A 72,089-nucleotide genomic window follows, 5' to 3' on the forward strand; every position below is an offset into this window, starting at 1 on the left:
TGGTGCTAACAGCCCATACCACCAGCTTACCTGCGATAACAGTTGCAAAAAACATCGTCACAGATGACCCCGGCAACTATCACTAATGAGATGCAGAGTAGGCATTCCCGTGCAAAAAGCCGCACCAACACCACTCCGCAACATTCTCGAGGACCAGCCAGATCAGCGATAAGAACCTAAAAAAGGCAATAAGGCACATTAACAGCAGGAAAGTAACACCTGCTCTGACCTTGTGTAAAGTCGGCCGATGACCTAATGTAAAGTCGGATGACAGACTGCACCAAAAAAGGGAGCCCAGCCCAGAGCCACTGAAGATCAACAGATGCCATAGAGCCACTGATCATGCAGCTCTGAGCCCGAACAGGGCCACACACCCACCACCCCCAGTACCCCCTGCCGGAACCCCACCACCCCCTCCCCGGACCACCACAAAGGCAGCGCAGACAAAGATAGTGACCTTCAGAAAACACACTACCCTGACAGACCCCAACACTAGAGAATGTCATTGCCCACTACAGGCCCAAAAGGACAACCATCCTCCACATCCTGAACATCATGCGCACAGGCTGTTGGGCCCAACACAGCGGACAACCAACATCCCACCTCAGACAAAGCTGCTGGCCATGCTGCACTTGTTGGCCTCTGGTACCTTCCAACCAACAACCGCCAGAGTCGGAGGAGTCTCACAGCCAGCCCAATCCAAGTTCCTCACAACGGGCTTGGATGCCATCATCAGCTTGGTACCCCAGCATCTTCACTTCCCCCACACTGCACAGGAAGGGCTGGAGACCAAGCAAGGCATCTACGCCATAGCTGGCTTCCTGCATGTGTTAGGGGGCAATTGCCTGCAAACATGTCCTACTTGTGCCCCCTGGCAACACTGCAAACAATAAGCGTAACAGAAAGCGCAAGTATCCCACCAATGTGCAGGAACTAGTGGACCACCAGGAAATCTCCACCAACGTCACCGCCAACCACATAGGCAGTGTGCATGATTCATACACCTCCGACAGTCAATCATCAACCTACGTCACCAGGATGGTACCCATGGAAAGGCACTGCTCGGTGGCCAATACCAAATGAACACACCAAAAACCTCAACTCCACAACCATTCAACTCACAACACAGGAAATGCACATGTCACAAGCTCACATACCACATGCACACCCACCAGATGTGACAGCACAACTCACTGTGGCAACATGGCCCTGCCATGTACATTAGCCATCAACAGCATGGCACCTCAGCTACACAATTGCAAAATGTCGGGAGAGCTTAGGGCCAGGCATGTGCGAAGGAGGCAAGTGACCCATGAATGAGAACGTACGCAATGCCAATGGTGGCGTGGATGTGATAACCAGACTGCAGTATGCAGACCACACAAACATATCCATGTCGACACATCGCTGGTGTTAGGAGTGTAGTTGGCAGGGGACGCAACCATGTCACCCCTGCCAGTGGGGAAGAGCACGGAAATTTAGCTTGTTACATACCCACCATAAGCGTGAGTGGAGTGGGATGGCCAGGCCAGCGTAGGGGTTTGAATAAAATGCACGTAACTCTGGGCGTGGCCCTCTTTCAGAATGCCCAATGTCTCTGCCAGGGTGGCGCCTCTCACCCTGCAACGAGGCCGATGCCGTCGCCATGAGCGGGGTTGCCTGCTATCCTGTGCGCCTGCTGCATCCCGGGACGCTGGTCCCCGAACCTGTCTGAGCCGCTCCTGTGCACCCAGGTCTCAATGCCCACCTGCCGACACCGGTGTGTCAAAATGGGCCCACAAGGTGGCCGTGCACACTTCAAGCCCGGTGCCCACGACCCTGGCAACCTGCTATGACCGTCACGGTCTCCACGAGCACCGCGCACAGGACTCCTTTCTGGTTTACTTGCTCTACCGGCTGACACAGCACGCATTTGGAACTGAGTCTTGACTACACTATGGCAGAGGCCGATGTTTCATACTCCCTTCGAAGTGGTGCCACCAGGTCTTAGTCGTACATCAAAACCGCAAGATTCTGTGGGCCCAAGCAGACAACTGCTCTCGGCCTATGCTGTGCTTGAGTAGGTCACAGAATTGGAACTGGACATCAATTATTCAAAGACAGAGCACATCTCATTGCACGCAAGGAGAGGCATAAGAGGAAGATGCATTGCATTTGGGAGGAAAAAAGTATCATCATTACAGAGGTGATCCAACACTAACGACATTGCCCTGGTGTCACTAACTCTGTGCATCGTGTGCCTACGACATGTGGCTGTGGGCCCCTGCTGACCGCTGCCTCCAGCCTTCACAGCGGTCAAGACTGAGTCTTGATTTAGCAATGGCAGAGTATATATCAGTGTACCAGCTTCATTGCAGACTGCATCCCCTCTCATGCCCGGTGGCACTGAGTCTGTTCCCCGACATTCATGGACATTCATGGACACTCTCTGGTCGTACATTGGTGGTGTCTGAGTCTATGGACTAGGGGGTAGTTTTCATCCTCATGTAGCTGATACCGAATTGGTGTTGGCAACGAGGCTGTCGCTTTCCACTCCACCATTTGCTGAATCTGGATAACATCAGACCTTCTGTCCCATGCAACCCTCCACCACATTCACCTTCGGCATCGACGAGGACCCCCTCAGTCTGCGTAGGCCTATCTAAGTGGACAGCAAGTCACCGACCCATGAAGGGGTGCTTGTGCCAGCCGTTGTGCACCCGGGGGCACTAACTCTGTGCAGCTCAATTCAGGGACCCTGTTTGATTCAACATTTGATGGCCTCTGAGACGATGGCCTTGGGGTGGTCAATACCATGAACTGGCCTGACAAAATCATTTAAGTAAATACAGATGTGCATGCATTTGCATGCGTCATAAGAACAAATTGTCACGTGATGCATTTTCTCATTTGTCACTCCTTTTGAGAGTCATCATTTGGAAATGTGAGGCCTTTTGTCTTTCTCTAGTGGTGGTCAGAGAGACTTGACAAACTTCAGTGAAGAATCAGATGGCTGTTTTTCAGAAGTGATTTGAACACGTGTTTATGGAATTAAATGTTCTCCTTTGTGTCTCATCAAATGACCAACTATTCATTCTGTAAAAATCGAATTGAATACACATACAATGTATCCTGTGCTGCCGTATTCATTTAAACCCCAGAAATCGCTTTCTTTCTAAAGTCTTAAGCAAATATGAACATTGTTTACAGGAGAATTTCTATGCGGTTTCCAAATATTAGTAAGGTAACATATACACATTTGGAAAAGGGGATCAAAACATAAAAGAAAACTCACATTTTCAATTCCTAACAACGCTTGTCTGATCACTAGCTCAACTTTCACCTTTATTTCAAATCGTTGCAACTCATTCGGCCTGCTTGTCATCCACCCTGTCTTCTTGGTGTGCAGCAGCATTTTCTACGTTTATAAGGTTTCTGTGGGTGGCAATAAGCGGAGCATGTGACAGAGTGACAGGTACCTCAGCAGTGTTTCAAATTCTTCCTCAGGGTGCCTTCGGTACACTCTGTTCCGTTATTGCCACCTTTGACTCCGTAGTTCTTCTCAAAACAAAACAAGTTAAGTAACTTTTTGCTGTGTGCTGCCAATCTTCGTGTGCTTTGAAGTTGGGAAACTCAGATCCCATGATACCTGCCTGCAGCACCGGCAGCCAGGTCTGGAGCACAGCAGCCTCTCAGAGATTCTCCTGCTGTTCCACATCAATGAATCATTTTTCAGATATGATTTACGTCAGGTATTAGCAACAAAACTCTTCAAGCATCAAACACCGCAAAGTGTTCAATGTACTCCCAGACTCCTGTGCAAGCTTTGAAATAAAGTTTACATTTTTCTTTTTTTTTAACACCAGTAGTAAATTTGTTTTTAAAATATTTTCTGAAGATTAACCAAATTTATAAAGTGATCAAAATGTGTAGTAACTAAAAGTACGTTTCATCATCTAAAAAGAAGTGGAATACACGTTTTTCAAACGATATTCTGAAAAAAGCACTTATATATTTAAAATGTAATGAAATAAATGGTTATCCATAAAAAAAATACACTCTTCAATTTTTTTTTTGCCCATGAAGTTTTTTTTGAGGATATTATTCATTTAGTAAGGCACACACAAAGGTTGCTGGTGAGGCGTTCTTCATTAAAGAGAAAACAGGAATACGGAGCCAACAGCAGTGATATAGCTGAGGATTAAATCAAAAACTGACACAAATCACTTGATAATTGTTGCTTTGATACCATACTTACTTCAACGGATGCCTGTACTAAATTTTTAATTTTTAATAAACATGGCTGAACTTAAAAATGAGTGTAATAACAGGCAGATAGAAGTCTGGAGTAGAACATTTGTAAAATGGATTCACAACAGGCAAAAAACAATAACTTGAAAACATACATAAAACAAGCATTGCAATGCCAATAGGACTGGCTTTACAAGAATGTTATATGGCAATGTAAAGCGGTACAAGTAAAATGCACAGGAAAATAAATAAGTTCTTGTGTGGAAGCAAAAACATGTAAAATAATAATGGTGTAGGTTAAAAGGTCAGGTGACAGCTGCACTGGCAATCAAGCCCTAAATATATAAGTTGGTTAATGCCCTGCTTCCAAATCTGCTCCACCAAGTAAAAAGCAACATAAAAGATCTTGTAATCTAAGACACTTTAAGAGTATTACAATGTCATGTGTGTGCCCCTGAAAGTTCAATCTCATGCTGCTGGATAAATAAACACAATGATCCCAGCTGGGTAAAGGGAACGTATCTTTTTTGGGAAAGAACACAACTTATACCCAATCAAACATGCACTCCTTGCTCACAGCACGTGGATGGAGCCAAAGCCCCACTCTAGTAATGTGCACGTAAATGTCTAGCATCAACTGACCTGTCAAGCCAGACCATGAAAAGTAAAACCCCAAGCCATTGTAAGCATGCAAATGAAGAGCAGAATCTTCAATCATAGCAGGCAAAACGCTATTTAACTAGCATGAATAAATTAGAAGCCAATTTAGAGCTACAGAAGTGAAATGAATGGCACACTACTTGACAAGGCAGAATTTAACCTTCCAAGTACACACTCACGACTGAACAATCAGCCCATTTACTTAAAGTGAAACAAAGCATAGTAGTGCACAAGAAATGGCAGAAATATTCTCCCTGATTACACACAGGTAAGCATGGGCAAATTTTGCGAATCCGCAAATTTGCGGATTTGCAAATTCGCAATCCGCAAAATTCGCCAATTTGCGCGAATTTGCAGATTTTTTATTTTTGCGTTTTTGCGGGTGTTCGCGTTTTTTTTTTGCCAGGTTCATCACTGCCACCATCTCGTTTTTTATGCCCTTCTGCCCTCTGTACCACTTGTTTTTGTGCCTTTCTGCCCTCTGCCCCACTCTTGTTTGTGCCCTTTTGCCCTCTGTCCCACTGGTTTCTGTGCCCTTCTGCCCTCTGCCTAACTCATGTCCTCTGTCCCACTTTGTTCCCTTCTGCCCTCAGCCAAACTTGGGGTGATTAATGATTGTGCAACTGAATTTGAGATTCAACTCTAGCACCTGCTTTACTTTATCTATTAGTGCTTCCTGTTGAAGCTGACTTTTTGTAACTATTTTAGAGGCTCTGGCAGCTTGCCGGTGCCATTCTAAAATAGTTACAAAAAGTCAGCTTGAACTTTTGACCCAATCCATTGCGCTCGCGGATTTTGCAGGAAGTTCACAAATCTCGCGGATTGCGAATTTACCGAAAATCCGCAAAATCCGCAAACAGAACGGATTTTCCGCCCATGCTTACACACATGTAATGTACTAGGCATCACAGAGAAATGAAAAGGAGTTTTAATGAAACAATTCCATCATTAACTGTCAGAAAACCTGCAAAAAGTGTGAGATCACTAAAATAAAAATGTATGAAGCAGAAATCTTAGCAGTCATTCAGGTACACAGTGATTAAACTGTAAAGATGTAGATTTGCAAATATAAACATGCTACTACTAATAAAAGAAGAACTTAATTAACCCAGCAAACCCGTGAATAAAAATGTTCATGAGAATAGCAACTAACAATCGGAAATCCATAACAAAATGAATGGCATATGCAAGTTATGTTTTTCTCATGCTCAACATTGTAAAGATTAAATGCCATCTGATGACATTGCCAATCAAGACATAAACCTGGCATAGAAAGTAACTGTGACTTCACCACTAGCCTTCAGAGATATAATAGAATGGAACAAAGATGTGGCACCATCTCACTAAGCACTGAAACTGTCAGTGATGAAATACATACCCAAGGTATGCACAGGCCTGATTACTGATAATACTTTATTGCAATCTAAGGGTGTTATCTTGCAAGGCACACCTCAGTGGAACTGGAAAGTGGTGACAATTTCAAAAAAAGGGATCTCTCAATACGTCTGCAAAATCTGAATATACACCCTTCCAACGCCATGAATCAACCATTCCCTCTTTCATGTAAACCTAAGAGAACCTGGCCCTCATTCATTACCCAAATACAAACGGACCTAGTGGTCACTGTTCTGAATCTCAATCCCTAATCCTACTTCACTGATACTGTTGGAAATGTGTACCCCCAGACTTTTGCATTGACTGGTTATGCTTGCTGTAGAACTACATGCACTTTACTCCTGCTAACCACAGGTAAACGGTGTGTGATCCCCCTTTCAACATGGTGAATTTAGCATAGCCCTGATTGGCAATGTATAAGTCTCTTATATGTGATGCAAAAGTGTACCCAGGGCATGTAAGTTAAATGCCCAAAGTGGACTGCGCCACACATTGAGTCATCAACTAGCAGTGTAAACATGACTCCGGGCACACCATGTGTATAACTTGTCTGTTAAATATTCAAACTTCAAATTCGACCTGTCGAAATACCTCCTTTTGACAGGCTGAAATCTTGTTTAAATATTAATAAGTCAATGGAGTCAAAGATGATGGCTTGGTCAGTGAGCTCTGTCGGCCTGCTTTTATAATGTTGCTTTCCCTGCCGTCACCTACTGCTTGTGCATGAAATACTGAGTGTGCACACAACTTAACTGGCAAAGGATTAACTCCACTACTCTGTCATCGCATTAAACAGCAAAACTAGAGCGGATTACATGGATGCAACTTGTGGGGCCTATGAGAGGGAAGTCTCTGGTGGTGGCATGGACCTGTGATATATGCTGGATTGCTGGGCTGTTGTAACACGTAGCCTGGCTGGGGTCTGTTGGGACCTGGGGATTGCTATTGGGCGGCAACCTGGGGTTCCTACACAGTGAGGGCTGAGGCATTGGTGGCAGCTCATGGGCCCTTATGCTGGAAAACAGGCTGCACATGCCACAGTGTGGGCATCTAGCCTTGGGTGCCCTTTAAAACGTGTTACATGGAAAGCAGCCTGGGAAACCCCTATGAGTTGTGTGGCTTGAGGGATGCGGTAACTGGACATAATATCGACTACATAATATCGAATGGACAAAATATCGACGGAAAAATATCGACATTAACTAAATATCGACTATAGGAATATCGTTGGACAAAATATCGACTGTAAAAATGACCCAAAAATATCGAATACAAAAATATCGACTCAAAAATATCGACCAGACAAAATATCGAAATATAGTGAAAGTAAAAAATATTGAGAAAATGTTAGAAAATATTGATTTTATAAAATAATATATATATAATATATAAATAAATAGTACTTAATGTTTAGGAGCGGGTTGTGGGTTTATAGGGGAATAGGGTGGGAAGTAATTTAATAATAATTAATTATTTAATATATGTTTGGTAATTGTTTTAATTAGATTTTAATTGGTAATTAATTATTATTAATTAGTTAATTGTTTAATTGATTATTTAGCATATAATTTAATTGATTAATTGATTAATTAATTAATAATAATTATTATTTTTATAAATTGATTTGTATATGATTTTAATTGATACATTGGTTATTAATTATTAATAATTAGTGATTTATTTAATTAAGAATTAGCATATTATTTACATTTATAAATTGCTAACACATTAATTATAATTAGTTAATGATGTAATTAATATATTGCATATCATTTAAAAAAATTAATTGGTAATTAATTTATAATAATGACTTAATTACATTAATTGGATACTTTTAAATGTAATGTGTTAATTTATGTTGATGTTAATTAATTAATTCATTGGAATTAAACAATATTAATTAATCAAAGTTATTATTATAGCTAATGTGATAATATATTTTATTATTGTTTTTGTAAAATATTTTTTTTTATTTTATATATTAATGTTTAATGTTGTGTTTAGTTTTATTTATAGTGTTCTGGCTCAGTTTCATAGTTTTTGTTATAGGTTAATTTTTTAGGGTTCAGGGTCATTTTTCTGTTCGTGAGTAAAGGTGTATTTAGTGGGATTTGGGAAATTTTTACGTTTGTGGGTAAATGGGTTTTTTTGAGGTTCAGGGTCAGTTTTCTGTTCTTGTGTAAAGGGCTATTTGTAGGGTTCAGGGTCAGTTTTCAGTTTGTGGGTAAAGGGGTATTTGTAGGGTTCAGGGTCAGTTTTCAGTTTGTGGGTAAAGGAGTTTTTTTGAGGTTCTGGGTCAGTTTTCAGTTTGTGGGTGAAGGGGTATTTGTAGGGTTCAGGGTCAGTTTTCAGTTTGTGGGTAAAGGGGTATTTGTAGGGTTCTGGGTCAGTTTTCAGTTTGTGGGGAAAGGAGTATTTGTAGGGTTCTGGGTCAGTTTTCAGTTTGTGGGTAAAGGGGTATTTGTAGGGTTCAGGGTCAGTTTTCAGTTTGTGGGGAAAGGAGTATTTGTAGGGTTCAGGGTCAGTTTTCAGTTTGTGGGTGAAGGGGTATTTGTAGGGTTCAGGGTCAGTTTTCAGTTTGTGGGTAAAGGGGTATTTGTAGGGTTCAGGGTCAGTTTTCAGTTTGTGGGGAAAGGAGTATTTGTAGGGTTCAGGGTCAGTTTTCAGTTTGTGGGTGAAGGGGTATTTGTAGGGTTCAGGGTCAGTTTTCAGTTTGTGGGTAAAGGGGTATTTGTAGGGTTCAGGGTCAGTTTTCAGTTTGTGGGTAAAGGGGTATTTGTAGGGTTCAGGGTCAGTTTTCAGTTTGTGGGTAAAGGAGTATTTGTAGGGTTCAGGGTCAGTTTTTAGTTTGTGGGTAAAGGGGTATTTGTAGGGTTCAGGGTTAGTTTTCAGTTTGTGGGTAAAGGGGTATTTGTAGGGTTCAGGGTCAGTTTTCAGTTTGTGGGTAAGGGGTATTTGTAGGTTCTGGGTCAGTTTTCAGTTTGTTGATAAAGGGGTATTTGTAGGGTTCTGGGTCAGTTTTGGCCTTTAGGGTGAAGGGGTCTTTTTAGTGTTTTGGGACAGTTTTGGGTATTTTACAGTGCTGATGTATAGTGTAACTTAACACTGATACATTAAATCTATTACACAAAAATAGCAATTATTATAACTTTACATTAGTACGCTTTATTTTGATCAAAACAATATATGTATTAGCATGTTTCCAGACAGTAGCTAGAGTGGAGTTGGAATTCTAATTATTAATTGGTTGGTGTCCAGCACCATCAGTAATATTACCTACACTGGAGTTGGATTAATAAAAAACATTGGTCAGTCTCCACCACATTTTATGGTATTACCTTGAGTGTAGTAGGAATAGTAAATAATTTTTTGCTACTGTCCTGCAGCTTCTATGATATTAGATTGACTGGAGTAGTAATAATACATATAAAATTGGTCAGTGTGCAGCACATTTGTATACATTTGTTCATTACTGTATTTTAATATTAAAAATTAATGCAACATGGATGTTTTCAAATAACTTTATTAAACATTTTTTTAATTTTTTATTGTGTACTACAATACAATCACAAACAAATATAACACCACATTTTTTTGACTTTTATTATTCACAGAATAACATCTTTACATTTATATACATGTTGTCAATGTAAAAAAAAAATTTGATTACTAGATTCTTTCAGTAAATTTTACATATTCCCATCAGTCACTTACAATTTAAAGTATTTATATAGAAATACATAGAACAATGATTTGTTATACATTTCTTACATTAATATTTAATAATGTTAATATTAAATATTAATATAATAAAATATATATAATACATTTTTCTTTTTAACAAGTAACATGACTATTATTACATTTGTTAGGATACATTGAAATACAAAAAAAAAATTTCTTGGTGTATATTTCACATAATGTTGTTTTTACATAAAACATATAAATCGATTTGGTTGTAAAGTTTATAATTGTATAGGGAAACAATATGTTTAATTATAATATCTGGTATTGACCAAATATTAGTAAAGCAATTATATACTTTTGTTATAGTTAGAAATAATTAAAAAACTTTTTGTAATAATTAATAAAAATAATAATTATTTTATTAATTATTATTATTATTATTAATTAATAAACATAAACATTCATTTATTATTAACAAAAATATATACATTCACAGATAAAATAGATACTTTTTTTCAGGCCATTCTTTATATACTAAATGGTTCTAATTGTTATATTAATAACAATAAATAAGTTATATTATTTATCATTATTAATTATTACCATAAACATTTATAATGTTTTATTAAAATTATACACAAAATTATTCATATAAATATACACAATAACAAAATATTTACATCTTTTATTCAAAGTCTTACATAATGATTTAATATTATTAATATATAATAAATATTATATATTAATTTATATTAAATATATTTATTTTTGTTAATAAAGGAAAATTGTCATGAGTATAGTGTATTAATTTGTTACATTATACATGTGTATGTATTATATATTTTCCATATGACATTGTTTATTCTATTATCCTTTTACACAAATGGGTTAAGGGGACTACTTTTTTACCGCGTAAGGTTATTGCGCTCCATTCAGGACTGGAGAAGCTCGCGGTTGGGAGTTGCTTCACGTGGAGAGAGGTAAGGTTTTTTTTAACTACAAATTATAAGTAAGTGGTCATGTTTGAGGGTATAATCGAACTCTGTAGTGTTTTTTGGTGTATGTATTAATAGTTTAAGTAGCGTTTGGGTGAAAAGTCTCCGTTATAGATGTGTCGTGCTTTTTTTCCTTCAAGTCTAATTTTAAGTGTTCGGAAATGTCTTCTTACATGGTTAATGTTCATTGTTAGTATATTTACAAATGTGAAGGGGGTATTTGTGGGTGGCTTTCGTTATGTATGTTATTTTACAGGTTTCGGTTCCTCGCATGAAAACTACATGGAAGGAAGCGTGTTTTTTAACGGAGAAACAAATGTTTAAGTTATTATGCTTATATTTTGACATTTATCTCCTATTTTTCGTGTTTGCCAGGAGCGGTTTTTACACTTTTTAAACCTTTTTCGGGTTTTTTTGAGGGTTTCGATTCGGATTGATACATTGATATGCGTGACCGTTTTTTTAAAATAGTGTGTATATAACTTTAAATCCTAAAGTGTCCACACTACTGTTTTCGGGATTTCCTGGAGCGTTTTTTTACGTTTTACATCTTATTTTCGGGTTTTTGAGGGTTTCCCATATTGGAATAGTAAGATATTGGATTGGATTGTATGGATTGATTTTTCCTTGATTGCGTCTCTCAAATCCAAAAATTGTAAGTATTTATTGTACAATTTTGATTGGGTGGGAAATGTCGATTTTTAATGTTATGTGCATGTTATAAAAAATTATAAACATTGCATATTTGTTACGAATTTTTTTACATAAATTTAAAAAGTTTGTCAAACAAATATGTTTTATTTATAATTCGTTATATATGTTTATGACATGTAATTTTTATTATTATTGTAAGAAGACATTTGTATATTTACTTTACATTTTTATAGTAGACTTTTAGCTATTATTGCCAGGTATTCTAATCCTCTAGTTGTAGGGTATAATGTGACTTGACTTTGAAGTAGTCGGAACATTTGTTGGGTTTGTTTAGTGAGTTTTGGACCTATTTGTGACACTGATTGTTCCATTCTTAGTTCCTGATAGCTTTGTTCTTTTTTCAAAGCTTCTAGAAGGTTATGGAATGTGGGTTTGCCTCTGTTTGTAGTTGCTTGGAAAGCATTATGCCACCCTTCAACACTGTTGTTGGTTTTAGCCTCTTGGTTTAAAGTACTGAGATAGACATTCCACCAAGGGATTTGGAATTTGGGCTGGCGTCGATGTCCTGATCTGTGCAACCTTCCCACCCAAGTGTCTTCAATATAGTCTAGCAATGGTGTTAGTTTATCCTCATTCCTCTTATAATATGCGCTGTCAATTAATAAATTGTAATGTTCAGCAACATCTGTAACAGGGACGTAGGCCAGGGCTATTAACTTTTTAACTTGATAGGCAAAGGTGCTATCTGTAGAGTATAGTATACTTAAAGTAGATTTTTGGAGATGCCTCCATATACTCTGATTAAAATGATAATAGCAACCCTGGATTGCTGTGTGGGGAAATGTTCTCAAAATGCTATTAATCATAGCTAATTCAAAATCAATAATTATTTTTTCGGGAAAATAATTATTGATTTCCGTTTTGAGAACATTTAAAATTTCGGTGTAAGTTGTTTGCTGTTTGTTGGGTAGCAAACAGTAAATGAAAGGTATGTTAGAATGATGGTATAAACCGTGGATGGAATACAGTTGGTAAAAAGGTTTTGGGCAGGGTTTAAATGTTCCATCCATCATCCATTGGGGACACTGTTGGATTTTTCGTAAATTACTTGCAGTTGCAAACATAATTATTCTGTTTGTACTGCTTTCATTATCAAAAAGAATAAATTTATCTTTATTGTGTGTGATGGCCATTTCGGGTGAAATAATAATTTCCTCAAAACAAGTTGGGTTGGGTTGGGTTGGGTTGTGCTAGTGAGTCGTTTAGTGCGTGCAATTGTGCGTTTCAGGGAGTCAATAGAGGGTAGTTGACCTGAAGCATGGGCTGGGATTTTTACCAGTTCCTCTTTAAGGATTTGTGTGGTGGGTTTGTCACTTTGTGTGCTAGCACTTTTAATACTTTCTAAAGCATCTCTAATTTCAATTTCTGTGACATTTGGGGGATGATTATGTTCTCTAGTAAATAGCACATTACTTTCCTCAGTAGTGGCCCTCCCATAACATTTGTTGGAGTAATATTTGGTACACTTCCAAAATACCTTTCTACCACTTTGTCTCTCCTGATTATACACATAACCCATGTAGCATAATAGTAATTTATTTTTCTGAGACATGACAAATTCTGCACCTTCAGTCATTTTGATTTACTTGTTCTAGGAAAGAGTAGAAAGAAACAAAATCAGAACACATTTTTTTACTTTTGTGGTGCTAACATCATTATTGATGCATTTATACTTACAGTTAATCAAAGTAGTAGTCACAGAAGCAGAAATGTCTTTTCAATGATGTTCTTGTATGTATGTCTTTATTTGCTGTTGGTATGAAAATATAGAAAAGCAACGTTAATGTTTACATATAACAAACGTATTTCCTACTCAAAAGCAGTTGTCATTTTTGCTTACTAGTGCATTTGATGTAAACATTACATATACTTACTTGTTTAAATAGTAGAATAGTAGTAATTGCTGGAGTACATCAATTTAGTATAGGTATGATCTGTAGAGTAGATAGAAGAAATAAAAGCAAAATATTATAATTTTAATACTGGCCCGTTTGGAAATGTAACAGATTTAAACGTATACTAACTTCTAAATATGTCGTTTTCTTTGTTGTAGGTAGAATAGCTGTATGATGTATTCAGAATATCTGTAGAGTAAATATAAAATAGATAACATGTTGTTAAGAACATAGTCTGTGTTTATTTCGGCAGTTTTAGAGAAAAGACAAGTATACTTACATTTTTTACAAGGCTATTCTTGTATATTGGTATATTTTGTGTAGGATGTTTTCATATGATATGTAGAATAGATGTATGATGTTTTCTGAATATCTGTAGAGGCAATACAAAATATATAACATGGTGTTAAGAATATAGTTAGCGTTTTTTGTGACCACTTTTTGGCAAATTACAATTATACTTACATTTTTCAGAAGGGTATTCTTGTGTTTTGGTATAGTTGATGTTGGATCTTTCAAATGATCTATAGGGAAGATGTAAAAAGCAAGATATATTGTTTAAAAATGTGCATTAATGAAATTGGCAGTTTTATAACAGACACATCTATACTAACATGTGTAATTAGTGTAGTTTTATCGTTTTTGCTGTAGAAATAGCACAATTTCAGTATATCTGTAAATATAATGTTTTTAAAAATTAAATACTCTTGTAAATTAGTGTTTAAAAACAGCAGTTGGTGTGTAACAGAGAATTATTATATACTTACTATCTGATTTTGCACTTGAAGAAATATGACCATGTAATAGGAATTGTGTTGGAGTAGTTTCTATCAGAAAAGTAGGAAGAGATGAAAATAAAATAAGTTTAAGACTTAGGAGATGTAAGGAAAATAGTGCACTTCTAATTTAGTTTTCTACAAAAATGCTGTGTTACTTACTTGATTAATTAGCTAGTGAGCTGGATCTTTAAAGATGTTTATTCTGCAACAAAATCTTCAGAGTGTTGGCATCTACTTTCCAGAGAGGTAGCAGCAACAAATGGTAGAATGCATGTATCCCTTTTATAGTATATGTGTTATGTGTGCTTTGATTTGATTGGTTGTAGGATGTAATGAAGCATAGTATAGGCTAGTTTGAATTTTTTTTAGTTAATTGGAGTGTTTGTTGATGTGAGAATGGTGGTATGTGGTTATTCCCGCATTAAAGCAGGTTCGTGTTTAAATGAAATATATTTATATGTGAAAATAAGTAATGAAAATGTTAGTTAAATGCAAAGAATAGTAGAAAATGATAAAATGCATGTAATAGAATGTATAGCAAATGTGGATTAATAGTAATTTTATGTAAGTAACAGGTATTATATGTGAAATGTTTTTTTTAGTGAGAAATGACTTTTATTGATGATAAAGATGGTATTTTAGAAAGAAAAGTGTACAAACATGAACTCGATAATTTTTTTTTGACGATATTTTGGTAGTCTATATTTTTGTAGTCGATATTTTTGTAGTGTTAGGGCTAATTTCATGTCCAACGATATATTTGTAGTCGATATTTATTTAAGCGATATTTATGTATTCGATATAGTTAGTACTCGATATATTTTACTCGATATTTTTGTAGTTTGTGTAATAAGTATAGTAAGTCGATATTTTTGTCGTCGATAATTTGTCAACGATATTTTGGTAAGTCGATAATGTGCCCGTCGATAATATTTCAGTGATCCGAGGGATGCACCTGCTGCCTGGGAACTGAACAGAAACTTGAGCCCTGGCAGGGTTAAGAAAATGTGGCTGGTGTGGTTTGGCAGGTGCACCTAGGGAAGGAAACCTGTAGCACTACGCCCTACCCCTCATTGGAAACCAGGACGGTGACTGCGTGGCTGAGGCCTAGTATGTAGTGCAGGCGAGTGACAGAGCACTTTGGCAAGTGTTTTTGTTCTATTGTTCACCTGGGAGGTCTGGCACTGTAGCTTCTACTGGGCATGGCCTGGGACAACTGTTGGGTGCTTTGTGGTGGCTAATCACACTGGAGACCACTGTAAACATGCAGTGACTGCGCTGGGGCAGGTTGGACCACAACTGGCCCCCTGCCTCGCCTGACCTCGATTGTTATGGGAGGGGGGTGCTCAATAAATTCCTCAGATAGGGGCCCCACCTAGATTTTCAGTGAACTGCCAGTATTGAGTGTGTTGTCAGTTATTCTGACCCAACATAGCCCATTATCGCCAGTGCTTGATGAATCACACATTGCACAGGACTCTGTGTGTGGCCGCAGCACTGGAGCATCATACTTACTGCATTAAAACCTAAGGAGGCAAATAATGTATCCACTCAAAAAACTGCACCAGTGCTGCCCTAATTGACAACTGATATGTTTGAGTGGGCTGCAATATGGGCAAATCAGATGAACAAACAATTTAAATAACAATTTGATTCTAAGCGAGGTGCATCCCAGGTTGAAATGCAGCAAACAACCTCTTTGAAGCTTGCAAATGATGACATAACTGTGCTGCTCTAAGAAATGCAGGAAAGTCTCAACTCCATTGACAATAAAATGGACATTTATGAACAGAATGGACCGATTTCAGGAACGTGTTGATAAGCAGGTCATTAAACCTCTCCAGATTGAACCAAGGGTCTCAGATGTTTATGACTCACAGCAACAATCTGAGAACACACCCTCTTGACTTACATGGGAGCTACAGGCAGTATAGGCCAAGAGCAAAGACCTAGAGGGACGCTACCACAGCAACAATAATCGTAGAAAGGGGTGGCTGAAACTACTAACATCAGTAACATGGAGCTGTTTGTGGAACTTCTGTTAGAATTGTTTGCGATTCCTTTTACTGTGTCTTTATAGTGGAGCGTAGGTGCCGCTCTTTGGACCCCACCCCATGCATGGGGTAGAACCACAGCCACATCATACCAAAGCTCTTAAATTACAGCGATAGATAACAAATCGTGTAACTCAGTATGCCATACCTGACCTTTATTATGCCCGTTCCCTCGTTGCATTCTATCCTGATGTTACCTCTAGGGTGCAAAAAGCCAGAAGATCCTCAATGGAAGTCAAGAAAATCCTGTGGGCCCGGGCTGTCAAGTACTCAATGCTATTCCCAGCTCTTTTGCAAATCAGATTTATAGGTATAAAACACTTCTTAGCCTCTTTGCGCAGCCTAACACCGCATTGAGGTTCATTAATTTACATCTCGGGCACAGTGAGGCACCCAGAGCAGCTGCGAGCTGTCTGACCTCCTCCAAGGAAAGCTGCATCCAAGGAGACTTATTGTCAATAAGCACAAAAAATATAACAGATTTTCAGTGTTTATGTGGTTTTGCTCTCTGTAGCATGCGTTTGACAAATTACGACTTGTACTGACCTACACCCTTCTCTGTTCCAGTTGTTCAAAAATGTAGCATGTACATAGGTTAGCTCTTATGCAGATCAGTGACTGGAACTTCCCAGATGACTATGCGAGCACTGCTATTTGTATGTGTTTTATAAATAGCTATGTTATTATTTCTTACAAATGTTAGTGACCGCCTGATGATCAGGGGCCATATTGCAGATGGTGCCCCGGGTGCCCACAGGCGTATGCGCCCGCTTTACCCGCCCTGGGGCATTTTGGTATTATGGAACTGGAAGCAGACACTTGTGCATCCCCTTTTACAATACTGATAGTGCTAGCGCACTTAAAGCTCCAGCGCTATCAACAGAGGGTGTTCCCTCATTTGCACAGCGGCTCGCCATATAACAGAAGCAGGCGCAGAGTCAAAGAAGCCCTCAGGAGTTTCACTGAAAGTGCACCATTAAAAAGCCCTCTGCAGGGGGTAAAGGGAGTGTAATGGTCCCCCCAGGCATCCCCTTGCAGGTGGGTGCAGTCACTGACTACACCCGCCTACAAGGGGATCTCTAAACCCTTTCGAAAGTGCAGGCAGGTGCCACCTGCGCTGTGAAAACACTGAGCGGCTGCTCCATTTTTCATGTGAGTGCACTGCCCTCAAGGCAGCGCGCGTTCGTGGCTCCCCTAGGGGCAACTCATACACCATAATAGGGCACATTATCACTATTTGTGCCCCGCGCACCTTTGGAAAGGTGCGTCAGGAGCAAACAGTGATAATTTGTCATACGGCTCCAGATTAACTATTCTACATCTATAACTAATATGGGTTTTAACCCAGGGTCGGTGTGAGCTCAATTACACCCTGATGCGTGGATCGCACAGATGGCATTGATTATGGATGCTATAGAGAGCTTGATTTTGTGCTTAGCTTGTTGTGAATGTTATGATGTTTGGGGTTGGCATCGAGTGTTGGTAGGGGTGATAAGGTTTTTGGTAGTTCTGCTTCTTTACACTGCAACTGGATGCCTAAATGTGATACGGTGAGGGTTAGCCGAAATTGCACAAAGGGACAGATTCATTAGACTTAATGATTAGGTGTATTGGTTGTAACATTAGGGTTTTAAACAACCCACGTAAGGCCAGAGAGGTGCATGCACCAAGTTAACATATAGCCCTCATCCAGAAGACACATATATGGCCTTCTAGCACACATATATTCGCATCTGCATGGAGGATATAGTAGTACTTCTCTACCTATTCCCATACAGCAATTATGTTCGCCAGGAATTCTTTGGGGTTTATACTTACTGAACCCAGATCAAATATAGACACTGGCTGGCAAACGTGGCAGGGACACTTAGCACACAACAACCGTTGCTGAAAAACATTTATGGCCACAACGTAGACAACCCTCACTTTCTTTGTAGGTTTTATGCTTAAATGCACTAAATATAAACACTGGGCCATAACATCGGGAGGAGACTTTAATGTGGAAATATACTCACACTTGAACAAAATATCAAATACAATTTGACGAAAATAACTGCAACTTATTATCCCTCTATATAATCTTGTGGACACATGTAGGGCCCTCCACCCGAATGAGTCCGAATACCTGTATCAACTTGGGATTGCTATCCTAGTCCATAATTGCCAAAGTGCACAACATTAGTGTTAAGCCCAGAATGTTATTGGATGCCAGGTGCTACCATCACTCAACCTAAAGGTTCCCAGTGGGCCTAGCTAAAAACGGTAAAAGTCTGACTAAGCCATAACAGGATTCAAACCACTGGACTGCAGATTCCAAAATAGGCCATCCATAGATAGCATTTATGCATTTTTTCCAAGTACAATCTATTTGTTTTATCCAAATCTGACTAAGCTTTTTATGTGACACAATATTTGTTCCAGCAGAATACCCTCTAATCGTAGACTTAGGGTGTTAAGGTCCGACAAACAGGGCCATTATTATGCGCATGTTTTGGAGCAATTGCCCCATGTACATACACAGTGGAATGTTTACAGATTGTTTTATCTGGCTGGAGGAGCTTGAATTCCTGACTTTTTAATATTAACGTAACTAAACAATAACCATGACTCCCAGAGCAGACAGAGTCCAATGCACATTCTGAATCACTGCTAATTGTCTTTAGATTGTAAACTATATATTTTCTAAAGATGATCATCTGCAGGTAAAGGCGTGCAATCAAGAACATTCAGAGAGGAAATTACCCTGCAGCTCACTCTCCCAACGCCAGCTGATTGTAACCAAGAATAAATACATGATTTAACCGAAAAAAGTTACAAACACAATCTGCAAGAATGCTCTGCAACAACGCAGAGTTGTCAGAGAACATTTCATTTTTCCAATAATAAAGACTGAAAGGGAGCACTTAAAAAATATTCTATAGGCTCATTTAGGGGTTTCTGCTGCTGTCTAAAATAGTACACTTCAGAGCTGGCAGACCTTTCAGAGCTTGCAAAGGGCTGCTCAGTCTGAAACGAACAGGTGCAAGCTTCAAAAGACATGTAATGTACAGTAAAGATTGCCTTGAAAGCCTATCCAGAAGGGAGCCTTTGAAGCTCTTAGTTAACCATTCCACAGAGCTTTATACAGGTGTAACTTACTATGCTCTGAATGTTCGCAATGGAGACCTATCATCTGAACGTCTCAAATTTAATGAGAAGATGTAGCGTAATGGCCAATGCTGCTGACTTTGGAACTAGGGAACTTGGGCCCAGATTTACTAAGGACTTGCATTGCTCTTGCATCACGAAAGGTGACGCAAGGGCAGCACAAGCCCTTCAGTAAGATTTACTATGCCCGCAGAGCCACCTTATGTTGCTCTGCATGGCTTAGTAAATCTGTAGTAATGCAAGGCAGAGCAAGTTGATGCCTTGTGTTACTCTGGCCTGGGAAGGTGTTTTATGGCTGGAGCATGGGTTTTCTAAAGCATCCACCCATGGTTTTCTTCACATTCCCAGATTTACTAGCAGTAATACATCTGGGAATACATCAAAATGCTATGTTTATCTTTCCTCGTTTTTCTTCTTCATTCTGCAGCACACATAGAAAGAGGAAAAATCCTCAGAGGATTGTTTTTGTGCGGGGAGGTGTCCCTTCCTGCACAAAAACAATCCTGACTGCTACCCAGTCACCCTTGCACCATGGTGCAAGGGTGCCTTTATTGGCACTTGGCAGCCACTGGTGCGCCAAGGCAGAAGGAGATCAGGAATGTGCCATATCTTAGTAAATATAGCTCATTCCTGCCCTCTCTATATGATGCAGGGCAGCAAGTTGTCTTGCTGCCTTGCACTGTTTCATATGTTTGTTAATCACCCCCCTCCCCCAGGTTGGACTCTTTGCATTGGGACAAGAAGTGATGAGACTTGCACAGCTTTTTGCATTATCTCGATGCTTCACCTCACCACTCCAAGATGGCGACTATCGACATTTGCCATCTTGTAGTCCGTCGTTTATGTTTAGCTATCCCAGCACCAACTAATACACCCGGGTTCGGTCGGGCGCTTCACTATCCTTGAACAATGACCACATCGCCAGGCGAAGACGCGGAATGACTTAAGACCCTGTAAGTACCTCTAATGAGGACCCGTTTACTATTTTAAACCTGTGGTGCACTTAACATCACAGCATAATCACACAGCCTTTCGCCGTTTGTTGCAGGCGAGATTAACTCAGAATGCCCACCGTGAGTACATAAACATCCCGCACCTTGATGCAGTCGCGGTCACGACAATTAGCACAATCCTAGTAGAACCAGGCACTAGACACCCCGCAACCGCATAATAGTCATGACGGTAAACACGCTCTCACCTCATCACCTCAGACCTTGATTTTTCTGCATGATTATAGCAACCCAAACACTGGCATGTTTAGCATGATTGGTAGCACCAGCTTACCTCTTCACCTCGCATTGCGTGCTTACTATCTTTCAGAATACTCACACTGATCGGTATTTACTTTCTTCACTTGTAGAGATACCCCCTGACGAAGGGCTGCCAGCAAAGCCTGAAATGCATTGAGAAATATGATTTATTAACAATATGTGGGCACTATTTACAACCTGCGGTTACAACCATGAAAGAAATGCGTTGAAACATAAGAAACGAAGTAACAAATTGGAATAAAAAGTTGCAAACTTTACACTTGTTGATCAAACTTGATTAAATTGCAATACAAGACTATCAGACTTCTTAGTCCCATAAGCAGTGCACGGAGGAGTCTTCCCCTCTGATAGGTGCAGCTTTGTATTACTCTTTGCATTGGCTCAACATTCTTTCATTCTAGGTAAATCACTTGATCTTCCCATGGACAAAAAAGAAAACAAAAGGAATGTGTCGTTAGCTACTGTAACTGCTGCTCATGTAAAGTGCTCCAGTCCCTTCAAATCGAGTTCACACTATATAAAAAGTCAACCAAAAAATATAAAAACCTTGTGTTATTGGTAACTTCATGGGGTTTGTGCTTGAATTCTAGATAACAAATTCTGCATTGCATGGTAGCACATCTGTCCCGATAGCATATTCATTATGAAATATTTAATTTGTGTTTAATCCACAAGACATTATGATAGAAGGGCCCGGGTTCTCAGTCACTGAGACAACAATGTGGAAAGCATTCACTTCAGTACAATAAATCATATATCAAAAGAAGATTTTAGAGATCGTAGGTTTTTTTATACTAAAGGTTTACCAAGTGTATCAACGCAAAAGCCAAAACACAGTTGACATTTCACATTCATATTTAACTACAGTCCGAAATATGAAGCGATTTGAATATTGGCTTTTCACATCAGAATTATTGTTTTTCAGTGTCGTCGATGCAATTGAAAATAAGATAGACACGTCCTCCAAAGAAAACAAAATCAACTTCTCATGCCTAGCTGAGATGTCCACTCAAATTCTTCATAAAAAAGACAAACAGGTTTCCATAATTTAATGCAAAAGACCGCCATTTTGGAATTTCTGTCCCACACAATGGAATGGTTAGCAATCTGTAAAAAGTCGTTAATCTGAAAGAAAGCAAATGCGCCCCCTGTACAATGACACATAACGTGTCTCTGTATTGCCATCGAAACTGTAGGTTCCTGCTCACAAGGGCACAAACATCGAAAGACTTCTAAATGTGAACGTATTATGAATTAATTGCTCTAATATTTCTTTAGTGTTGATTCAGAGTGAACATCTCTACATGACATTGTCTTAATAACATCAACTTGATTATTAACAAAAGATCTTCACATTGAGTAAACATTGCTAAGATTAATAGAACTTTTCCAGAAAACAAATGAAAGTATTTGAAATATGAAAGTCTTTTTGGGTTGTATAAAAAAGGCACATGAGGTAAGAGAAAATATTTTCAGTATGTGCATATTTTAATAACGTTCCATTTTATGCAGTTGGCGTACCCTTTTTTAGGCACATGATCTTTCTTGTTTGAGTGTTATCAATCCTAGTCCTCCCGTGGTGACTTCTACAATAACTTCTAATTCCTCCCCCTTTTCATTGCTCCTCTTTCTGAATTCTAGTACCACATTTAGTTGGTTATCTAGTACTAGCACTATAAGCAGGATTAGCATCATTACTATTCAAGCTACAATGCTGCTGCTAAATATTATTCTAGGAATAGTACTGGTACTGTCAATACTAATGCTTGAGGTATTGCAACATTTTCAGGCACTAGTATTACTAGATTAGCTAATACAGGTAGTAGAAATGGCAGTCATAGGAAAAGTTTTAGTATTAGAACTAGCCATAGCAGTTGTTGAAGTAGTAGAAGTAGCAGTGGTTAGAGTAGAAGTATCAATGACTTTAGTTCATAGCAGAACTAGTAGTATTACAAATTGTAGTAATGAAGTCGGTATATATAATATTAGTAATCCTAGTAGTACTAATTGCGCAATATGTAGTATTATTAGTAACAATATTACCACTACTAAAGGTACTTTTAGTAGTTCCGTTGTATTAATCGTATTAATATATAACTGACATCAGGAGTCAAAACCAGTATTAATACTACTCGAGGAAGTACAAGTTGTACTATGGCTAATAGCAAATGTAGTACTACCAGGATTGGTAATACTGTACAAATATATAGTATGTAGTGGTTGTAGTGGTTATAGTAATAACATCAATAGTGTATTTAGTGGCATAATCAGGCCTGGCTGGATTTCACGGAGCGATGCAGACTTCAGCAAAGTGCTGAAAAAACTCTGCCACCCTACGAAGAGTTCCATGAGCAGCGGAGTCTGGTATGTCGCACTGCTCATACTGTTTGTTAGTGCCAGGAGTTTCTCCTGCACTGTAAAATCAGCAGAGGGTGCTGCTTCTATCTACCCATAGAGTGGATTTCCATTCGAGCAACCGCTTTCTCAAAGCGAGCGGCAGCTTTCTCAACATGAGTGGCAGTAACCTCCCACAAATGCCCACATTCAGAAATGTCCCGGTGAGTGGTTTATCGTATGATTTCTATCGCTTGCGCTCACCAAATTAATGTTGGTGAGCCACGCAAGAGAAAAAAAACTCTGCCCCGTGTTGCTTCACAGAGTTTTTTGGAACTCTGTGCTCCTTGCAGAGTGGGCAAAACTCTGTGAACTCCACCAGAGGAGCGGAATTCTTTGCCCATTTATTGTCATAATACAATTATAAATACAGGTAATCGAAACAGGAGAGACACCATCACTACAATTAACAACATTACTAGTGTTGTTAGTTGAATTAGTTGTATTTGTTATAGTAGCATTGTAATAACAGGAGTGGTAGTATTAGTAGACTTAGTAACAATAATAACAATAGTTGTAATGTTATGGTCCTTTTTAAAGTGTACTAGCATTAGTTAGAGCTAAACGACCCGCAATATCAGTAGCAATAGTTGTGATTATATTATTAGTTTTATCACTAGTGATCATTTTCTGGGTTTGGCACATAACAGTATTGTTGCGAGTTCTAGGAATATATATAGGAGTACTAGAGTAGTCATGCCAGTTATACCAACAAAAATAATACTGGTCTAGAAGAAACAGTGAAAGAAGTACCACCGTCATTATCTGACATGGAGTACCTACTGTACCTCAGGCCAATAATACATTTTTGCTAAAAATCTGTGATTCTTCTTGAAGTACTTTAATAAAGCTTGCATACATCTTTATAATGGTGCTTTGTGCCAGAGGACATTATTTTCTTTCTATCTCATCATATTTAATAGTCCTAATGCTACTATAAGTACCCACCCAAAATTATGGACACTCCTTGCCCTGTCTCATCCTGTTACTTGTTTTGGGTGTCTAGGTTAAAAAGTATTCTTCAAGTTGAGCCTAATTGTTGGATTGCCATCTGATCCTTGTTCTCCTAAAACTCTCCAACTGGCTTCGGAACCTATTGCTGACTTCTGAAGAATGTGTTTACTCTCACGCTGGAATCAGGAGTTTTTCCAACCCCCTGGAAAAAATTGATTGTCACTCCGCTACTTAAACAACTAAATGCCGACCCTGAGTATCTGAACAATTTCCATCCTATTTCCCTGCTACCAGCACCGACAAACATATTTGAAAGGTTTGTTAACCAGGAACTGGTTACATTTATTGAGGTTCATGATATCCTTGATCCCTCGCACAATGGTTTCAGGAGCGGCCATGGTACAGAAGCTGCTCTTATTGCGGCTGCAGACAGGTTGATTGGAGGGGACTATTCTGGAGATGCTGTATTTGTCTTCAGCCTTCGATACTGTCTTGCCGGTACAAATGATTTAACGTCTGCAGCAAATCAGTGTTGGAAGGGTCTGCCCTTAAGCTTGTCTGCTCTTTCCCTACCAACAGAATACAAACCGTTAGTCACAGGGGTTTCAAGGCAGAAGCTTTTAGTCTTCCATGTGGAGTCCCTCAAGGCTTGTCCTTGAGTCCGACTCTTTTTACCGTGTAAGTTGCTACCGTGGCTGAATTGGTTTCAGGTTCCAGGTACTGTCATACACAGCTGACACCCAGTTTATCATGTCTATTTCCAACAACCTGAGTTCTGTAGCTCAGAGGTTCAATCGTTGAATGTTTAGAAATAGTAGGTGGATTAAAGATCGAGCCCTAAAACTTAATGATGACAAAACAGAGGCATTGATGTTTGGCATTCAGGAGTCTAATTGGTGTAAAATATGGAGGCCAGAGGATTGTGGAGCTCTTTGCACTCTGGTCAAAATAGGAAGAAAAAAACGGACTTTCGTTGGAGCTGGGAGGCCGAATAATTTTTATTGGATTTTACCCTTATTGTCTTACCAACCCCAAGCAACTTGACCAGTATACTATTGTCAATTATTGGAAACGGCCATCCCTGACAAATATAGACAAAGTCACGGTGCACTGGTTATGCCATGTACTGACCAGTTCTTAAGTGGTCCTCATTTTAACACCACTCACGTCATTTTCATCAGTGGCTCTAACAAACGCAAATCTTAAGTATTATTTACCAATACAAAGGACATTCCTTCATTAAACCTTACGGATGAGAGTCTTCCTTCCGCTTCTATCGAGTGACATAAAAGCCTTGTTATATTGATATTTTAATTAGATTGTGTTTAGAAAACTCTGTCCTGAACAAGGTGAAGGAGTTACCTCTCACTGAAATGCCTCGTCAACTGTTTTGTAGTTTTGTTGTGATGTACAAACTACATCCATAAGAACCAACAATATTGTATTTCTTGTTTGAAATGTTTGGTTTTCATGCCTACATGTAATCATACTGTCTCATTTTTAAAAAAATATTTATACAGACACATCATTTTTAATATTGCTTTCATGTACCTTTTGTCTTTAAATCTAATTGATACCCACTGCATACTGAATTTATTGCAACTATATTTGTTTATTGTACTGTATAGCCCTTTTTTCAACACATGATCTATATATTTACTTTTGTATTGATTAGGGGCTTTTTTGTTCTCTCTAGTGCTACCCCGTCCCTTTCCTGAGTATTAGGGTACCTCCCTCTTCTTTCAATTATAAATTTCGATTTTGACATCCTCCTTCTTACTTGGGGACATAATTGCTTATGACTTGTCTAAAAGCAGTATCGCCAAGAATATCAGTAAATATAGTGGAAGCTTCACTCTTTCCTGGATGGTGAAGTAGCTGAAAATGCAACCTTTTTTTGCCCCTGAGGTGTCAATATGTATGTGAAGATGGCACATTCTGTTATCTTTAAACGTAAATTCATGTTTCGGGAATTCAATATAGTTTACAAAATTAAGGGGGGGACAGCAATAGTCTACTGCTTACAAAAGCTACAAATTAGTATTAATTTGTGTGAAAGAATTCAAGATGAATTTAAATGAATTATATAAGAAACAACATATTTTTACCAAAAATGTGTCCCTTCTAAGAAAATATTTTCACCCTAAGATTTGTTTTGTAATGAGTGTAAGGTATGTATTTGATTAAGTGCCATGTCTGCAATGTTTCTAATAACAAAAGCTGTTAGTGACACTTCTGACAGTGGCATAACAGACATTTTAAGCACCACAAATGGTGAAACGTCATTGCCTTCTTTCAGAACCCAGGTACCATTCTGGAGCAGCTTGGCAGTGTGCTAGCATTGTGAAGCTGCAGCTACCCTCAGTGAATGTAAACATGATAGCTATATTTGAATTAATTGATGAGTTATAAACCCAGGTGTATGAAACAAGCAGAAACAAAAAAGGTGGCGATGTGGCACACAGTCAGACGTGAACAGTGATGATTCAGGAAGATATGCATGGAGCAAAACAGCACACATATATTAAGCTCTCATAGCCAATCTATAGATGCAAGAAGATGAACGGAAATGGCTCACTCATAGTCAATGAGAAGGGTCAGGTGGATAATATGCACCATATTAAGGAGTGGTTGCAAATCATGTGTTGGAATGGGTAAATACGATTGTCAATGAATACCATTGTATGTGCAAACCCGACAATGGCAATGCCTATAAATGCAATTTCAAGGTATGCCATAACATGTGCCTATATATTCATGTAAATGCCCATCAATACAATGTCAATGTATGCCATAACCTGTGCCTGCACAGCAGTATCGATACCGGCAGTAATGATGTCAATGCATGCCATAATTCATGCACGAATGAGAATCTGGTTGCGAGTAGAAACAATGTTGATGTACGCTATGACCTAGGCAAGCATAAATGTCAATATCAGTAAAGACAATGTTGATGTACGCTATGACATCTATATGCACAATGATGAGAATGTCGATAAAAATGATACTCGTGACTGTCATATCATTTTCAGGAGTTCCAATGAATGAATGATCATTTCTGTCTGATTCACTCAAGGTGACATCCCTATGAACCCCGAGCCAGAGATACATGGTCAGGTAGATCATGCAATGCACTCCCATGCCTATTAAATGACAGATCACAGATAGGGGTCTCTCTTAAGACAGACAAATGTGCACCCAGGGAAAACCCTGATCGATCCCACAGAGAGATAGTGGCACCACAAACAGATCAGAGGAAATTGTCCTAATAAAACGTTTGGCCAAAGGCTTATTTTGCGAGGCTGACCTAGTATATGATGTCCACTAATTAAAGTGGGCAACTTGCACCAATCCAGGCAACCCTTATTGTGATTTAAGAGGTCTTAGACAACCTAGAAAGCTAATCAAGTGGTAGCTGTGGAGAGCAGCCTTCACGCTTAGTCTTGAAGGAGTGTAAAGCAGCTTGTTTTACCAGAATGCAATCTTATAGTATAGATTAAATTAAAAGAGAACCACACAGTAGGTATAAAAAATATGTATTTATTATATAAAACTGTCTAGTACGTTACAGTATCTCCTACACAGAGATAGACACAAAGCACACAATACTTAGGCAAATAAATGACAGTAAATAGCACTAATACACAGTGAATCCTGGGGGGGGAACCAAACCATATACTAAAAGAGTGGTATAAGATCCACAACTCGAGTCAGGAAAATCTTTAGATGACGTAGAATTGCTGGGACCCCAAGGAACCACTCAAGGTGGGTCGATAGGGACCCCACGGAAAGCTTGTGCAGTGTGCAAACACAACCGCATGCTCTGGACAAGTTTATGTGGAAGTCGCAGTTGGAATTTTTAAGATAAATTACCCTTCCCAGTGGACTTTGAAGAAACCCTGTGGAAGACAGAAGGTTAGAGAGCCACCCCACCCATGGATACTGAAGTACCCAAGTTACCTAACCCAGGGGAGCTGGGTGCATAGGTGTGAAGTGGCTTCAGAAACGGCTGTCGAACCCAATGGAGGACTTCAACGATGAGCCGCTGCTGGAGGGAAGCAAGTGTCCATTGGGATCATATGTGAATTCTTGTTGAAGAGTACCTGAAAGCAGAGGGACAGAGTCTGGGTCACTTGGGAGACGAATGCCCACTGAGGTCTGGTGCTTCAGGATAGTTGACGGTGACCTTGACTCTACAGCTGCAGGGACCTGGTGATGTTGAGGATGACCAGGAGCTGGATGCGATCTGTCCCACAAAGGATGTTGAGTACTGTGGCGTTGGTGTCTCACGGGAGCACCAACAAGCCTTGGAAAAAGCAACCATACAGGAAATCAAGGAAGTGTACAGTTCGGACCAGCAGGGTCCAGGAGACTCACCAAAAGCAGGGGAGTCAAGGCAGGGCCCGAGCAATCAGGGAAACCCAAGGAAATTAAAGATGACCCTCAACTGGACCCACAGGCCGAAGGCACAGGAGTCAAAAGAGGACCTCGGCAGCTTCACACGGCAACATGCCTCGGAGCACACAGTGTGAGGTGGTTGAAGATGTTTGCAGGAAAAGTTGACAATTGCTGGGGCTACTTGGAGCCCAATGCACTGTTGCAGGATTGCCAACAAGCACATGCACTTGCAAAAGTACGCAGTGCACAGGGGTTTGGGTATTGCGCCCCTTCAAGGGATTATGACCCCAAAGTCAATTAGAGGGCAGCTCAGACCTTGAGGGCCATAGAAATCCACCTCCTGTGTTGTTGATCCCTCCGGAGTCCATAGGAGCTTGGGATAAGCAGACAGGTCAGCAGTGTTATGGTGCCTGCAAATGCAGGGGAGTGACTCCTTCCCTCCAAGGGAGATTATCTTCAGGTGTCTCCACAGGCACAGGTGCACAGGTACAGTGCATGGGCACAGAAAAGCAGCAGACTGAGAGGGAGAGGAAGACAGACCCATACAAAGTCCAGCGAAGTCCAGAGTGCCCAGATGGTCGAAGTGCAGTGGTTTCAGTTCTAAATCTTGTCCACAACAAGTCTAAGGTCCCCCAGCCTGGTACGCCCTTAAGTGTCCATGAGACCGGGTTGGAAAGATTCAGGGGACCCACCCAGGAGACGGTCTGGAAAGGGGGGAGGTTGCTCCCACGTCCTTTGCTCAGTTTTGTGCCAGAGCCTGAGACAACGAGTCCCAGGACTGGTTTGAACTGGACTACTTACAGGAACGCCAAATGTGCCCCTCCTGTAGGTTTTCAGGCACTGGCAAGCGCACCAACCCAGTCCTAATACACTAAGTCCGGTCTGGGAGGTGGTCCCACTCCCTGTGGCAGGATGCCTATTGTTGTGCCTTCCCTGATCGAGCTTGGATCAGCAGCTGGAGGGAATGTGTCTCTGGTTGACAGCAACAATTTTGTGCTGTCCGGAGATCAAAGGCCGGTACTGGGAACAGAGAAGGCCCCATGAAGGACCTTCCTGGTGGATAGAATCTTATCTCCCACACGTTACCAGTGTGGGGGTATGATTCCAACGTGTTTGACTCCAAACACGTTAGAGTTGGTTGCAGCTGTTTTTTAGATGGTCATCAAGCGGTCACATAATGCCCCTCTATATATAGTATATGGCTGCTTCACTGACAACCCGGGAGAATGGACTCCATAGCCTCAGGGGTGTCCTGCTTAAGCAGGGGCACCTTCTCACTTAGCATCAAGCACCCTGCCCCTCAGGATTGTAAGGGCCTGCAATAGGGGTGACTTATAGGTTTTATGTGCAGTGACCTTTAGATGTAGTAAACTTATATCTTAAGTCAGTCGTGGAAGCACAGATTTACACAGGGGGCAATGGCCGGCCTGCAGTTCCATTTTGAATTGTCTCTCATGGGTGGCATAATACATGCTACAGCCAATGGGAGACCTCTGGGGTACCTATGCCCTGGGTACATGTGTACTATATACTAGAGACTGACAAGGGTACTCCAGTACCCAATCTGGGATGTACATAAGTACATAGCATAACAGTTTAGTGAGAAAGCAGATAGGCTGGGGTCCTGATTAGCAGGATCCCTGTCATACTTGTCAAAAACAACATTATATCCAACAAAAAGGGGGGTAACAATCAATAAATCAATCAATCAATCAGTAAACTTGTAAAGCGCACTATTTACCCGTGGGGGTCTGAGGGTGCTGAGGGGGGGCTGTTACTCCTCAAAGAGCCAGGTCTTGAGGAGCCTTCTGAAGGTGAGCAGGTCTTGGGTCTGCCGCAGATGGATGAAGAGGGTGTTCCAGGTCTTGGTGGCAAGGAAGGAGAAGGATCTGCTGATGGAGGTTGTTCATTAGATGCGCGGGACGGTGGCGAGAGCGAGGCTGGCGGATGGGGTGTAGAAGTTGAATCTGTTGTTCAGGTAGACTGGTCCAGTGTTGTGGAGTGCTTTGTGCGCATGGGTGAGGAGCTTGAAGGTGATCATCTTGTTGAAGGGGAGCCAGTGCAGGTCTCCTAGGTGGGGGGTGATGTGGCTGTGCCAAGGGATGTTGAGGATCAGGTGGGAGGATGCGTTTTGGATGTGTTGCAGTCGCTGTAGGTGTCTGGTCGGGATTCCTGCGTAGAGTGCATTGCCGTAGTCTAGTCTGCTGCTGACGAGGGCTTGGGTCACCGTTCTTATGGTTTCGGTTGGGATCCACTTGTAGATCCTGCGGAGCATGCGGAGGGTGTTGTAGCAGGAGGAGGAGATGTCATTACCCTGCTTAGACATGGAGAGGGAAGCGTCGAGGATGAATCCTAGATTGCGTGCGTGATCCGTGGGTGTTGGTGCTGTTCCCAGTGTGGTCGGCCACCAGGAGTCGTCCCAGGCAGAGGGGGTGGGGCCAAGGATGAGGACCTCCGTCTTGTCCGAGTTCAGTTTGCGGCGGCTGCTCCTCATTCACTCGGCGACTGCCTTCATGCCTTTGTGGAGATTGGTTTTGGCGGTGTGTGGGTCCTTGGTGAGGGAGAGGATGAGCTGGGTGTCATCGGCGTAGGAGATTATGTTGAGATCGTGCTGGCGGGCCACTTGTGCGAGGGGGGCCATGTAGACGTTGAACAGGGTCGGGCTGATGGATGAGCCCTGGGGACCTACGTAGATGATGTCGGTGGCTTCGGATTGGAAGGGTGGGAGGAGGACTCTCTGGGTCCTGCTGGAGAGGAAGGACGTGGTCCATTCCAGGGCCTTCTCCTGGATTCCGGCTCCTTGGAGGCGTGTCCTTAGTGTTCAGTGGCAGACCGTGTCAAAGGCGGCTGACAGGTCCAGGAGGATGAGGGCTGATGTTTTCCTGTTTTCTAGTTGGCCTCTGATGTCATCTGTGGAGGCGATAAGGGTAGTCTTGGTGCTGTGGTTTCATCTGAATCCGGACTGGGATGGGTCTAGGATGTGGTTGTCTTCGAGGTGGAGGGTCAGCTGCATGTTGGCGATTTTCTCAATGACCTTTGCTGGGAAGGGGATCAGGGAGATGGGCCAGATGTTCCAGAGGTCCTTGGGGTCCGCCTTGGGCTTCTTGAGGAGGGCGTTGATTTTGGCGTGTTTCCAGTTTTCCGGGAATGTTGCTGTGTCGTAGGAGATGTTGATGACCTTCCGTAGTTGGGGTGCGATAGTTGCGTCTGCTTTGTTGAATACGCGGTGTGGGCAAGGGTCTGACGGAGATCCTGAGTGGATGGAGTTCATGATCTTGTGTGTTTCGTCATTGCTGATGTAGGACCCGGAGGTCAGCTGGTTGGTGCAGGTGGCGTTCGGGGTGGGGTCTTCCGTGGTCAGGGTGGTCGATGTATTGAAGCTGTCGTGGATGTCAGTGATCTTGCGATAGAAGAAGGTGGCCAGTGAGTCGCATAGATATTGCGAGGGCAGGATGTCGTTGGTGTTGGTGTTGGAGTTGGGTGTTGGGGTTGGAGAGTTCCTTTACTATGTTGAAAAGCTCTTTGCTGTCGTGCGCGTTGTTGTCCAGGCGGGTTTAGAAGAAACATCTCTTGACTGTTCTGATGAGTTGGTTATGTTGGCGGGTGGCGTCCTTGTGGGTTGCGTGGCTGTCCGGTTTGTGGTCGTGGAGCCGTTTCTTCTCCAGTCTGGAGTTCTTCGGTGAACCAGGCAGCTTTCTTGCTCAGGTCCCCAAAGAGAATATAGTCTGTGGAGGCGAGGGCGTGGATGCTGGTGATATCGGCGAGGGAGCCGCTGAAAAGGGCCCGGGGGGTCTTTAGATGAGTGTTCCTCTGGGGGTGGTGTTGGGGTTGGTGTGGATCCGGAAGTGCAGATGTTCAGCGGAGTTGAGGGAGTCGTCTGCGTGGGTGTAAACCTGGAGGGTGGATTTGTGGACAATGGCTAAGCCTCCTCCCATTCCGTGAAATCCCTGTGGGTAATCTTGTAGCCTTTTGGGATGGCTATGGCGATGTCGGGTGCCGAGGTGTCGTTCCACCCGGTCTTGATGAGGAAGGCAACGTCTGGGGTGGAGTTGTCGAGCAGGTCCCAGAGCTCAACGGCATGTTTGCGTGCGGAGCGGGTGTTGAAGAGAATGAAGCGAAGGTGGTTGGGTAGGGTCCTTGGTGGTTTGGAGGTCCTGTCGCAGGTGAAGTTGCAGGCGTGGCAGGAGAAGGGTCCGTGGGTGCGTTTGGGGCAGCCTGGAAGCAGCGGTAGACTCCGCCGGTGTTGAGAGCATGGAGGGAGTTGGTTTCGTATCGGAGTCTGACGTTGTGGCGTACGTGGGGTTCAGGGGTTCTGGCGTACGGTGCAGGCCAAGAGTGGACGGGCGCAGACAGGATTGGCTTTAGCGCGCCAGTGGCGCATCTGCGCAGCGGCTGCCATTTTACGTCTGGGAGTGAGGGAGGATTAGCTGGGTGGCGGGAACGGGGCGGCGAGGGGGCGTGGCCCCAAGGGCAAAGGCAGGAAAAGCAGGGAGCAGAGCAAGAAGGGGGGAAGAGATGCTAGCAAAAGAGCTTAAGAAAACAGTTCAAAATGGCAAAATACACAGATTTACAAGGCGGAATTACAGACTGAAACAAACCTCAAGACACAGCAGTGATAGCAGGGCAATGGGCACAGCAGGCGCGAACTCGCGCTCAAGGCAGCAGCTGGCGGTGAACAGGTGGAGCTGTTCGGTGGTAGGGGAAGACCTGGCCTGCAAGCAGGGTCAGGGGTCACCATAAGAAGCAGATCCTACTTTCCTACACTTGCCTTCCTCAAAAATACTGCAAAGCTAGATACCAAATGTAGATACAAACACTCAGCCAATCAGGACACGACATGTACACCACATGTAGTGTTCATGTGCTCCTCATGCCGGACATCTGGAAACGTACACACTGGCTAAAACTAGCTCTCCCTGAGATTGAGAGCCATCATTGGCAAGCAAGAAAAAACAATGAGAGGCAATATCCCCATCCTTCCCAATAATTGTAGTGAAGGGTGGGCCTCACCCCAAGACATACACCCAAAACTAAAACAGGTAAAGAGGGTGAAGCCAACAAGTCAGGGACAGAACCCAATAGACCAGCCTAGAATAGGGAGAGACAAAACACATGTGTCGCACAAGGTGAACAACACCAAGCACACACACGGTGAGGCACGAGGCGACTTATACACAAAACAACAAAGACATGAAGCACAGGGCGACTTACACAGAAGAACACGTGAGACACAGGGCCATTTACACATACAACACTAACCAGTGATGCGCAGGGCGACTTACACACAATACAATGAAACGTGAGGAGCAGGGTGACTTACACACAAGACTACAACATGTTAGGTGCAAGGCGACTTAAACACATTAAAAACATGCAGACAAAATGTGCAGCGCAACATGACTTACACACATTAAAAACAACACAAAATGTAAGTAGAGGCAAACCACCACATTGACCCAGAACCACCCTCATGTAAGGGTACAATGTGATTACCACCAACTCTGTTAGAAGTGCCACCCATGTGTAAGAAAGCATTAACTGTGGCATCACAAAACAAGAACAAGTACCATTGGTCATGCAAACTCCATTCCTATAACTGCAGTACAATTATAAACTGCAACACATACCCGTGTGTTACCTCTCACCCGAGTACTATAGGCTGGAAAATCCCTCACATAAGGGAACCTAACCTTTGGGATTACCACTGAGAAGAACTCCTAGAAGCATCCTTGTGACTGGATTAACTAAACACATCTCTTTGAAATATAAATGAATAACACTGAATAAAAAGTTGATAAGCAATTCCTCTTGTGAGCGAAGTCTCACAAATACCCAGCTGTTGTTCGACACTCACACATGTGATATAGCACATAACAAGTTGATTTGACATGTCACAAACCCACTGATCATAGGTGCTAGTGAGCACAGACTAACTAATGACCAAAACACACTGCACATGAAAATGTTCCACGCTTCTTGGCACTGTACTACAATGTCGCCAATGGGTTTGAGGAATGTTGCATATCTTGACTGGAAACAATGTTTAAAAAATGTAGCATGTCAGCGCATCCATTACCATGCGTGAATAAAGCAAAGTTATGTTACCAGATTGAAGAAGATTGGCATCAGTGCCTCCAGTCATAGAGAACCTCAGGAGCGTTGACAAGATGAAAGCCCCTAGATCTGTGGAGTTGAAGGAGAAACAAAAAAACAAAAAGCAGGAATGTTGCACATAAGAAGACATACCGTGACAGAAACTTGAGGGCTCTTGATGCTCGTGACTGGTCAACAATTCTTCCATCACATGCGGTTTGCTGGAAATGATAAGGAACTAGTTGAACTATGCACAGAAGATGTACCAAGCAACCATAAGATGGCGGCACTCAGAACAGATGACTTCCGGGTGGCTCTAGGAGCATACGTGCTCCAAAACGTTGTCACATAGCATGTTGCACGTCACTGTACGTGTGCACATCTTTCCAAGATGAAGATTGCGCATTTGAAAGCAAGCGACGACTCCAGAGAAACTGACATCCTCACGTGGCATGCAGACAGGTAAGATTTGCGCTTCTCAAGCGCTTCTTTGAAGGAGCATTTAAATCTTTTAAAACACCAACCCTCTACTTCCCTAACGATCAACGATATTGCAATGCTCTGACATTGCAGCTGTGAGGGGACTAGAAGAGGTACATTTAAAAGAAAACACAAATAGTCTCACCTAAGATGTCCAGCTCAGGCAGCAGGTACATGGTTTGAATTCTTCACATCAGCAACATGCAAAACAAAGTCCATGTAACTCAAAATGCGGTTAGACTCCACACAAAACACTTTGCACACTTCCAAAGGCTATCATGATGAAAAGTAATGTGCACTTGTGATCCAATACTGTCATGCCACACCAAAAGGCATGAGATGACTCTCAGTAGAGAAGAAAGTAATATCTGTTGTAGAGAACACGCACACCGCCACAAAAGATGTTCTGAGTGCAGCGTTAAAACAGGATATCGAACACTTTAAACTTGAGTCAAACTGTATGCTAGTCCAACAATTATGATGTTGGTGAGCAGAGCACACTTGGGCTGTGGCTGTCCGATGTGAGGAACACTGGTGGGGCTGCGAGGCATGTTGCTCCAGTTTCTCCTATTTCTTGTGGTGCTCCATTTGGTTTGTTTCTTGTGGATCTTTTGCCTTCTGTGTCCGCTCTTCCTCCATTGTCTCTTTTGGACCTTATCCTCCAGGAAATGTACTTGCGCTGTCTGTGTGGTCATTTGTGAACCACAACACATGTTCCAAGTGGTCGCTGCACTTGTAGTTTCTGTAGTTTCCTTCCAACCCGACGATATCCATGGCATGTCATCTTTAACTAACTTGAGACCACTTGTAGAGCGTGAATAAGTCTCCAACTCATCGCCAACATAAGTTGTATCTTAAGACAGGTAGCCAGGAACAGTTTTGTAGTTTCATATATTAGTTCCAAGTTGCAGGTAGTAAATGTATACAACAGTCCTCAAGCAAGATGTATCCATATCGCCAACCCTTACTCCAGCCCCACCAGGAGCAGCCTGTCTGCTGCTCAGCCCATCTCCAAATGTCACCACTCAACCACATAGGCACCCAAGCACTCCATTCATCACAACCTCACAACCACACCAACATTACAATACCATCTCTCACTCTGGCTGAGCAGCTGGGAGACAGCTAGGCTGGGTAGCATACAATATCACAATGAGGATATAACAGAATCTTTTCAATCTGCTGAAGAAAGTGGAACAAAATATGTGAAGACGTGCAGTGCTTGACCAATCTATTTCTACATCAAAACTACATTAAATTGCAATTTTTCTCTCAAAAAACACATGACTTGTGCTCAATATTAGCCCACTGAGAGAATACCTTGACTACGTTCTCAAGCAAGGAAGGGGTAGGCTATAAACAGATGTGAAAGCAATCAAAGTAACAATAAACCACTCCTAAAATTGTCATGTAAAGGACATGAGAAAGGTATTGGCCAACAAATTTCCTTTTTTATATAATTGAATGACACTGAAAATTAACTGGCATGTGGACTTTGCCAAAATAATGAGAGATATACAAACGGAAATGGAGGCCTATGGGACAGCAGCTACTGTGCCTTGATCCAACCTGTGTCCAAGAAGTTTATATATGGGGTTCATGATAATTTTAAGTTCTAAACTTTTCCATTCCATGGAGTTATTTTCATTGGTCTATTTTGTTGTTGAAATTCTCTTTTTCATACATGTGAAAGATTTCTATTTTTAATATTAAAATATATTGCTATTTCACACTTATTTAAGGAGCTTTTACCTGTTTGACTATGAGTAGCATATGTTTTTTACCGTAGCTATGAGTGGCATACATTTTTTATCGTAATTCAACAAAAGTTTTGCTGACTCTCATTTCAAAAAGAATTGTGTGCCCCTCTTTTGTAAGGTGCTATTGCACTTGACATTTACAGAAATAATAATTTCTACACATATTTTTAAATATATAAATTCACATATATAAAAATGTAAATTGAGACCCTAACATAAACAAAATGCGTCAGGCTCACTCCGCACCATCTTGAAGGCAGGGGGCTTTGTTCATTATATCAGAACCTTGTGTGTATGTATAAATGTAAATTATTGTTGGTAAAGCCTCCCGTTTTTCACTTTTGAGCCACTGGTGTTTGGACTTCTGCAGTGAGTAAGTTAGTGAAAACCTCTAAACAAAGGTCACCGGCTGTGTATGGATGGGATAAATGGCTCTCAACAGGTTGTGGTGTACATGTATTTACATGCATGTACCCATATAATAAAGCTGAAATAGGGACTGTGGGGCATGCTTACGAGCCTCTTGCATAGCCGTTACATCACTTTTTGTGATGCAACAGCAGAACAAACCACCAAATCATGTTTATGAGGGCACACAAAGTCACTTTGTGTTGATTTGAATGGCCTCATAGATATGAAGTAAGGCAATGCAGTGCAAATTGCTACATTGTCTCACTCAGTGCTAGGGGGCCATTCCCTGGATGTTGCAGTGGGTGTTTCCATGCAATCACAATATTTTTAAGACCATGTACACCTGGGGACGTGCCAAAACCTTACGCTTTTCCAGGGGAGGTGCAACGATGAAAAAAAACGTTCATTCTAGTTGTTTTTTACTCTATGTATGCTGTGCAGCCCACATTGAAATGCAGCGCACATAGAAAGAGGTAAAAGCCACCCAGGTTTGTTTTTGTACAGGGAAGTGCCCCTTCCTGCACATAAACAATCCTGCTTGCAATGCGGGCACCCTGGTGCAAGGGTGCCTGCGTTGGTGCTATGCTGACTACATGGTGCCAGTGCAGGAGGAAAGGACAGAAATGTGTTGTATCCCATAGATATGACACATTCCTGCCCTTTCACTCTGAAGCAGGACAGCACAGCAAGGTGACATACTCAGCTGCCCTGTGTCATATCCCCATAAATATGAACTGTGTGTTTCACTCAGCTTGGCATCTATGCACAGGTATCACTGTCTCAGAAGGGGCCCAGATTACATTTTTTATTGCGTGCTAAGACCTTATCATTTGATTGGGAATGTCCCTTTGCTGTTGGATGATGTGTAAAATATATAGTGGTTAATTTGTTTTTACAACTTCTGGCTCCTTCAGTGCCTCCACTTGCAATGTAAACTGGTTCTCAGACCAATCACACTTACACCATGTAGCTCCACACAAATATCCACGGATGCATAAAGGCTACTTTCACCCTGTTTTATACACATTCAAACATTTCATAAGAGTGCAGGCACTCATAATGGGAGCATCAGCCACAAAACAATTTGGGGGCCTTGGAATGCAAATGCTTTTGGTACCTTTGTACCTGCTCAATGTTTTCCGTGCTGAGGAGACAATTTTTTATTGGAGACTTTTTTTATAACTACAACAATGGATTGTAAAAACTTTACAGTGTCTCCACAACTTCACACTATCAGCTGAGCTTTAAAGAAAACTTGGATGAGGAAACATATTGGTGCATAACTTGATAATCCCAGAAAGACAGCACTGTGAATGGAGGATGGAGGGGGTTTATTAAAAAGCACTTTCAGCACTGATTGTTACTCAAAGCTGGCTATGTGGTTTGTTCGCCAATTGAAATCATGTTGCAGTGGGTAAGTACAGATGCAAGTGGCTCTTATTAAATGCAACCTCCTTTGTTGATGGGACCTAGATGCATGTGGCAACAAATGTGGCATGGGTCTAATCTCACGTCGTGTCCAGAACAAACACACACCACAGGACACACACTTGACCCTATCTTCACCACAAGAGATACCATCAAATACAACTTCACCACACCAATTACGTGGACTGAGCACTCCATAATCAGTTTCCAAATCAACACACCTCAAGTCAACATCCTACCCAGGCTCAGCACTCCAAGCCACAGCTGGGGAAAAGCCACAGAAGGAGGCTGGTTCGGCATGCTCAGCATGGATAAACGTATTCCTCACAGACAACATCAACAAGGACATCAACAACTTCAAGAACTGTGCAGCCTCCCTCACACTCATAAAACCCAACAAGCATAGTAGATCAAGGAAGCCGGCCAGCTGGTACACAGAAGACCTCTGGGACACCAAACAACTCTGTAAAAAGCTAAAGAGGAAATATAGAGTCAACCACAACACCACAGACAGAACTAACTACCAGGCTGCACTCAGATGCTATCACCAGCAAATAAGAGACAACAAGAACAAAGCTCTAGTGGACCACATCAATGGAAGCTCCAACAGCTGCAAGGAGATTTCTCGATTGTTAAGGATTTCACTTCACCCTTAGCAACTGTGAAAAACATCCCTGTCGCCAAACAAATCTGTGACAACCTAAACAACTTCTTCCACTCCAAAATCGCCAAATTTACAGCACCTTCACACCAACCCAACCCCAGAGAACTCATTGCTAACCTACCCACCACCAACCAAGATGGCCACCTGACCAAATAAACACCCCTCATCAGAAATGACACAGCGGCAAATATGCGGTCGATCCACTCAGGGGCCCCAAGGGACCCATGCCCCCACTGCATCTACAACCTGGGAACATCACCAATCAGAACGACCCTGACCCACATTATCAACATCTCCATCACGTTTGCCACTTTTCTGGATAAATGGAAACTTGCATACATCAATGGCCTCCTCAAAAAGCCCACATCCAACCCAAATCAACTGAGCAATGTCAGACCCATCCCCCTGCTCCCCTATCCAGCCAAAGTGGTTGGGAAGGCCAACAACAAGCAACTCACAACCCACCACAAACTTCAACACCATCTAGAAAACACTCAATCAGGATTCAGAAATAACCACAGCACGGAACCAGCACTCATCGGGACGACTGACAACATTCAAATCGCCCTAGACCAAGGACAAACAGCGGCCATCATCCCGCTTGACCTCTCCTCAGCCTTCAACACTGTCTCCCATAACACCCTCATCAGAAGACTCTGTGAGATTGGCATACAATGATCTGCTCTGAAATGTATCTGTTACTTCCTAGCGGGAGGAACCCAAAGGGTCAGAATGCTATCCTTCACATCAGAGACAAAGAAATTGACATGCAGAGTCCCAAAGGGGTCATCCCTCAGCCCCACCCCTTTCAACAAATACAACACTGCTTGCCAACATCATTCGATCACAAGATATCACTGTCATTTCCTATGCGGATGACACCCAACTCATCCTCTCCATGTAGTACAAAACAAACTAAGACCAGGATTAAATTCACTATTTGTATGACCATAATAGCAGACTGGATCCGAACCAACTGATAGCAGCTCAAATCCGACAAGATGGAAGTACGGGTCTTGGCAACAAGACCTCCCCATGTGGTTCCACGTGGTGGCCATCAGAGCTAGGACCAACACCCAAAGACCATGCAAAAAATATAGGGATCAGCTTAGATAACAAGTGCTACTTGATGGCTGAAGTCAATGCAGTGTTCACCTCCTGCTTTCACATCCTACACATTTTATGAAATATCTTCAAATGGTTGCCTCAGAATACCAGATGGACAGTCATGCAAGCACTCATCACTAGCAGGCTGGACTATGACAACACTCCCTATGCCAAAATCTCCAAACCACGCCTACACAGACTCCAGACCCTCTAGAACACCACTGCAAGACTCACACTTGACCTCCCACACTAAACCCACTTCACACCCCACCACAAGAAGCATCACTGACTCACCATTCACAAGCGCAGCCAATTCAAACTACCATGCATACATACAAAACCCTACACTATACCCGAACAGCCACAAACACTTTCTTCCACCCATTAGACACACTCACTTGCACACATCCCCTGCAGATGCAAAAGCAACACTGGAGGTCGTTCATTCTCCTACATTGCACCCAAAAAATGGAATTACCTCTCTCAACACATCAGAGCCTCCTCATCACAAGAAGCTAAAGATCTGGCTCTTCATATAAACACCTTGGGGACCATAACTACACACTTGCTCAAGAGCCTTGATACCCTCTCGGGTGTTTTCTATGTTGTATAAAGCAATATGAAATAACATGTCATGGAAAACGCTCTGCACTGGTGAATGCAGGGGCAAGAGGAGAGCTGTCAATATGCAGTGTGTGAGGTCAGTGGAAGACTGGAAATGCACGACCCAACCTGGAAGCATCTTTAACCAAGAACTGGATTGCTGCTTCTCTGGCTTCGTCCTTTAACTGCTAGTTCCTGTACCTTCTGTGGACACTGATGATAAACGGGCAGTCTTGCTGTGATTCACATTGCCTGTCAAGCTAAAGGGCATATTATTTAAAATGTTGCACACTGCAGTACAGCAAGCCGCCTTGCTGCGCAGTGCTGTGTGTCAGGGAAAATGCAGGAATATGCTATATTTAACACTATATGATGTATCCCTGTCTATTCCCAGCACTGGTAAACAATATGCTGCCTGGCGCCAACGCAGGTAACTTTGCACCATTGTGCAAGGGTGCGTACATTGTAAACAGGATTATTTATATGCAGGAAAGGACACCTTCCTGCACAAAAACAATCCCCAGAGGCAGTTTTCTCTTTCTGTGTGTGACTGCTGCACACATAGAAAGAGGAAACAAATATGAGAAATAAACATATTTCTCCTCGCTGCACCTCGGGTGGGATTGAGTAGCATTTTCACGCATTCCCAGATCTATCAGTGATGGTAAGTCTGGGATTGCGTTGAAGTCTATGGGTGTCGTGTGGGATCACCCATGCACCACCCATGGAACGCCTGCCTGGGCAGGAGAAATGCAACGCAGTAATTTGGGCTGTGTTGCATTATTCTAGATTTATCAAGCCACTGAGGACCACACAAGGGGGTCTTGCAGAGCTTGATAAGTGTAACTTATGAGTTGTGTCGCTCTTGCTCCCCATTGCATGGCGCTAGGGCAACACAACTAATTGGTAAATATGTCCCTGAATCCCAGGTGTGACTGACAATGCTGGCAAAAGTTAATGGCTGAGAAAGGCTGACCAATTCCACCCCTCTAACTATGCTGTCTTGTGGGCGAAATCTAAGTTTGCATGATACTCCAACAATATTTTGGGGCAGATTTATGAGGCCGTTGCGCCTCTTTGCGCCGCAATTGCGTCACTTTAGTTGACGCAACTGCGGCGCAAACAATGCGACCTATTTACAACGTGAGGCATCTAAGAGATGCGTCACGTTGTAAAGCACTGCTCCATAAGGGGGCGTTCCTGCGCAGGGGGGGCGTTCCTGCGCAGGAACGCCTCGTGAAAGTGGCTGAGTGAAATCTATGAGATTTCACTCAGTCACTTTCAGGGCAATGCTGCGTCAAACCCTGAGCCTGCTTGAAGCAGGCGTAGGTCTTGACGCAGCATTGTGCACATTGTGTACCCCCGAGCCTTGCTGGAGCTGTGTCGCGCTTGTGACGCAACTCCAGCAATGCGCCACATTTCCGGCACAGATGCGTCACGCATCTGTGCCGTTTTTGCACCATGGTGCGCCGCATAATAAATGCGGCGCACCATGGGTGGCGGAGCTGTGGCGCACTGTGGCGCACGTTCACTGGCGCATCCCTGGGGATGCGCCAGTTAACATAAATCTGCCCCTTAGTTTGCAATTTTTAAGTATTTATAATTTTGTTGAATAAATCAGACTGAGAGATTTCGAAAGCTATCTGTGGGAGCACACATAAAAAGTTCTTTTAGGTTTGTTTTTCAAGTCTTTGATATCATAGCAAAAAATACAAGGAATTTCGGGGCATATTACCAAGCAATAGCGATAATTATCGCTATTGCTTGGTTAGAGACAAAAATTTACCGCTGCACTAAAGCGATTTTTACCGCAAATAAAACTTGGCATTACCAAGGTTTATCGCAAATGTGATAAAAATCGCCGCAATGCATGAATATCGCTGAACAGTCAGCGATATTCATGCATTACCGAGCTAATGCTCTTAGCCATGTTATCCACCTCCCATTGGATAACATGGCTAAGAACTGCTCAGGGCAGGTGTTAGCTTTTGGAGATATTCGCGCTTAGCGCGAATATCTCCAAAAGTTGGTAATAGGAGATAGCGATGTTAGTGACTGTTTTCACTCTCTAACATCTTGGCACACCCACTTTGCATGTCATTAGTGATAAATATCACTGACATGCAAAGTGGGGCCCAAGATGGTCGCTATCTCCTACTAGCTGTCGCTAACTGGTGTTAGCGACAGCTAGGTAATAGGGAGATAATTTTATCTCCGCTTTCTTGGCTTTTAAAGCCAAAAAAGAGGAGATAAACCCCCTTGATAATATGCCCCTTCATTCTCTGGTTTCTGCTGCATACACAGCAAACACAGCTATCCATTACATTTTTAACAAGTGTTTAGTTTATCTTCTTTGACCCATCGCGTCCTTTCAGTAAATCTATCACCTGGACTATTTTTAAGATAGAAAATATTTATAATTACCGTAGTTCCATTTAACATGCCATGGGTGAAAATACGCGCACACAACCCGACCCTGCTATTCTCTTTCAAGTTCCTCTAAACGCCAAGACCATGTTTCTGAACAAATCTAAAAACTCCAGTAGCTCCCTGGGCTCAGTTAGAGGCGCTCTTGCAAACGTAATTTATTTGTTTAATTCATTATTCACCAGCATAACTTTTCAGCCCTGCGCGGTTCTCCGAGCTTGATGGCGCACTCAATCTGACTAGGGCTGCCACCGCCTATTACTCCTTCTTTCATTTCTTCCTGCGCATGCGAGCAATCACAGAAGCAGGGTTCATCATGGTGATCCAGATTACCTTCAGAAAATGGCGCTGTATAATTGTACTATATATATTATTCATGAGCCATTTACAATCGGCACAGCACCGCTGGCAGACAGCCTCTCTTTTGTTCATACGACGGCGGGCTTTTATGCGTTTTTTTCTCCATGGGATGATGGTAAGGGATACATGCTGCTTTTTCGAGAAGGGTCAGGGTATTTTCGAATAAGAGGCTGCAGTAGATGATGACAAATATTATTGATGTTGTCACATGTTGATTGCTTCCACAGTCCTCGCCGGCCACAGATGTGAATACAGCTGACAAACTAATACATTATTTGGTGTCTGAATCTCTGTTGTTTGAGTCAAAGCGCGATCGTTTCAAACGGGGAGGCAGCCTCCTGCATGGAGTTCAGATCTCATCACGGAGAGGTTGGAGTCATATCCAAACCAATATTTTCTGGCCGAGCTCTGCTGTGACAGAGAGAGACAATCTATTCCGCACCAAAAGAGCGTTTTGATCATCAAAGTGAGCAAAGTTTTTTCAATCTTTCACATTAATTATTTGACAACATGAGAAAGATTCAACATGACGCCAGCGCTAGAAAGGAGGCATAAACACGAATTCAAGAATCCACAAGAAAGTTTATATTTCAGGGAAAAAAAAAATCGAGAAAAAAAAAAATCTTTCAATGGGAAGCTGCAAACCAAATACTGCTGCATTTTAATACGGAATAAAAAACTGAACCTCCAGGCACAGACAGAGCTAAGTTGCGTGAACCTCCTGTTAGAAAACACATGGATCAATAAATAGGAAAGTGCGGCTAATATAAAAAAAAAGAAGGGGGTTGATACATTAACAACATTTGAATGTAAATGTATGTGTAATTGAATAGCAGAGACATTGGAACTTTCATCAAGGTTAAACTTCCTCCTGGGCATTTCTAGTGGTTGTTTAGTGGTTTCCCAAAGTCCAGAATGCCAAGCACAATTAGACGTATCCCCATCATTCATTCTTTATGTTGCTTCTCACTAACATAAATGTTTAATTATCCTTCCCCATCTTGTTGATGGACAGTTTCGCACAGTGTTGTCCTGGTTGTACCACTTAGCATACTATAATGTGTCCATAGACACAAGAGTATGCCAGTATGGAAGGACAGAGTATAAGGGAAATTATATAGGCACATGGGGTAAATAAAAGCCAACTCATTATCTGCTGATAGAGTTGAGGAGGCGAGGAGGTGAGAATAGGTAGTTGCTAATTTTGAGGTTGGGAGTTGTACTATTTTGGAAAATAAAACAAAATGATTGAGGTGAGAGAAAAATTATTGCCGAGCCTTAAAACACCCCTTTTATTACAAGGCCCTAGGTAGCCCTATGAGTGTTGTGTAAGAAAAAGTTAGGACATGTGCCTTTATTTATGAGAGGTCCTGATAGTAACATATAGCCTATTTTGTTTATCACAGCTTTGAGACCTCCTTCTCTCATAGGCTAGCATGGGGAATTCCCTTATATAGTCTTAGGTGGCAATTCCTGTTCTGAAAGGAGTGGCCTTGCCATGTTTGGTATATTAAAATGGTAGTGATAAATCCTACTTACTCGTGTATTTGGATTTTATTTTACTATTTTAGAAATGGCACTTTCAAGAAAGTTGGCATTTCTCTGTGCTTATGACTTTTTTGATTTGCAGCCTAACTCCAATCCATGCCTAAGGCTAGGTGACAGCTACACTTGGTGCATACTTTTCAGACAGTCACAACACAGAAAGGGCTAGTTGCGACAGGGATTACATCAGCAGTCATCTACATCCTGATGGTCTTCCTGGGCTGGGAGAGGGAGTCCTGCCCTCACACAAAGGGCTGATTTACCCACCACTGGTGTTTGGAGCCAGGGCTGGGCTGAATTGGATTATTGTGCATTTGAAAGGGTTCCTTATGAAGTCACCCCTTGGACAAAGACATGTTTGAACATAAGTACAGGGGCTCTAACCCCATGTTTGTTAAACCGGTGGACTTGTAGCCAGACGCTGCTAGGTCTACATACTGCACGTTACTAGAGGACTGTTGTGCTGCCAGGGGGAGCCTCCATTTGGACTGCCTGCTTTGTTGTGTCGGCCTGCTGACTGCTGGACTGCAGGAGGGACTGTCACTTGGCATCTGTCTTATGTATTGGGCTGCTGCCTTCCCACCTCTTCATGCCCCAGTGCGGTCCCAGAGATTTTGGTTTGTCCTGTGTTCTACAAATCAGCATGTGTGGTGCTTCTCCTGCTTTCCCGAGCAGTGCATGCTGAGCACTTCCACAGGGTCCCAAAATAAGTGGGACAGATCGCTTTTCCCTTTCAAAAAGAAGTTATATTGACCAGTGTGTGTTTAGTGCTCTGCAAGATTCTCAGTGCATGTTCAGTGCCCTGAAATTTCCCCAGCACACGTTAAGCATCAGCTGTGGAGGGGCCCGAACTGCTGAAAGGGAAATCGTTCAGTCAACACGCCTAGCTTGCCTGTGCCAGAAGAGGAGTAATGCAGTTTGAAACAACTCTGGCCCATCATACAACCCAACACCAACCCCTGTTGCTTTTGGTGAGGAAATCCGTTCCAGTGACGGTCACCCTTGTGGTGCCCGTATAGAACCAAAAGGTTCAGTGATTTCGTTGCTGCACGTTTCGCTCCCGGGCTTCTATGCCTGGGCATAGGGAATGAAGGGAACTTAGCAGGGTCTCTTGTCAGTGTCCGAAGCGTATGCCTTCCTCCCTGTTACCCTGTATGGTGCATATTAGGGACTACGCTTCTCTGTGTTAACCGCTGCATGGCAAGATCACAGGGGTGGCTACATTTGACTATTTTGAATGCAGAGGATCCAGGGCTCTCTCCCAGGTGATTCTGCAGTTTGTGTCCTCTCGTTTTCTGGATAAAACCTACCTGGGGCTTTCGTTTTTGTAATTCAACAATAAGGGCAGCCTAACCACCTTGGGAAGATATTGTGTCAGGAAGCCTGTAAAAAACCACATTACACATAGCGTGCGCATGGGGGCTCCTGCGGCATAAGCCTTGAGCATGAGCGCATTCACGCAGTTTGATCATTGGGATGGCCATACCTCTATTAATAGGAGTGTAGGGGTTCCTGAGCCTATGTTTTTTTACTGTTACTGATGTACTTATAATGATCTTTGGAGATTTATGTGACTAGCCTCTAAGCTAACTATTGTATATCATGCATTTGTGACATACATTATTTTGTTTTAATTCTTGCATTGTCAGGAAAACAAGTACGATCTCAGTATTTGCATAGTATGCACAGTATTTATGTTTTATATTGTTTTGGTCTTTTCTTGTGTAATATACTATATATTTTTATAAAATCCAGTGTGGAATCTCTTTTGTGGTATGTTCATTGTGTTTCTGTGTGAGTGTGTTGTGCAAACGATTTACACATTCCCTCTGAAGATAAGCCTGTCTGCTCTGTGCCAAGCAACCAGAAGGTGCGCACAGGTTATCTTTGGTGGGTAACTGACTTGCCCTGACTAGAGTGATAGTTTCTGCCTGGCTTAGGTGCATACCATCACCATCCAGAAACCCTATTTCTAAAATCATTCATAATGGGTGTGAGTCACAGTGGTTGCTTGACTCGTGTTGGGTACTTATGATCCCACAAGGCACTGGTAATCAGAGAGGGAAAGAGGAGTTAAATCCCCCTCCAAAGTTTTACAAAAGAGCTGGTGCATGCCCCCCTGCACAGAAGCTCATTGCTGTTGCTGGATTCACTGGACTCTTGCTTGAAATGTCAACTCCCACAAGGAACTGGGAAGGAAACAGGGGAAAAGGAATTAGGAAACTCTCAGAAGTGTTACAAAGAGCCTGCACTTGCTCACTGCACGAGAACTCAGTGCTGTTGCTGGACTCACTCAGCTGTAGGTGGGGTCTTCATTTCCAACAAAGCAAAGGGAATTACTGAGGGTAGGGTAGGAGGAGGTGTGAAGTGCTACTAGGAGCCTGCAGCTGCCCCACTGCAGTGGAACTCACTGCTGTTACTGGACACACTGTACTCTTGTTGGGGACTTCATCTAGCCCAATGTTCTGGGAAGACAGACAGGAAAGAAATGCTGCAAAGAATCTACACTCACCCCACTACCAGGGATGTTCCCAGGTGACTAGCCAGCCCAAAGACTGGACATGTCTTTGCCCTCGGAGCACAGAAAAGGCTGAGTTGAGCCTCCCTCTAGTCCCTTGGAACAATATGTCTGGGGCACTTTAGCATTGTGTAGCAGTCCTTGACTGACTTTCGAGAGCTAAGGACTCAGCCCCTATGTGAATCTCAATCTTTAGAAATCCCCACCCTTGGTTCATTTCCTCTAGTTCTTTGTATCCAAAGTTTTATTGTGAACCGTGCTTGTTGGGAGTTGGGGTATTAGATGAGGGGGTAAATTCCCAGCTTAAGCAATGATCACAATCCTTGTTTTTGCACAGGAAGTCATCTTTTCCTGCACAAAAACCATCCTGTCCACATCATAGGCACCCTTGTCTGCATTGGCGCCAGGCAGCCATAAGTGTGCCAGCGCAGGGAGAGAGCTGAACAACACCATATTTTTGTAAATATGGTAGGTGTGGGAGGTAAACTCATCTTTGCCAGTGGAATTCGCAGAGTATTGCAAATCTGCGCTCCGCTTGAAGCGCAGAGTTCGGAAAAACTTCCACCACCTGCAGAGGGGCAGAGTTTACCAGCGACCATCTATATTATTTAAAAAAATCATGATCAAGAAGTGCCTGATCTTAAATTGGTCACAGACGAGGCCCTGCCCCTCACAATGGTTGATTTTCACTGATCGGGGTGATCAATGTGGGCCTGCCAAACGTGTCCTTTCTCATTTTCCCATCCTGGTTTTTGCTGCTGTTGGTGGGGATGTGCAGTTGACGATGGCTCTGAAAGTAACAATTGGGTTCCAGGCTCCCCCTGCTTTTTGCCCGTCCGAGTTTGCTTCATATGATATGCACTCAAACAACGGAGAAAGGAGAGGCCCTGGCACAGCAGAATTGCAATAACTAAATGATTGCACCCACCAGTCCTGAGCAGACAGCTAATCTCCTAGGGCCCGATTCACAGAACTAACCTAAGCCAAAATCCTGAACTTACTACCATTTTGGTATTCACAGAAGGCACTTACTCATTTTGGTATTCACAGAAGGCACTTGCTTATTTCGGTATTCACAGAAGTTAGGAGTCCTAACTTTTGGACTCCTAAATGCCTTCTGTGAATACCGAAAGTCTTAAAGTTAGGATTTTTCTCAGTGCAGGAGTAGAAAGGTTAGGACTCTGAAATGCCTTCTGTGAATAATGAAAGTCTTAAAGTTAGGATTTTTCTCAGTGTAGGAGTAGTAAGATTAGGACTCCTAACTTTAGGACTCCGAAATGCCTTCTGTGAATACCGAAAGTCTTAAAGTTAGGATTTTTCTCAGTTTAGGAGTAGTAAAATTATGAGTCCTACCTTTAGGACTCCTAAATGCCATCTGTGAATACCGAAAGTATTAAAGGTAGTGCTTTCTGTGAATACCAAAATGGTAGTAAGTTTTAGGATTTTTTCTTAAGTTAATTCTGTGAATCAGGCCCATAGTCAACACAACAAAAAGCCAGGCATCATCTTTTACGAAGGACACAGAGGAGTTCCCAGGAAGCAAGGACCACTGATACAACAACAGAAGAACAAGCACTCTTTTGTGTAAGTCCAACAGAAAACATATGCATTTCTCTACTAAACTGTGGCTAATGTGGCAGTTGCCCTTGCTTAGGTGCCCATGGCACCCCTTCCACACCACTGTTTGAAGAGGATAATAGTATTCGGTGAGAGAAGGATGAATGAATATTTTAAGATTGGAAAAGAATCAGCTGTTTCACAATGTGTTGACTTTTGGAGTACGATCAAGAAGAACAGACAACACATCTACAGAAGGTTGCTTGTATTTGTGCATTAATTTAGGCGAGTCCATTGAGTGGAGCTGTTGTGGTGAAGGTGGTTTGACTGGACAGAATTGCTGGCACCATGTAAGTTTCCATGCAAGCATTCTTTGGTGAGTTTGGCTTCTCAAACACAAGGCCTTATTATGAATAGGCTGCAAATCACAATTTGATTGGTAACAGCAGGGTTATCAGCTGCATGTCATTACTAAAATCTGCAGTATTGGTAATTAAAGGTATAGGAATACCATATCGGTAAACCAGGGTCACCCATGACGAGGGCTGAAGTGCATCACTGCATGCCCTCGTCATGGGCGACCATGGGTGGTAGAACAGGTAGTGACAGGACCTGCTTAACCTACTGTTGGTACTGTGGCAGCGTCTGTGCATTATCTGACCTTCTGTGACTTTTATTGACTATGGCATTAGGCTCGCAGCCCCTGCATGATTGCGATGTAGGTGCTGGTTTTAAATCATTTGTATCGATCTATGTACTGCACTGAGCTCTTTTAAAAAAAACTTTACTCACACTTAACTTTCTGTGTGTTCTCCCTGCCCTGTTCCACCGTAGCTGTTTGTGCTAGTTGCGTGGAGGGCAGGGCGACATCTTTGGTGTGTCCCGGAGCACGGTAGGACCAAAGTTAGCGGTCCAGCTGGTCGTAGGAGCGCGCCATAAAACGGCTGACTGCTCAGGGTTCGCGGCGGTAGAACAGGTAGTGGCAGGACCTGTTTAACCCACTGTGGGTACTGTGGCAGCATGTGTGCATTATCTGACCTTCTGTGACTTTTATTGACTCTGGCATTAGGCTGGCAGCCCCTGTTTGATTGCGATGTACGTGCTGGCTTTAAATCATTTGTATCGATCTATGTACTGCACTGAGCTCTTTTAAAAAAACTTTACTCACACTTACCTTTCTGTGTGTCCTCCCTGCCCCGTTCCACTGCAGCTGTTTGTGCCAATTGTGTGGAGGGCAGGGCGCCATCTTTGGCGTGTCCCAGAGCACGGTAGGACAGAAGTAAGCCGTCCAGCTGGTCATGGGAGCTCGCCATAAAACGGCTGACTGCTCAGGGCACGCAGCGGTAGAACAGGTATTGGCAGGACCTGTTTAACCCGCTGTGGGTACTGTGGTAGAGTGTGTGCATTATCTGACCTCCTGTGACTTTTATCAACTCTGGCATTTGGCTGGCAGCCCCTGCATGATTGTGATGTAGGTGCTGGTTTTAAATCATTTGTATCAATCTATGTACTGCACTGAGCTATTTAAAAAAAACTTAAGTCACACTTACCTTTCTGTGTGTACTTCCTGCCCTGTTCCACCGTGGCTGTTTGTGTCGATTGTATGGAGGGCAGGGTGACATTTTTGGGTTGTCCCGGAGCACGGTAGGACCGAAGTTAGCGGTCCAGCTGGTCGTGGGAGCGCGCCATAAAATGCAAATGTGTCCCCGAACGCGCAGCAGACGCGTGCAGCGGGCGTGCCACCGGCACGCCAAAGGCAAGCCCCTCTGTGCCCGTCCGTGCCCCGGGAGTGCACAACGCCAGCAATGCTGGCCGATTTTTGGCCGGTGACTGGGCTGGCAGGGGATCTTTTAATCAGGAGGAAATACTGGCTTTAGATACCACAACCTGAAATGAAGGTAACCAATGGGTGGTCCTGCACAGTCTAACCAGGACTTGCCCCTCCTGACATTTCTGCTTTCAAACTAGACAGCCTGATCCATTACTTCATTCTCAACGAGGGACTAAGATTCGGGCAGTTCTCATTAATTCGCGCTCAATGGTTAAACTTGCCCCTGACGTTCATGAGTTGATCCTAGATGAACAACTTGATATTTTATTCATTACAGAGACCTGGCTAAATGAATCCTCTGCGCCGGTGGTGGAATTAGCTATCCCGCTGGGTTTTAAAATTGTCAGAGGTGATCATAAGACTGGGAGAGGGGGAGGCATTGCAGTGGTGTTTAGGGATACATGGTCATTCACCTGTGAGATATCCGAGGAGCTTAGATTTTTCGTTGGTCATGTCCTCCCACTTTTCGCTGGATGGTACTTTGGTCTACCGCCCCTCAGTCCACCTGGAGCTTTTCTTAAATCTCTTGACGACGCTATTGCCTCGCGGGCACTCCACTTCTCCAAGTTTTTGCTGTTAGGAGATTTTAACATCCAACTTGATAGCCCGGAGGCCCATGGGGCCAGGTATCTTTTGGACTCATGTAATCTTGCCCATCTGATCCAGTGGGTCAAGGGAGCCACGCATAAAGGCGGTCATCGGATTGACATAGTTTGCTCCAACTTTAATCTTTCTGATAGGGATTCAACTCCTGTCATGTGGTCAGATCATTTTCTGATTAGGTTTTCATGGGACATTGGAAAGCCACTCGTCATCCCCCCATTGCTAACGAGTCCGCTGACCCAGAAGATTAATATTCCGGCCCTGTCCAAAGCACTGTCATCAGCTACTCCGGGAGCCGCCCCAAATCTGGAAGGGGCGGTGGAGAGTTTCTCCGCCTGGATTAGCAAAGGAGTTAATTCTATCGCTAAACCCTTTTCCAGAAGTCAACCGCACTGTATCCCCTCCAAACAGTGGTTCACGGATTAACTTAAAGAACTCAGCTAGAGTGTAAAAAGTGTGCGCAGCAATGGCAACGTGAGTATTGCCCTTCGGCGAAGGTGGCTCTCCGCGCAGACCTTAGGGACTATTATGCAGTCATTAAGAAAGCTAAAGGTGATTTCTACGCTGAGAGAATTGCCAATGCTAATAACAATAGCAAAGAAATCTTTTCTATTGTTCGTAGCTTTCTGTCCCCAGCGAAAAAAGGATTGGCTGGAGAAAGGATGGTATTCATTTCGAGACAGTCCATGAAGAGTATGGCCAGGTTGGGGGCAAAAACAGCCCCCATAGATGTACCCTTACCTGTAGATAAAATTGATTATCAAATGTAAAAAAATTCCTTGTGGGGCATAACTCCAAAAGTTGGAGAATAAAAACTGTTGGCACAGGGTGAGGGCGGGGTCTCGAGTCAAGTACTTCCTGGATGACAAACATGGCCTCTCTCTGGAGGATATTCGTCTACAACGATTCTACATCCATTGTACAGAGCGAATCGATGTCTTCATTGAATGGGTGGTGCTCAATTAAATTAATCATTGCCATACTATATCTCACAAAGCAGGCAGTGAATGGAACAAATTCTTTAATAAAAAAGTAAACGTACTGGCCTAAGGGCTCTAAGATTGATCCACAGCCTGAGACAATGGGTCTCCCGGGTGGACTAGTCAGATTTTTATGCACTTTTGTTAGCGTATAAATCACTGGTGTCCTTGGTGACTTAACATTAAGGAATAAAAATTCCTTTTTGTTGATAAAGCCTGTTTCTAAAGTCTCAGTAGTGATTTGGGTAATTATCCTCTGTGGCTATGGCTGCCGTGGCTGTACGCGTTTCACCTTATTGGATATAAGCATGTGGCTACACCCTTCAGTTAGACCACACATCTCGCGCAACTGCGGAAGCAGCTCACAGCCACTGTGCAGTCTCGTAAGGTAAGAGGCAATTCCCTCGCCTAGTTCCCTCACTGGATCCATTGTTTTTACCAGGCATTAATGCCTTTTTTAACTCCCACAGGCATTGCCCTCCTAAAGAAGGTTGCTCATCGGATTATCGCTCCAGCAACCACGCTTTTTTGATACTCCCGGTATTGTCTTCCCGCACTCTGGAAGTCTGATCCCGCTTTTAAGGTAACCACCCAGCCACCGTCATGCCTACACTATCTTTTCACAATATCCCCGGGCTGTTTCTATAACCTGTGCTATTCCCCATTAGGTAACGATTGTGTTCTTGCCTAGTTGACCAACAGACGTGCATCGACCACCAAGGTTAGTAGGTATATCTCAGTCCGGTTGCCGGTTCCCTCGCATTGCCTTGTTCTTTTAGTTTACGGAATTGTAGCATCAGCACTGCTGCCCCACATACGTCATCCTCAAATTGTTCAAGATCCATACCACACATGTCTTGGCGGGCCGCACCTTACAGGTTTTCTTCACAATTGCGCCGCAGGCACCATCCACGATTCGATCGGGCACGAGTACCTTTTAAATGTTTTGCCATTCTGACACTTTTTCTGGACCCAAATTATGTTGGTTGTTGTTCTCTTCTCACAACCCTTAGCACTACAGACACTGTTTGCGACCTCACCCGCAATAGGGCCAAGTGTACTAGTTATTCTATCGTTAATTTCGACCTCACTTTGACACAGCCTTGCATTTTCTCTGGTCACAAACTATGTGCTTCAATGGAGTTAATTCTTACCAGGAACACTGAGGCCTTCAGTGACACTCATAGAATATCATCGTAAAACTGTATTTCTGACTCGCTCCTTCTCACAAACCCATGTTCTATCACAGGCGTCTTTCACATTCTATACCTTCACCACTAGCCATGCACTCCTGCATGGTTCTTAATTAATAAGCGCATGGTCCCTCAAACCATATATAGTTGGTCTTGACAAGCTGTACTCTTATTTTGACCTCACACTTATGTCTGCCTTTTCATTCCTTTCTTTTCCCACAGGCAGTAATTAAATTCAGGCATGTGATTACAACAGTCCTGATGATGATCCTATCATAAGCCTTAAGGGATCGAAACGCCGTTGACCACTTGTATAGTTTCACACAGTAAACCAATGTGTCCTACCAGTGTGTTAACTATCGGGGATAGCTTGTTTATGTATTACCATTGACCTAAGCTCCCGCCCACTTGTTGCCTGAAAAACTTTTTGTTTGCTCTAACCAATTTTTCTTTTTGTGTGATTTTCTTGTAAATCGGATGCAGGATTGTGTTCCACTGTATTGTTTGTCTGCTTTCTGATTATTTGCTGCATTTTCGTAACTGATTACATTTGTGTCCGGCTGGACACCAATGAATATAGGACTCATTGAAGGCTATATTTTATCCATATGTTCCTACAGTTCTTTTTAAGGACTACTGTTGTTATTGAAACTGCTACCCAAGGTCCTTAACTACCTGCTGGGTTCCCTTGTACCTCCTTAAACTTGAATCAATTTAGGCATGACACAAACATTGATGGTGTACACTTGATTTTTGAGTATATGTCTAAACAATGCTCTCAGATGTTCTAATCAACTGAATAAATGTGATATTTTTAACTCATTGGAAAAAGTGCATTTGAACATTTGCTAGACGGCTGTGGTCAAATCTCATCACATCACCTGTTGAAGTCTACAAAGCACAGATCAAATCGGTACACTTTATGGTGCTGCACTTTGGGAATTTGTAAATAAGAAGCGGTTATAGAGAGCTGCAATGACCTTTTCAAAAACACTTTCCCGAACATGCACAGAATGAGCCTGCATGATTAGACTTATGTATGAGGAGTGTTGGTGAGTTGGTTAAATTGAGATCTTTGGTGTACTGGTGCCAGATTTGGATGAGCAAAGGCTTACGTCTTCAGGAAGCTCCCATGGAATTAGTTGCTTCCAAAACAATAGACTGTCTACCAGGGTTGACAGGGAAAACAAACCGGTCCAAGAAATTGAGTTGGGGGTGTGATAGGAAACACTGCTGTTGTTTTTGCTACAAGGGGGCGATATTGCAGCACTGCTGCAAAACCAGCCACCTGAACCAAAAACAGCCCCCACTGCTCCAAAACCTGCCCCCACCCTTCCGGCTCACCTGGGAAAACGCACGGTGCCTGCAACAGCCAGTCCGGCCCTGCTGTCTACTGTCATCAAAGTATATTCAAACATCCTTGTGAAAGCTTGAATCGCTGATATATTTGTTGTTTCTCTTTGGGCAAACAGGAAAGCCTGCCAATGCTTTTGTTGGGAATTTGTCAAATGATGTACCTGTGTGCTTCCGGAAGAATATAGGATGATCAGCAATATGGAACACAATACGCATATGTGAATGAACTCCAAAAATGATTATATGTAATTGGGAATGAACTTCAAAATTTTGAATAAATGTCACTTTAAATTAATTTAGTTTCAGCCCTGATGAAGCAGCTTTGATCATTGCGAAACACGTGTTGGCTGAAGTTCACTATGGATGAAGCTTTTAGATATATATTCCATATATTTATAATGTCAAAATTGATTATTTAAGCTTTCTGTGTTTTTTCTCAACATTGACAAATTATGCTTATGTGATGATACATGTGGAAACCATAATAGCTTCAATCAAGTTGGGAATAAAAGAGATTTTGCTTACAAACTGTACTACTGAGTATTTGTGATACATATAGCGCACGATTATCATTAATATTTCACTTTGAATACATTGGCCGGAATGGGCAACTGTCCTCGTATGTGGCAGCTTGTGCGGGGCCATTTCATCTCATTGCCCAAATACATTGATGAGCTTGGGCTTTCTCATTTTTTTGACAAAACTTGAATCTGTTACATAAATAGACATTTGGGCCTGGATTTACTAACCTTTTTACATCTGTATTTGTAAAGCGCAAACTACTCACCCTTATGGGTCTCAAGGCGCTGGGGGCCATCATGAAAATCAAATGAACTACTGCCCAGAGTCACATGGCACTGAGCTGAGCTGCCACCAGGGATTGAACTGTTAACCCTATGCTCCCAAGTCAGCTGCCCTGGCTGCCACACCACACCTCTCCAACCTTTCATGCAATGCAACAAGGCAATATGCTGTGCTGAATTGCATGAAAGGGAGATGCAGAAATGCACTATGTGTACTAAGAAATGGTGAACTTCTGCTCTCTCTGTGCACTTCTAGAAGCCTAGTGCCAAGGCAGGTAACTTTACATCATGATGCAAGGGTGCCTGAGTTATGGGCAGGATTGTTTTGTACAGGAAGGGGTACCTTCCTGCAGCAAAACAATCCTTAGATGCCTTTCCCTCTTTCTATGTGTGCTGTAAAATGCAGCACAATTGGGATGAGGAAGCAACAAGGAAATAAAGACATTTCTCATTGTTATACGTCTATTGAGTAAGCATGGGCGGATTTTGCGGATTCGCAATCCGCGAATTTGCGGATTTGCGAATTTGCGGATTGCGAAAATCCACAGAATCCGCAAATTCTCGCGGATTTTGCGGATTTTTTTTGTGTTCGCACGGGTTTCTGCAAGTTTGCGAGGGTTTTGTACAATTTCGCAAATTGCGAACTTACTTGTCGGGTCGCCAGTTTTGCGAACTTGTTGTTTCTACGTGCCCAGCCTGTTTGCAAGCCTTTCTTCATCACTGCCACCCTCTGTCACCACTGGCACTCTCTTTGTTCACCCATGCCACCCTCTGGCTCACCCATGTCACCCTCTGTGTCATCACAGCACCCTCTGGTTCACCAGTGTACATTATTGGGGGAAAGCAAAGCACTGCCATCCTCTGTCAACACTGGCACTCTGGTTCACCCATGCCACCCTCTGGCTGGCACACCCATGCCACCCTCGGTGTCATCACAGCACCCTCTGGTTGACCAGTGAGTCTACATTATTGTGGCAAAGCAAAGCACACCTGCTAAGTGCTTTAAGTTTTGCAAAATTAAATTACAACAACACCTGCCCTGCCCCAACTGACATTAATGAAGGCTGGCACCTGCTTGTCTGCTCCCTTTACTTTGTGTTGCAATGTAAATTCACCCCACCCCAATGGGAGGAGCTTGCTAGACAGGAACAGGAAGTTGGAGACTGGGCCACTTCCTTCACCCCTCCCCAATTGTAATTTTTGTAATTTCGCGAGTGCGAGATTGTTGCTGGCCGCAAGCAAAAAATCCGCAGCGCGCGGATTTGCGGATTTTCGGTAAATCCGCGAGAGTTCGCGGATTGCGGGATTTACCGAAAATCCGCAAAATCCACGAGCGGAACGGATTTTACGCCCACGCTTACTATTGAGAAGGCTTACCATTTTTGCACGAATCCAGGTTGGCTGCCTTTAGTAAATCTTGGTTAATGCATTGGTGGATACATTGGAACTCCCATGCAGCACTCATGCATCACTAGTAATGCCTACCTGGAGCAGTGTAATGTAAAGCAACACAATGCACTACATTTCCATGTTTTCTTTTCACAAAGCCAAGATAGATGATTGAAACCAGCCCCTGCGTGACCTTACAAATTTTTGATTAGCACTGTACACTGTCATTGCGCCAAAACATTGGTGCAATGACAGTAAAATATTAGTAAATCTGGAGCTTCATTTAAAAAAAAAGGATTCAATGGGTAAAACTTGAACAGAAAAGATTGAAAAATCCAAGGAAGATGGACCATTAACAGCATTTTCTAAATCATAAATAGGGATTGAAGTTTGAGACACTTCTGGATGAAACTATCCGTTACAGGCTAAAATTCTTTTTTTATGTTATGTAGATATGGAATGTTGCCACTGGCTCATTATATTGTAAAACAGACAAGTGATATGAGGTGGGAGAAACTGGGTTATTGGTTAAGTGGGGTGACAACTCTGCTCAAGAAATAGCCACGATCCTTGTCAGAATAAACTCCAAAAGCCATTAAATTAACCTCTGCTTAACACTCTGGTAGCTTGGCACATAAGCAGTCAGGCTTAACTTAGATGTAATGTGTAAAGTATTTATGCAGCACAAAAAACAGCAGTAAAATGAAAACAGAACTCAAAATCTTGCACCAATTTAGAAATATAGAGTAAATTCTAATAAATTATTTGACACCAAGACGTCAAAAATCCAATCATTAGGACCAGCATTCTTTTAATTTAAGGTAAAAACAAGCACCTAAAAGATCAAACTGTCAACTGCATGGTCAAAATCAAAAGACATGGCCAACCATGATGGAGCACGAGTCAGATACAAACAGATACAAACAGTGGATTAGCCCGATCTCAAAGAAACTAAAAGTTCAGCTTGGCAAGGCTTGAGGTGGGGGACCATTGGAGAGCATCTGGAAGCAGTAAAACATAGGATTTCTTCATTCTGACATACTCACTTTTTAAAAGTTAAAAATCTTGAGCGGGACGTGGATGGAGGCTGTAGCTGAGGAGAGTTCCACGAGGCCGGATACCCCATTGGCGAACAACTTCCGAACATGATTTGCTGTTGGAGAGAAGAACGTAGCAGGAGCTGTCGGGATGTCAGGCCAACCAGTGATGAACCTTGAGCAGATAGATGAGCAGGTAAGTCACAGTCTCCTTTTTGGTTCTCAGAGAAGTTGTTAGCCATAAAAAGGCCCAGGTTTTTGACTTTTGGCTACTAGGTACCTTTAACATCCCCATCAAGGGTCCTAGAATAATTAAGGGGGACTACTTGGGGGGTAGGACTCACTCAGACTGGGTCCAGGTGCGGGTTCAAGATGGTTGGAGCATTTTCTGTCCCTGAGGTTCTGGTCAATAGGCCAGCCAACTAGCCTTTGGAGTCACTCTGCTAGTCCTGGGTTCAGCAGTGATACAGGGCTCAATCTGCAGGGCAGGCATCTGAGGGTTCAAGGCTGGCTCCAGGCAGCAAAGCCGTCCATCCAGGTGCAGCAGAGGAGTGTGGTAGAGTACACAGCAGGCAACAGCAGCAGGCAGTCCCTTTAGGCCGTTCCACAGGTGTAGAAACTAAACTGAAGAATTAGTAGGAGAGGTTTCTATAGAATTCCCTTTGAAGTGCTTGATGCTTTCTTCTTCACCTGCCCTGGCTGTCTGCATGAACAATGCAGGGGTGACAAGTCATTTGTGTGAAGACAGGGAACAGCGTATCTTTTGCATGTAGGGCTGTACACATCTACTCCCTCCATCCTGCCAGTGAGGGCCCATCCAGGCACACTTAATCCTTTTATTCTGTGGCTGTCTAGGAGGAATAAACAAACTCCAAGTGGCAACTCCATCCAGTCATATAACCCAGGAAGATGCTGCATTCACCAACCCGTTAGGTCAGAAAAATTACAACTTTCTAAAAAGGCTATTTTCAAAATTGTTACTTAAAATCCAACTTTTCTAATAAAGAATGAATGAAGTAGCATTTATAGAGAATTTTTAACCCCTTCCATGCTCATGACGAGCTCAGCTCGTCATGAAGCACACTGGAGCTGTGCTTATGACAACATGAGCTCGTCATGAAATAATGCCTTTCGAGCTTTCCCAGCACAGGAGGGGAAAAGTCATAGCATGGAAGGTGTTAATTACAGTTTCTCAGCCACCAACCATGAACTGTTTACCTGTTCCCAATCAAATTTTAGCATCTACTAAATGTAATAAGGCAACTCCAACTTATCCTTTGAGAGTATTGAAAAACACTTTTGTACGTTTTTCACTACTAGGACACGTAAAATGTAAATGTTCAACCTTTCAATTACAATGCATCCTGCCCCATGGGTTACCTAGGGCCTACCTTAGGGGGAGACCTGTATGTAATAAAAAGGGAGTTTAAAGCTCGGCATGGGGTTCATTTTGCAAAGTCAAATTGGCAGTCTAATACTGCATTCAAGCTGCCAAGGCAGACCTTGGACATGATTTTTAAGGGGCTACTCAAGTGGGTGGTGCAGTAACTGCTGCAGTCCCACTTGTAGTATTTAATGTACAGACCCTAAGCATATGATATACTACTCTAAAAGGGATTTTGACGTATTCCTTTAATATGCCAATAAGGTGTAAGCTAATTGTACTTGTTGTAGGAAGTAAGAATAAGCACTTAAGCACTGGTTAGCATTGGTAAAGTGCACAGAGTCCTAAGCCCAACAAAAACTAATTCAGCAAAATAGAAGGGGTGAAGATGAAAAAATTGAGGGTGGCCCTGCAGAGAGGGTCAAGTCCAACATGAGAGGTTCATCAAATTGCAATTAGTATAAAGATTTTGAGGAAACATAATCATTGAATGAAATGGATGATGACCGTCTTTAGGAATCCTGCTACGTGAAATCACATAATTACATTCAGGTTTGCCCGCACTACTTTGTTACTTGTAATGATTTCTGCTGTATCATTTTTTTATTCCTCGTGGAAAATGAAAAATTATATAGCCTTTGCATAATGTTGTATATTTTGTCTGAATGGTGTATTTTTCAATTGTAAATATATTGCATCTATTCATTTACTTATTTTATGTTTTATATGCTTCTGTGTAATGGACATAAATGTTCACAATCAACATATTGATTGATTGGTTGAGTGTTACTATTGTTAGCGAAAATCTTTGTTCAGATGCACAATGATGACAGCATGCTAATTTATATTGGGCCGAGAAATCCTTTTGCATGATTTTTTCATGGATCAGTTGTCCATCTGGCCAGTGAAAATAGCTTTTCTAGCAAACTTCAGTCTCGCCTTTTGCTTCAGTCAGTGTGCATGATTAATCACATATGTGTGCTATGTGTGAAAAGAAGGATGAGACATAAGTAGGTGGATGACTATGGGCATGATGGAATTCATTTTATATTTCCAGTGATAGTACAATATAGAATATTAGGTTGAGGTACTCTTCTTGAATAGCGATATTTATTGTTGACATCTCTGAAGCTTGAACTGATCCACAGACTAAAGGTTGTTGGATGAATATGGATATCCTTCTATTTACAAATGAATGGATAAACTTTTGTTTGGTCCTTTTGGTTCCTTCAGGTATTGCAAAGTGGATGGGCCAGAAGCAGAAGTCTTTGACTCTAACTTGTCCTTTAGTGCCCCTGGATGTGCTGATCCCAAAAGTCTGATAAAAGCAAGGTGTAGATGCTTCTATTCATTTATACCTATGTTTTGAGTCTTACTGCTGTCACTTGAGGACAAATCTGTGGCTGACCATTTGGATGTTGAATGCAAAACTGGCAAGACCTCTCCAAGCCAGTTCCGGAATTCTATAGGAGAAAACACAAAATCTGTCTCAAAGCATAGTGCAAAAGGTGGACTGGAACCCCAAGTTACTGTTCTAGGATTTCCGGTTAACCGGTCTAGGCGATGCCCCACAGGGTTGTGGAAAATCCTCTGACATCCTATGACTCGAGAGCTAGTTTTCCAGTCAGATCAGGTAACATTATCTGCGACTTCTGTAACTTTCTGCTAGAGATGCTGAAGATCGTCGTGGATGAGGAGACTGACGTTCTGCTGAGAGTTGTCCCTGCAGACTGGAAGGTAACCAAGTTGTGGTTGCCTGGTTGAAAAGCTACCCAAAGAGCACAGACTTCACAAGTGTAGGTTACCACTTCTTCATGAAATTTCCCAGGTGGGGGGTGGAAATGGTGCTGTAAGGACATGTAGTGAGACTATGCTTCTTTGATCCCCTGATGCACCCATCCTAGCAGCTACAAATAGAAAATATGAGCATATCAGGAGACTTTGGTAGGGTTGTTGGACTGTACTGGCGCCATTCATTATGCAAAGAAAGAGCTCTGAAAGTCCAGGACAATCCAGTCATCAAACAAATTTCACTTAAGTACTTGAACCACTTATTCCCTGCAGCCCTGGCCAGTATTTTATTCTGTTGCTGAAATAATTGTTAAACTGAGATGTGCCCTGGGATGGCATTTGTGAAGCTAACATGGATATTGGAATGTTAGCTCTAAGAGTAAACTTTAACACCCTATGAAAAACAAATCCACCAGCGAGTGCAACGCCTCTGTTACTCAGAAAATGTGCTTGTGGGATTCGCTTTGGTTTGGTGTGGGGGTTAGTTCCGGCCTGCGACCACATTGTGCTGATCTGCAACCTTACCGGGCCTTAATGCAAATGTTCAGCAAGGCAAGGCTAGAAGTGAAACAGAGCTGGGCAAATAAGAAGTTGTGCTGGGCATCGGCAGAAGAGCAGCTCTTCCCTCTGGTTCTAATGCTCCACATCACAAGGTAAAGTCATATAGAGCTACTGTAATTGCTTCAAACAGCACCTTCTAATATGTGGATAGCCTCCCATGGTGACAGAACACAGTAACACAGAAATGGTATAGACTACCTCACAGGTCCAGAGAAAAGGCAGAATCTGAGACAGTACACAGTTAGGTCAATTTGTTTTTTTTCCATAGTATTAATATTTCCTTCAAGTATTAAAATCTATTGATGTTTGCGGTATTTGTTGTTCAAAGTCTGCAGAATAGAACATTTTTCACTAACTTTAAACAGCAGCTTTATAGTTAAGATTGGGAGTTATTTCCTGAGTTGTGGCAACATCTCACTGTGCACATCCAAAGGATGAGTAAAGCCCTGTGATTTATAAATCCATAGAAGTCAAAATATTGACTATTGCTAAAACACTTCCGGGTCGGTAATGACAAAGTCATCATAAAAACCAAGCACCACCGTGTGCCGATACTACCCAATGAAGACACGGACGCGGAGGAGCAGGGAGGCCGAATTATTGTAACCAGGTATGTGACTGACGAGAGAATTTAATCTCTCCGGAGCCCTCGTAAGCGTAAGCGTAAGCCTTCCGAACCGTACATAAGCCGCCATTAATGAACCTCTCTGTTAATCCTTTAAGCGCAATGGCTTCAGAAGGTTTTAAAAGCCGGTATACCCTTGGTAACAGACCCCCCCTGTAGCCCCAAATAACGCGAACAACTTGAACTTCTCAAATGCCACGAGCAGGTAGCATACATTTGAGCGCAGTTAATCCAACGCACAGCTTCTTATACTCTCACACCGGCTATATGTACAATTCTTATTAAAATGCCGGAATAGGAGACAACTTGAATTGAGGCTCACTACAACGGTGACCAACCACAGCATACAATAGACAATATCGAGTAAGGATTGTGCAAATACATCCAAGGGTAACCTCAACAACAGGACCCTATGTTTTAAAACTACCTCCCCCCCAAATTTTTTTATTTGGTTGGTACTCGTAATAAATTGTTCTGAATACCCAGGCAATAATTAACGCAATAAGAATAGCCTAAATAACCCTTGCTACGTGCGCAAAGACAGTTAAAAACTTTTCTCTTTTAAATTATACGTGTAGAAATAAGTGACTAAATACAGATATTACATTGACAGGCTGAAAATCAGTAGGCATTGAATCAGACCCCCTGATACCAGATTATTAAATATCCACCCTCACCGCCAGAACAAAAACAAAGACCTTATCTGGTGAGTACACATGGAAGGTCAGGAACAAAGACTGTAACACGAGAGAATATATATTTCCAAACATAGACTACAGCGTTCCTATTTTTCATTACTAGTGATTCCAATGTGAAGAAGGAATCCGTAAGGTTAATCGATTAAAGACCGCAAAGTTAACTACGGTGGCTCCTCCGTGCTGATACATGAGCAGAACAATATCTGAAAAGGTAACAGATAAACAAAAAGAGAATGTATAAAAAAAATCTTTTTAGTAGAAGAACCGGTATGACATAAATACAACTTTGGTGTTCTCCCATTCTCATAAAGGCCCAGTATCGCCAGAAGAAATACAATAGAGCAAGACCTCAATTGATGTAGAAGTCTTTTTCCATTAAAGTCTTCAATTTCGAGGTACTAGTTGAATAATTATAAAAACTTTAACTAGAGAAGAGAACATCAGCACACTGAGAGATGTGCTTTACAGCATAAACGTGTGGTGGGTGGGACGATATGCTTTTCTCCTTTTTAATCGTGTTATCACCGGTAATTTCCTAGATAAACAGAAATTAACAACTGTCATGTATTTGTCACTGTACAAAAATAGGCATCTAAAATAATGTTTTTAATTTTTAGACTCCAAGTCAATATTGCCAAATGTCCTGATGAAGGTGCAACCATTGTAAAGCCACCGAAACGCCGCGTCGACTCTTGCTTTTTGACTGTTTTTATGTTTATTCTTGTTGGTTTTTATCATGAAATTAATCTTTTTAAATAAATGTTTTTAATTTAGAGTGTAACCCTAAAGGGAGGTACCATAATAAATTGTGAAATTTTCTCTATTTTTCTAGTTTGAATTTTTCCTTCATTATAAGTGTGACACTCAATGTGATTAATGTTTAATGTTTAATGCATTCTAGTTAGTACTCCCCTAATAGTCCTCCAAACTGTTTTAGCAATAGTCAATATTTTGACTTCTATGGATTTATAAATCACAGGGCTTTACTTTCCACTGTATCTGCTCCCCTCCCTGTGTACATAACCAGGGGAACCTTCCAAATATATATTTTTCGTATATTTTTCGCATCCAAAGGATGAGTCACTTGTGAGTTGTCCGCCTAGGTAGGATGTATTTCTTGTGAGATTTTCAAGTATCAATTTACATTTACATTTAGATTTGAGGATTGAGATTATCCAGAAGCTAGGCCCTGCAGCCAGTGATTGTTGTACGCAGTCAAATGCTGAGATGACATCTTGATTGCTGACTGACTTATTGGTTGGTGTGAAGTGGAAGTCCTTTGCCTTCCTGATGACAGTCAAGCTTCTGGTTAAGTGATGGGTGATATAATTTTCATTGACAGATTGCAGCAGTTCTGTCAAACTGTTGTCAGCTTGTCATTGCTACTAATCTCCCTCCACTCCATCTGAGTGACCTGTATGCATAGTCGCTCATGAATATCTGCAGTGGAGAGTTATATATGTGTATATTACTATGGAATGCCTTAAGCTGTGAGTGGATTGCATGATTATTGTGGCCGTCTGTGTCTTCTGCTCCATCCTCCTCACTTTGAGTGCCAGTTACAAAGGCAATAGCAAACATCAGTCAGGTGAATCTTCTCGTTTCATGTAGGCTGTCATATTAGTGAAGGGCAGGTACTATCCATGTTGTCAGACACTCCTGATATTTTTTTACTAAACATCCCCATTCATGCCTCTTTTTAGGGCATTCCGTCTCTGCTGGCATACATTATTATTGATTAGGAAAAAGCTATTGTGTTGGTATTTTGCCTCTAATCTATTCCCAAACACGGTGGACTCTTGTAAAGATGCTGGTTGACACAGATATTCACTGTTCTTAATCCACTAACACATACAGTAGGACAATGTATTCCGCACTGTGTATTTATCGGGGTATTCTCTCAGTTTAGGACTAGCCTCAAAAGACAATAGAGGACATTAAATAGCAACAAAATACTTACCCAACATGGGGAAATACAGCAGCATCTTAGTACTTTACAAAGTGAGCTTTTGTAAGTGTGAAAAATGTAGGATGGATCTGAAAAGTAGCATCATAATGATCAGTAATGTGAACAGGTCTTTATACCTGTGTCACCGGAGTGGGGTCTAATGGCCCACTCATGTAAAGTTCTGCAGATGTGTGCTTAACTCACCTTAGGCTACATTAGCCTATAGTACTTTGCAGAGCACATCTGTGTGTGTGTGTGCAATGATGTATATGTGCCTGTGATTGGAGAATACAGAGAGGCCTATGTGCTGATCAAATGGGGCAACTTCATATCCCAGGAGGAGCCGCTGTAAAGAGAATTGTTGCCACACTGAACAGGCCGTTGCTTGTGCGCAGACCAAAGTAGCCTAGCCTGGTGCCCTGCATGCCTAGAAGGGCAGCCATCACTGTGTGAATAGGAAGACGCAGCGGGTACTGACCCCTACACCCTGAGCCCTGGATTATGCATCGGACATCAAGTGAGTGGCCTTGACCTGCCAGTGGGATTGGAGGAATATACTACATCAACGAAAGGAGCACAGCTGATGACCAGCTACCTTGTTTGTAGTGAAAAGACTACCACTCATTGCCAGCATCTGCTCCAGTCCATCGTGAAATTAGAGTGCAGAATACTCCCTGGGTCTTCAGTGTCACAACACCAGTAGGAGGGTGTAATATTGATTACTGGGCCAGAGATCCCAGAAAAAGTTGCTCTGCCTCATAGCACTACTGTGGGCCTGTTTACGAAGGTAGCCCACATTATTGAGAACGTTTATACTCCTGTATAAATGTACCTCGTGTCGGCATTTACCAACTGCATGTTTGTAGAAACCTACACTTTTGTTGTATGTACTATTTGTTAAGTACAAATCTCCAATATTTTCTGTGCTAAGGTTCTGCAGTAACGGTGGTTGGCCATTTGTAGTGCTAGACTTGGTAGTAAACTTACTCAACAGTGTAAACTTACTGAAACATGCAGTTTGTGAATCATTCCGTTTGACTTTTAAAAAGTTTCAGTCGGACTTCTAAGCCTCAGACTCATAGTGGGGACCAACCTGAATGCTGCCTACCATGAATTAGTAAGAACCACTGCCAGTAAAAAGGGAAGTGGGACTCAGGGTTCTGCATGTACAACGCTAGAGTGTTGGCCTTAGCAGGGGGGGGGTCAGAATTCTTTGTTTATATGGTATTTCTGTTTGTGTTCATATATTAAAACTACTTTTATAAGCAAAATCAAGCATCTGGATCATGAGTACTCACAAACTTTCTCTCGGGGGCCAAATTTACAGTGTGGTTTGTGTCCGAGGACCGCACCAGTGGGGGCTGGGTCAGTGGGGAAAGGGGTGGGGCTAGAGGAAAAGAAACTGTGACCATGAGCTTGATCACAGGTCCCTGCAGCGGACACCTTTGTCCACTGAGCCATCAGATCCCTCTCTCTCTCTCCCTCCCTCTCTTTCTCCCTCTCCCACCCTCTCTCTCCCTCTCTCTCTCTCCCTCTCTCTCCCTCCCTCTCTCTCCATCTCTCTGTCTCTCTATGTCTCACTCTGACTGTCTCACTCTCTCTTTTCCTCTGTCTCACTCACCCTGACTGTCTCACTCTCTCTCTCTCTGTCTCCCTCTCTCTCTGTTTCCCTCTCCCTCACTCTATTCCCCTCTCTTTCCTTCCTTCTCCCTCCTTCCCTCTGTCTCCCTCTCTCTCCTTCCCTCTCCCTCATTCCCTCTGTCTCCCTCTCTCTGTTTCCTTCCCCCTCACTCTATTTCCCTTTCCCTCACTCTATTTCCCTCTCCCTCCTCCCCTTTGTCTCCCTCTCTCTCCTTCCCTCTCCCTCATTCCCTCTGTCTCCCTCTCTCTGTTTCCTTCTCCCTCACTCTATTTCCCTCTCCCTCACTCTATTTCCCTCTCCCTCACTCTATTTCCCTCTCCCTCACTGTATTTCCCTCTCCCTCACTCTATTTCCCTCTATCTCCTTCCCTCTCCCTCCTTCCCTCTGTCTCCCTCTCTCTCCTTCTCTCTCCCTCATTCCCTCTGTCTCCCTCTCTCTGTTTCCTTCTCCCTCACTCTATTTCCCTCTCCCTCACTCTATTTCCCTCTCCTTCACTCTATTTACCTCAGTCTATTTCCCTTTCCCCCTTCTGTCTGTCTCCTTCTCTCTCCCTCATTCCCTCTGCCTCCTTCTCTCTCCTTCCCTCTCCCTCACTCTGAGGTCTCCCTCACTCTGAGGTCTCCCTCTCTCTCCTTCCCTCCCCCTTACTCTGAGCTCACTGTCTCTCTGAGGTCTCCCTCTCTCTCATTCCCTCTCCCTCACTCTGAGGTCTACCCCCCTCTGTCTCCCTCACTCTGAGGTCTCCCTCTCTCTCCTGCCCTCTGTCTCCCATACCATGCGTTCTCCCTCTCACTCATTCCCTCCCCTCACTCTGAGGTCTCCCTCTCTCTGAGGTCTTCCTCTCTCTCCTTCTGTCTCCCTCCCTCTGTCTCCCTCGTTCTGTCTCAATCGCTCTCCCTCCCTCGCTCTCCCTCCCTCTCTCTCGCTCTCCCTCTCTCTTGCTCTCCCTCGCTACCTCACTTGCTCTCCCTCCCTCCCTCGCTCTCCCTTCCTCGCTCTCCCTTCCTCGCTCTCCCTCCCTCCCTTGCTCTCCCTCCCTCCCTTGCTCTCCCTCCCTCGCTCCCCCTCCCTTGCTCTCTCCCTCTCTCTCACTCTCCCTCTCTCTCGCTCTTCCTCACTTGCTCTCCCTCGCTCTCCCTCCCTTGCGCTCCCTCCCTCATGCTCCCTCCCTCGCTCTCCCTCCCTCGCTCTTCCTCCCTCGTGCTCCCATTCCCTCTCTTGCTTTCCCTCGCTCCCTCCCTCTTGCTCTCCCTTGCTTGCTCTCCCTCCCTCCCTCCCTCGCTCTCCCTCCCTTGCTCTCCCTTCCTCACGCTCCCTCTCCCTCCTTCGCTCTCCCTCCCTCCCTTGCTCTCCCTCGCTTTCTCTCCCTCCCTCGCTCTCCCTCCCTCCCTCGCTGTCCCTCCCTTGCTCTCCCTCCCTCGCTCTCTCGCTTGCTCTCCCTCCCTCCCTTGCTCTCCCTCGCTTGCTCTCCTCCCTTGCTTGCTCTCCCTCCCTTGCTTGCTCCCACACTTGCTCTACCTCTCTTGCTCTCCCTCACTCTCCCTTCCTCCCTCACTTGCTCTCCCTCCCTCGCTCTCCCTCCCTCGCTCTCCCTCGCTTGCTCTCCCTCCCTCTCTCACTCTCCATCGCTTGTTCTCCCTTCCTCACCCTCTCTCCCTTGCTCTCCCTCCCTCCCTCACTCACTCCCCCTCCCTCCCTCACTCTCCCTCCCTCGCTCTCCCTCCCTCGCTCTCCCTCGCTTGCTCTCTCTTCCTCCCTCTCCCTCTCTCACTCTCCCTCGCTCCCTCTCTCCCTCTCTCCCTCGCTTGCTCCCCCTCCCTCCCTCGCTCTCCCTCCTCACCCTGCCTGTGTGTGCCTGGGCTGTGACAGCTTCCAGGTGTTCACACACAGCCGCACCCAAGCACTTGACAGGTCTTTAAAAGACCATTGGCATGTTAATGAGGCTTTGTTCATCTCTCAGCGCCCCTTCAGCCCCACTCTGACTATGACGGGAATGCCCGGCCCGGCCCCCACAGAGAAACAGAGTCTGAGTCGCTCTAAGGTTGCAGACACTTAAAAAAAAAAACCCGGGTACGATGTCTGCAAGGGGCCGCCAGGGAAGGCTTGCCGGGCCACCACCGGCCCGCGGGCCGTACTATGAGTACCCCTGATCTGGATGGACATTCAATTATTAAGGTTCCTAATCTGAGTTCACCTTGCACCTATCTCGCCCTTGTGAAGCCTTAGACTGCCCAAACTGTGCTACCACTGAGGTCAGGCCCCAGGTATCAGGAGTCAAAGGCCACAACCATCATGTTTGGGCCCAGTAGCTCCTGCTTGCCCCTTGGGCCTCTGAATGGGGGTCCTGACTGCAGCGATCTCTCAGTGTTTGAACAGATGGGCCATGTAGCATCTCTTCCTCCTTTAATAGCAACTCTGAATGGAAAGTATCGGCAATAAGCATTCACCTGTCCTCAGTCACACACACCTGATGCACAATAATCCACCAAACACATATGTCCAGTCTACACCCTTACCTCATTCACTTGGAGTCTGTGTTGTTCAGGATGCTGCGCTACAGCTCTAGCCAGCAGATTTCTGCCAAGCACACTATTTAAGAAAGGGAATTTCACCCAGGAGGAGAGAGCCTTTCTGGTTTCCTTTCTGTTTTGCTGATCTTTACAGGTAACAACATGGTCTGCATCCATAATCCCTCAACGCAGCGTAGAAGGTGGCTGTGAGGCAGGAGTTAACACTCTGCAAATGCATTGCTGATTTGATTTATGCTACATGGTAGACCTATAAAATGTGGGGAAGATGAAGGAGACATCCAGGTCTGCTTTCATAAAGGCTAAGGCTTGCCACAAGGTGCACGGGAACTTGTCTTCATCTCATCTCCTTTGATGAACATATCCTCTCCACCATATATCCTGACTTGCTACATGGCCTGCCTGTTCCGATAAATTCCAGCTTAAGGTAAGGTACATTAGGCCCCCTATTTAACCACTGTTTTAACTCAAAAATAATGTCACACTCTCCCCAGGAATGATAGGCACATATCTCACATTTCTAACTCATGCACAGTTGTACACCACATACACTGTATTCATGATTAGAGTTATCTCAGCACATCTTTTTAGTACAATCTTGTTGAGAAAGTGCCACTTTTTGCAAGGTCACTCCATGTTTTCCATGGACTGCTACAGATTTTTTAACTGTGCATTGGGGTACTTCTGTCCAGGTCCTGTTGCATGTGCTAAATCATAGTGAAACTGGCTAATCCCTAATTAGTATCTAACTTCCCAGTAAGGCTGTAGTTAATGGTACAATAAATAGACCAATGCCACAGAAAGTTAATGTCGCCTGCGACCTGCCGTGCATATTGCTACTCACAATGTGCCTTCCGCCAGGCTAGCAAGGAAAACATGGTATTAGGACTATGGCCCTCATTTATGGGGTTTTGCCATAGGGCAGCAGAGCAAGGCATCTTACTGAGCTACCCTATGCCAAAGTGAAAGGGCAGTTATGCAATATGGTGCATTCCTGTCCTTTCTCTCTGCAGGTATGCCATTTTGGCAGCCAAGCACCAAAGTAGGTAACTAATGCACCATGGATGCATGCAGGATTGTTTTTGTGGAGGAAGGGACACCTTTCTGCACAAAAACAACCCAAAGACGCATTTCTTCTTTCTATGTGTGCTGCAAAATGAACCATACATAGAAAGAGGAAAAAAAGGAGGAATAGACCTCATTACGCCTCACCTTGGAAGGCAGATGGATTTGGCGCTTGCCAGGGTTTATTGATTTTGTAAGTCTGAGGCAGTATTTAAATCCATGAGTGTTTCATGGCGAAACCCACTGCATGCCTGTGAAACGCCTCCCCGGCGTATAGTAAAGCGACATAGTGACTTGTGCTGCGTTGCCTTACTCAAGATTTATAAGCACACTAAAAGCCCACAGGGTGGCTTTGCATGGGTTCATAAAGTGAGAGCCCAGTGTCATGCATGCACCACTGTATGTGGTGCAAAAGTGATGCAGAGCTCCCATAAATAAGCCCCTACATGTGTATACACGTCTGACCATTGCAGCCTTAAAATTGATACAAGCCTGTCAAAATAGCCTGTTTGACAGGCCAGAAGACAATTTTTAACTATTATTAAGGAAGTAACCCCTCAGTAGGCTATGCAGTCCACAAATTAAGATGTTAAATATTGGAAAAGTGAAGTACAAAGTTAAGGTTGCCATATCACCACTGTAATTTATTAACATTTCAATTTGATGTTAAAGTTGGATTTTTGATCAATATACAAGAAAAATTACTTTCAACATACACAATAATCTTGCCATGAGGGCTTTCTCTATTGGAATTGACACATAAATATCCGCTCAGTAACTCTATGCTGTATATAACTATGGTGTTATCAGTGATGTAATCAATTATTCCATTTGACAATGTCATCAAAGATGTCATCAATGATGTTATGTAATGTCTTGAGTGAAGCAATATGTGAGGCAAAAGGTATTGCATGATGGAAGTGCAAGTTATTGTAAGGTTAGTAAACTATAATTGGTGAACGTCAGTCAACAACAGTTTTTATATTATTACAAGGCCTAGCTAGAAAGTCACTTTAACCTTTGCTTTTTTAGTAAATTATTTTTGTAATGTAAACTAAAATCTTCTAACTATAATGTCACCTTAACCTTGGGAGATTTGTTTAACGTAGAGTAAGACGTTATTACCATA

This window comes from Lissotriton vulgaris, chromosome 3_1 (assembly GCF_964263255.1).
Source record: "Lissotriton vulgaris chromosome 3_1, aLisVul1.2, whole genome shotgun sequence".
Taxonomy (NCBI): Eukaryota; Metazoa; Chordata; class Amphibia; order Caudata; family Salamandridae; genus Lissotriton; species Lissotriton vulgaris.